Here is a 50,716-nt window from a genome sequence, read left to right as displayed (position 1 = left end):
AGCCCGCTCTTTCCCGTTCCCTCGCCATTCTATCAAAATTATCCCCTCTTCCCACTCCCCCTACCCCCTTCGCTGCTCTCTCCTCTCATCCCGGATCCGGCCCCGTCGGGGAAGGGTGGGGTGGGGTCGCCAAAGTCAAACAACACAAGAGAGGAGAGAGCCCCGCTGAGTCGGTTACCACGGGGCGAGGGTTCGCACCCCGTCACAGGCACGCGCGCGCGCCGCACAGTGGCGGCATCGGCAGCCGCGTGACCAATCTCATCCCAGCCGCGCGACCACGCGGGGGGCAGATTCGTCTCCAGAATTGTTTTTTTTTTCGGGGTCTCGTTTGCGCTGCGAAATGTTCTTGCGTGGAAATATATATAGTGTGCACTTAGTGTGCATGACGTGTCACACGTCACTGCCCTAATCCACTGCTGGATGATGAGCACCACCCACCCCACCACCACGCCGTCAGGGGTCGTTGTTTGACCATACTTCACCACGTTGGTCACTGCGGGTTTGGTGAGGGCGGGGAGCAGGTGACGTCGTGTGCGCACACAGGTTTAGTGCAGCGATTGAGTTCGCTGCACCGCCCCCTGATGTTGTTCCCGCCACGTAGCCCCACAGCAGCCGATAGCAACCCGCCCTTGCATGGCCGTCACACCCATCGTCGTCATCAGCATCAGCGTTCAATCTCTCTAGAGACATCGTCACCCATCGATCTACCCACTGCTGGATGATGGACTCTCCAAGCCGTTGCCATGTCTCACAACCGATTAGCATGCGTGTGTAGTGTAATAGCGCCGCCTGGTGGGCAGACAGCGCACACGCGGGTGAGGGTGTGCGCGGTGTGCTGCCAGAGGGGGGATCCAGGGTAAGCGTCACGGAGGCCCCCGTCTGGAGGCCCCTGGAACCTGCTAGCGGGTTCGAGAAGGGAGGCGCGGTCAGGGCGGAGCCAGGCCGCGCTGGGGAGCATAAAAGGAGCCGAGAGCGGGGAGCTCCAGGCTGCCGGTTCTGGGAGTGGACTCGTCTCGTCGCCATCGTCGCTAAACGTCTCCGCTAGATATTGCGCTACTTAGGATAGCTCCGTCAGTGTTAGACAGCGAGTGTTGTGTACAGGCTACTGTGGAGAGTGTGTGGACGAGACCGTGAAAGTTGCCTCCTAGACACTGTCTCTGAATCGTGGACACTACACTCGTATCAATATGTACAAAGATGTCCATATAGTCTTAAACAGGCTGTTGGAAGTTCGCTAACAAGCACCTATGAAGGTCTGCACGGCATGCAATGGGCTGGGTGGCCAACACCACGCCCGGCCGCCTTTGTTTCCCCAGTACTGATGTTATCCCATTGCACCAGATACTCATTTGAGGCTGAGTGTCCCCAAGGGAGGCCCGAGAGCGGTTAAAATATTCGCCACAGTTATCGGTCGTGAGCGGGAATCTAAATCAGGTTCGTAACACAGTGCGCTAACCACAGCGACACCGCTCCCCACAATATGTACAAAAACAATGACCCCCCCCTCCCCCGGCTAAACCTCAGCAGACGCTTCGTGAAAGTCCTGCTAACGAGCAGCAATGAAGGCAGGCACGGCACACGAGGGAGTAGGGGGGGGCAGCATCACGCCCGGCCAAGATGCAGAAATAAAACACATACACACCCACACACACAGACAAATAGCTAAACTTCCAGAGAATGAGACAGCTAAGGCAATATTTGCGCGAGATTGTGCAGGACACACAAAACGCGCGCAACCAGGGTCACGTGCCCGCACGCACGCCCGCACACGTGCGCTGACGCGCGGCGCTCGCTTTGAGAGCGCAGTTGGAAATCCCACATCACGTGCAATTTTCCCGTAAACGCCTCTCAATGTCCACCCCACCCCTCTCTCCCCCGACCAAGGCCATCTCTGGCTGCTGTGATGTTGACTTTGGAAGGAGTTGACGCCAGCCGAGTGCGTTAAATAGCGGCAGCGACGCCCGGCGCAAGAGAGGAGAGAGACAGAGAGAGAGAGGCAGACAGCGGCACGCGTTCTCTGGTGAGAGCGCCCTTGCTGATACGAGAACCTTCGTGATTCGCGGATGAAAGTGAACTAAAACTAAACTCTTTTAATGTCTCCACTGAGCTCTGCAGCTGTTTTTCAGAAGCAGCCTGGCCATCACCAATTACACAGCTCGACGAAGTGGCTTGTCATGTGGAAACGTATAGCGGCCAAACACTCTAAACGCGTGTTTCTAAATGTGGAGGGGGGGGGGATTAAAATCGACGCGACCACGGGGAGAACATGCAAACTCGAATTGTACGGGCGTCAGGGCTCGGGATCGAACCTACGACCTCTTGCAAACCAGGCGAGGCAGTCAACATCTCGCTTATGGCCCGTGGACATCGATCTGGAATTCGAGCAGCTTTGGTGCGGCAGGGCGGGCCTCCTACGCCGATGAGACGCTGTCGGTCGTCATAGGTCTGGAGTTTGATGTTTGTGTTGAGCCAATGGTGCTGATAGGATGCGTAAAAACCAAGTGCATTGTTGTTTCACGCGAGAGAGGTGTATTGTCTGAGTGGTTTCTTATTTCGTGATTGTTTTGTACAATTATATTATTACGCTCACGACACAATGATGATAACGCGCGTAGCATGAATCATTTACGATGTATGCACATTGCAACTTTAAGCCGATGTGTCAATGCACACACACACACACAGATAACATTTGCATTGCAGTCGCCTGAAGTACGTCTTAAAGGAAACCACGTGATTGTCGGGGTTTTTAAGATGTGCGAGGTCGCAGCTCACCGTGATCTGCGCGCGACCCACCAACCCTGCCTCTAAAATCTGGGGATTGCAAAGGCGCGCGTATCATTGCTGTTGCGTTATTTGCGTTGCTAACAGCTTGTACGCGTCCTGACCGTAGAAATGTGGGATCTCCGTCACAGATTCTGAACCGCCTGTTGTCGTTGGGGCACCACCATTGTGCGATGTGTTGACCGTGGTCATCGTCTCCCCTCCTCCTGACAGGGTCTGCACAGGCTCGCAATGGCCACCTCTTCCCACCTGCTGCTGATGAGCGCATGCCTGGCACTGGGGGCGCACAGCTTTACAAGGTAATCTAATGGACACGTAACACTGCGTAACAAACACATGTCTTTTGTTCCTGGGTAGGAAGTGTTATTTCCTAATTGCTTATGCCTCAAAAGTACAGAACGTGGCTATTATTCCCCACAAACGTTGCTTTCGTGACCAGGACAGTGATATTTTGAAATGCACCTAATTTCAATGAGAAACGCGGTGTGCATTTGTGCCATTCCTTCACAGAAAGTCCTGGTCACAAAGGCACAGTTTGTGGGGAATAGTAGCCATTTTCTACACTTTTTAGGCATAAGCAATTAAAAAATAACACTTACTACCCAGGAACAAAAATTGTGTTACATCGCGTGATCAAAATAAGAATGTCATCGTAACTCTTATCATCGTCGCTGTTGCGATACGTGGCTGGCGGCTGGGCACGAGCTTGCCAGGAGGGCTTTGGACGCCGACACCGACAAACTACTGCTGCTGTCCCCGTGAGAGACGCGATCGACGCGGTTGTCCCGCGGGATGACCCAGCCGTACGCGTCCTCCCTACACGTGCGCGCTGGGGGCTTGCGGAGCAGCAGCCTCGGGGGAGTGATCGTTGTGAAAGAAGGACGTGGGAAAAGTGTCAACTGTTAAGCTCATAGACTGCAAATGTCTGTAACGTTTTACCCGAGCTAATGTACAACTGCTGTACTTCGCAGAGGCGAATGGCCATAGCTGCTGTAGCCGAATCCACCGGTTAACGAGAGAACAAGAAGCAATTGCGCAAGATCGCCGCCCCATGCAGGGGACCGGCTCTGTGCTCCTGCCGTGGTGGCGAGATGTTAACTGCCTCGCCCGGTATACAGGAGGTCGTGGGTTCGTGGCTTCGATCCCGACCCTGACGCCTGTATATTTTGAGTTTGCGTGTCTCTCTCTCTCTCTGCGTGGTTGTGTGGACTTTTCTCCGGTTCCTCTGGATGTTCACTCCACATTTAGAAACATGCGTTTAGAATTTTTTGGCCGCTACAACATTTCCACGTGATAAGCCACTTCGTTAAGCCATCAAAAGGGTCGGCAATGAAAATAACAATTTTTTTTTACAATTCAGTAAAATCTCGATTATTTCAAGAGCCGCAATGCACGTGAATACGAGACGGTCCTTGATGAACAGCGTCACGAAGCGATCCTCAAAGAGCAGCAAGCGACTCCGGAGCCGCAAGTTGCCGACTCCCTGAGCTGTTATTGGTGGCCAGGTCGCTTCTGAGAAAGAGCTGCATAGCTCAGAGGGTCCTTACCTAGTAAACATTGTAAAAAATATTGTTTCATAGTTTTAGTTTTTAGTTTACCCAACGCTTTGAAGCCATTATAGAGTTTTTTTGGGTTATATCACGTAAATATATAAATGTGTCGTTAAAACCCACCACCACCCGACACAGCCAACGAGTAAGGGTTGCCACATATACAGAACGTGCCAATTCGTCACTAGTACAGCACTAACCGGTGTGTTGGAAAGTCAAGCCACAACATTTACCATCTGAGTACGACGTTTCGCCAGTAATTACAACTAGCATCATCAGGCGACAGCCAGATTTGTGGAGAAGTCAAACTGCACTGTGCTCTGTATTGACATAGCCACCGGGGGGGTGCCCAGGCTCGCCCTTGGCTAGACAATGGAGGAGGACCCCTCTCTGTGCCCCGATGTACAACTTGCGCTTGGCAGTCGCTGCACTGCAATGCCCCCCTCGCCAACTCCTCCTGGACCCCCAACCCCCCATCTCCTAGCTTGCCCCAACCCATGGCGATTCTGCGTCTTACAAATGCATGTCCCCACTGACCCCCACTCTTGTTGTTATTGTTGTAATCTATTCGTTTGCGTTGTGAAGAAGGGCCATTGCCCGAAACGTCACCGATTTTTTTCTTTCTTTCAAGGCCACAGTGTTCATTCTAGATTTGACCACAGTGTTGTTGACCAGTGTGTTGAGATTTCATTCATTCATTCGGAAGTGCGGCGCAGTGCCCAGAGCGCTTGGCTTGAGTCTGCAGGGCCGTGCAGGGTTCAAATCTCGGTCAGGGCCAAACTCTTGCCCATTCATCGGAAACTACAAAAAATGAAGTTCCACGGAGATAACGAACATTTGTTTTAACAGTCATTGTCATTTTATATCATTACAGCAGGAGATTGATGACAGAAGTTGGTTCAGGTAAGAAGCCACGTTGATCCACGTGTGATTTTGTGTAGATACAGGATGTTATCTTTGTGACCAACTTTAAGTTCATTAAGACCGAATGTCTGTTTATAAAGGCAGACCCAGGAGATTAACGTGTATGTGTATAGACTGTACGGCAGCCAATAATACAACAATGTTGCCTACCAAAAAGGGCCTCACAGTGCGGAGAGTTTGAGTCGTCTCCTGAAATTGCGATGTTTGGCCAATTCCACTTCTAATGAGTGGCTCCATGTGGAGAGAAAACCACAGTACCCAGAGAAACCCCGGCACACGCAGGTGTGGCCCATTTATGCCTCCTGTCAGTGGAGCCATGTCGCCACCGCAGTCACGCCACGTGGGGTTGTCCCTCTGCAGGGTTCACGGTGCGCGTGTACGTGGATGGAGACCGGAGTGAGCGTGTGCACGGCGAGGGGGTGAAGGTCACGTGCTCCGTGACGGGCCCGACGAGCGCCATCCTCGTGTGGCATCACCCAGACAGCGTGGTGCGGCGAGCTGTCACGCCGTGACGCACACGATCATGAAATATATCATGACGGGCATCCTCACACACACCCAACTACCCACCTAAATCCCACTCACCCACCCAGCCATCCATCAACACGAACACAAACCCACCCATGCACTCACCTACCCACTCATTCACCTGCTAAACTACCCTGTCACACACCCACCCACCCAAAACCCACTTATCCAATTACTCACCTGAGCTATACCCTCTTCACACATCCACCTTGAGGCATTCACGTTCACCAATACACATCCCCAGAATCACACACCCACCCACCCGCCTCACCGTGACTCGCCCATTCGTCTGCCTCTCCTGCGTCGCCCGCCGCCGTTCTGCGCTCTGTTGGCAGACGGGGCGAGTGACCACAGGTGCCAGGACGGAGCAGGAGGTGGAGGAGGAAGGCGTCGTCAAGAGCAAGGTGGAGGAGGTCCTGCAGGTGGGGAAGCTGAGCCTCGGAGATGGAGGAGCCTACGGGTGCCACGTCCTGGACCACGATGACCTCAAGGGCAACGTCGATATCGTCGTGCGAGGTTGATTCAATAATTTGACATTCCCCCCCCCTCCCCCCAAAATGTTACGCATATCGTGCTGCCAGTATAGTGCCACGAGATTAAAGACACATTCAGAGATCTCACCGAGGAGCGCATGACCACATGCACCCGAGAATGGCCCGCAGAAGTTGATATCTCCGAATTGGTTATGAAATCCTTTAAATTGCCAAGTTGGAATGTTTGTCACATTAAGCACGAGCAATATGTTTTTTGTGCAGCCATCGGTGACCAGGCTGAGCCCATCAACTCACTCGACTTGAGATGCTGGTTTAATCGCAGGGGCCGTGGCCCTGAGTCAGCACTGCTGAGGTTCTGTGATTTAACGCGGAGGGTCATGACACAAAATTGTGTCGGTGTTGATGATGGTGGTGGTGATGGTAGTGGTGATGATGGTGGTCGTGGTGATGGTGTTGATGATGGTGGTGATGATGGTGGTGGTGATGGTGGTGGTGGTGATGGTGATAATGGTGATGGTGTTGATGGTGTTGTTGGTGTTGATGATGGTGGTGATGATGGTGGTCGTGGTGATGGTGATAATGGTGATGATGATGATGATGATGGTGATAATGGTGACGATGATGGTAGTGGTGATGGTGTTGACGATGGTGGTGATGATGGTGGTCGTGATGATGATGATGATGATGGTAGTGGTGATGGTGTTGATGATGGTGGTTATGATGATGATGGTGGTGGTGATGTGTGTAATAGTGATGGTGGTGTTGGTGTTGATTATGGTGATGATAATGGTGGTGGTGGTGATGATGGTGACCATTATGTTCCAGAGCACATCGACATCCCAGACCGATGTGAGGAGGGAAATCTGGATGCTGTTGCCAGCTCCTTAGATGGGATCACGTACATCTTCAAAGGTGAGGCAATGCAAACAAAGATGCTTCCTCGCCTCCTGCCATAGCACTGTGGAGTTTTCACCATGGGGGTGGGGGCACAGGAGCAACAACAGAGACGATGGCACCACCCAGTGTTTAAGATGAACACTCTGAGGACAAATTGAATCTTCTCGTGGTTACTACCGTCCGGTGCGTGTAGGTGTCAAGGTACTGTGGGCAATGATGTAAACTGATGGAAATATGCAAGTGGGTAAGAGCACAGTGAGATTCATCACCATCAGGTCTTGAGGGAAAAAAACGACAGTCTTAAGGATTTCATTTTTTGGTAGTATTCTACGAGGCGGTCCCAACCTGTTTTATAAGCTTTACCCTCCCTCTCCCGGTCACCTTTGATCTCAGCGAGTTTTCTCAATGAATGAACGCTATATCGCATTGTTGACCTTCAACCTCCAGAAGTTGTGTTTTTCCGCCACCACTGCTGTTGAAATGTACCCAGAGAAACCCCCACGTGCAGTGGGGTGCAACAGTCCGTTGCTGTACTACTATCTGCCAGGTCAGCTTGCAGCCCAAACCTACAACACCTGCCATTCCCAGCAATCTCCTATCCGAGTATTAAACCGAGCTCAAATATCGCATAGCTGCTAAGATCTGGCAATATATGGTGCGTTCAGGGTGAGTAGGTGGTAGGCATGATGATGTGCAAAAATAATAATGATGAGAAAGGCAACGTTGACGACGATGATGGTCATGTTGACGATGTTGATCATCACACTGACTGAGATTTCATGATGACCACGACGATGCTGATGCTGAGGGCGATTACAGCGATCATCAAGAAGAGGGAGACGTTGTTAACGACGACATCTTTTCATCCTCCAGGCCCCGTCTACTGGAAGAACTTCGGGCCCAACGCTTCCATGGGGTTCATCGATTCGGACTGGAAAATCCCGAACGGCTCGATTAGCGCGGCCTTCAGGCGGCACTCGAAGGGCGACGAACATCACTACAAGACCTACATCTTCAAGGTGCAGCTCGTTTGCCACGTGTGCACACGCGTGTCCACGAGGCTAATCGGTGGGCTTTGCACGTTTGATTGAATCGCAGGATACCAATGGATTTGACAAAATATCTCAATGCGGGACCCTCCTGAAACCAACGTTTTGAGACTCCATGTCATGTGTGTGATGGTTTTTACTTGGGTTGTAATGTTTCCTTCCACATGAATCCAAACACTCGTTAATTGGAATGGCCAACATCCCAGTGATGGATCTTCTTGATAAATAATCTTGAGACTCAGTGAGGCTTGCTCGAATTAAAATGACTATGTTATTAGTAATCAAGTAACGCATCACGAAACAGCGGCACTTCACCTTCCGCCATCGCCCGCCCTGGTCTCGTCACTGTGCAGCGCTCTCCCTCTCGGCCGGCCGTGTTCACCCCCATGTCTCAATTTGGATGTTCAATGCACGTACCTTGGTCTCGGCCTACCCGTGTCTCCATGTACCCGTGTCTTCATGTACCCGTGTCTCCATACACCCGTGTCTTCATGTACCTGTGTGTGTCTCCATGTACCCGTGTCTTCATGTACCCGTGTGTGTCTCCATGTACCCGTGTCTCCATGCACCCGTGTCTCCATGTACCCGTGTCTCCATGTACCCGTGTCTCCATGCACCCGTGTCTCCATGTACCCGTGTCTCCATGCACCCGTGTCTCCATGTACCCATGTCTCCATGCACCCGTGTCTCCATGTACCCGTGTCTCCATGTACCCGTGTCTCCATGTACCCATGTCTCCATGCACCCGTGTCTCCATGTACCCGTGTCTCCATGTACCCGTGTCTCCATGTACCCGTGTCTTCATGGACCCGTGTCTTCATGTACCCGTGTCTCCATGTACCCGTGTCTCCATGTACCCGTGTCTTCATGGACCCGTGTCTTCATGTACCCGTGTCTCCATGCACCCGTGTCTCCATGCACCCGTGTCTCCATGCACCCGTGTCTCCATGCACCCGTGTCTCCATGCACCCGTGTCTCCATGCACCCTTGTCTCCATGCACCCGTGTCTTCATGCACCCGTGTCTCCATGTACCAGTGTCTCCATGCACCCGTGTCTCCATGTACCCGTGTCTCCATGCACCCGTGTCTCCATGTACCAGTGTCTCCATGCACCCGTGTCTCCATGCACACGTGTCTCCATGCACCCGTGTCTCCATGCACCCGTGTCTCCATGCACCCGTGTCTCCATGTACCCGTGTTTCCATGTACCCGTGTCTTCATGTACCCGTATCTCCATGCACCCGTGTCTCCATGCACCCGTGTCTCCATGCACCCGTGTCTCCATGTACCCGTGTGTTCATGTACCCGTGTCTCCATGTACCCGTGTCTCCATGTACCCGTGTCTTCATGTACCCGTGTCTCCATGTACCCGTGTCTCCATGCACCCGTGTCTTCATGTACCCGTGTCTCCATGTACCCGTGTCTTCATGTACCCGTATCTCCATGCACCCGTGTCTCCATCTACCCGTGTCTCCATGTACCCGTGTCTTCATGTACCCGTGTCTCCATGTACCCGTGTCTCCATGCACCCGTGTCTCCATGTACCCGTGTCTTCATGTACCCGTGTCTCCATGTACCCGTGTCTCCATGTACCCGTGTCTCCATGTGCCCGTGTCTCCATGTACCCGTGTCTCCATGCACCCGTGTCTCCATGCACCCGTGTCTCCATGCACCCGTGTCTTCATGTACCCGTATCTCGACGTGCCTGTGTGTGTCTCTGCGTACCCATGTCTCCATGTACCTGTGTGTGTCTTCATGTACCTGTGTGTGTCTCCATGTACCTGTGTGTGTCTCTGCGTACCTGTGTATGAATGCGCATGTCCCCCCTCGACCCTCGTGTGTGCGCGTGTGTGTCAGGGCGGTGAAGTATGGCGCTACGTGGGGACGACGCTGGAGCCCGGCTTCCCAATGGCCATCTCGGCCGCGTTCCCAGGGGCTCCGGCCTCGCCCGACGCCGTGGTCGAGTGTCCCGCCGAGGACTGCCGCTCCGACTCCGTGCTCTTCTTTAAAGGCACGGCCCGACGACAGAAAACAACAATTCTAGATTTGAAGCTTTCGTGACTGCAAAGATTCATACTCTTAGGTTTTTTCGGTAAAGTAACGTAGGTAAAAAATATAATAAAATTAATAAAAGAAAATAAAAATCACGACGTTTCGGAGGCAACACAAGCTTCCGTCTTCAGGTGGAACCGTCACAGCTCGATTGCTGTATCAAGTAAAGCAATCGTGCTGTGACGGTTCCACCTGAAGACGGAAGCTTCTGTTGCCTCCGAAACGTCGTGATTTTTTATTTTACTTTTATTAATTTTCATTTTATTTTTTACCTACGTGACTTTACCGAAAAAACCTAAGAGTAAGAAAACAACAACCCAACCCTGAACACGGGCAGCACACACAAAGGGGGAGCAGGGGGTCTCTTGCCCCCCATTTGGCAGACTGTTCATGCGAACAATTTACTGTAGGCCCCCACATCATCACCGTACACAGTTGAGTCAAGTAAGACAATCGTCCTTTAACGGCAGAATTTCCGTGAGTTGTGTTGACGTACACGGTTTCGTGTTCAGTAGCATCCCTGGTGCGGCGAACTTGTCACACGCTACCAATCACTTCCGTTAAAAACAGGGTCGCGGGTCCCTCAAACTGCCAACGACTCTTCTGCTGCCGTCGATGAGCCTCGGGACGAGGCGAGGCAGAGAGGTCATCACAGATCAATGCAGTGGACTCCAAAAGTGGTTCAAGCAAATTGATGAATGCTGGTTGGTTGCATGAACACGTGCATGGATTTCCGTAAACACGTGGATCCATTGCCGTAAACACACCCCTATCAATGAAGGTCAGCGGTAGAAACTGAGCGTGCCGTTTTATGCAATGCAAACGGAATGATGCATTGGGCCCTAAATTATTTCAGTAGACGGGGCCTGGAGGATTAAAAGATATCATCAATAACATCTCCCTCTGCATGATCATCGCTGTAATCACCGTCAGTATCGTCGTGATCAGCATTTAATCTTAGTCATTGTCATGATCGTGTTTTTTATCAACATTGTCAACATCGTCGTCAGAATCAATGTTTCCTTTTTCATCATCATCATCATTGCTCATCAACGTCATGGCCGTTTTGTGTAATGCAAGCGAGACTCTCCCCGGTGTCTCGAGACTGCGCGCGGGGGCCAAATGGAGAAAGCCAAACTCCTCGTGTCGCCCGCTCAGGTGGCGAGGTGCTCGCATGCGACCTCTTCACGGGCGCGTGCAAGCGGCGCTCCTTCCCAGCCCTCCCCGCCTGCTCCGCAGCCACTCGCTGGCTCGGCCGCTACTACTGCTTCCACGGACACGAGTTCTACCGCTTTGAGCCCATCACGGGCCTCGTGCCGCCCGGCTACCCCCGCGACGCCAGAGTCTACTTCCACCACTGCCCGGGTACGAATGAGGTGGATGGCTTCGTGCGTACGTGGTCGCCCACTGCTAGGCAAGGGGCCTCCCCGCGCCGTGCGGGTCGTGCCCTCTGCTAATCGGAGCTGGGCCGCACCTGTAGCTGCCGTGTCAAATGAGCATCGTGATACCACCACGATTTATATTTGCCACCTTTTTTCCTCACTGTTTTCACAAAAACTAAAATAACTACTATGACGCTCATAGGGTTTTTACCCACCCTAATAATTCTCAATTTGCATCTCCCACACGTCACCCGGGAATCTGCGAGTCGCAGCTCTCTCATAACCTCCCACTGATTGGCATGTCGCACTCCATGCCCTTGCCGTGCACCACCTGCCATGAAACTCATGACATCTCCACCATACGATGAGGCTATTGTGAGTGTCGTGTGGGTTTGTGCCACCACTCCTGCTCCCCGGGTGGTGGTGCTGGGTGTCACGGGCACCCAGCAGCGGGGGATGGCGGTTGGGGGGTGATGATGGAGCTGACCGTGTCCCCGCAGACCACGTGCACAAGAAGGGGAGCAGCCGCGACCCGTGCCACGACACCAACGGATGCAGCGGTCGCGCCCTGGACGCCCTCTCTGTGGGCCCCGACGGGAGGAGCTTCGCCTTCCGAGGTCCACACCGCTCCTCCTCCTCACACCTCCTCTTTCTCACGCCTCCTCATCAGGTCCCGAGTCTAGTCCCTGCCATGAGGCCAGATGGAGCTGCAACACGACCTGCTTACGGAGACAAGGACATACTTTATTCAGTTGAACACGTAGGCTTTCGCGACCAATATCATCCATAATAGAGGTTTGTTAGGTTAGATTGTGTTGGAGAGCCAAGCCACAACATTTACAATCTGGCTTGGCTCTCCAACACACCGGTGTGCTGTACTAGTGACGAATTGGCCACGTTCTGTCTACGTGACAACCCTTACTAGTTGGCTGTGTCGGGTGGTGGCGGGTGTTAACGACACATTTATATATTTACGCGATCTAACCCAAAAAAAATCTATTACTGACATACTATATTGTTTTCAGAATCTTCTGTGTGTGTGTATATGTGTCCCTCTATGTCTATGTGGGGAGCGGTAGTGTATCGCGGTTACCGCACTGCACTACCAACCGGGCGACCCGAGTTCGATTCCCGACCCCCGGCCAACATCGGTCACGAATATCTGAACCGGTCCTAGGCCTCCCCTAGGTCGACTCAGCCTCAAATGAGTATCTGGTGGACTGTGCAACCATCGCCACTACGGAGATAAAGGTGGCCGGGCATGGTGCTGGCCACCTTCCCCCTCGTGTGCCGTGGTGGTCTTCATAGGTGCTCGCTAACAGCACTTGCCCCAACAGCCTGACGAGGCTATACGGGGGATCTTTGACTTCATGCCTGTGCAGGAGCGTGGTTTTGGAGGCTGGACACCAGGCGGGATGGAATGCACCCATTCCGGATCACAGACTCCTGGCCCGGAACACCTCCCAACCCGGACTCGGCCTTCGAGTGGAACTCAAACATGGTGTTCACCAAGGTGTGACGTCAACAACAACAACAACTCACACCAACGTATTTGTGTGTACATGCGCCTGCGGGGAGTGGCAGCGTATTGGCACAGTGTGCTACGAACCCAACAACAATATTGGTGAGGAATTCCTGAACTGGTCCTGGGCCTCACCTAGGTCGACTTAGCCTTTCAAAAGTCGGTGTGGTGTGTAAACATCAGCATTGTGGAGACAAAGGCGGCTGAGCTTGGTGCCGGCCACCCTCTTGTGTGCTGTGCCGATCCTCAACGGTGCTCGCCAACTGCACTTGCCCCCAACAGTCTGTTAAATCTATGAGGGGGTCTTTGTCATTGTCTTTGTATGTATGTGTGTCACATACACAATAGTGTAGCGGTTAGCGCTACGCTGCGCTATGAACCCGGCGACACGAGTTCGATTCCAGCTCACGGCCAACACCAGTGACGATTATCTGAACCGTTCCCGGGCCTCCCCTAGGTCGACTCAGCCTCAAATGAGTACCTGGTGCGGTGTGTAAACATTGCCACTAGGGAGACAAAGGCGGTCGGGCGTGGTGCTGGCCACCCGCCCACTCGTGTACCGTTCCGGCCTTCATAGGTGCTCGCTAACAGCACTTGCCCCTACAGTCTGTTAAGGCTATACGGGGGATCTTTGTCTTTGTCCCCAGGGCGAGCTCGTGTGGATATTTAAGGGCGAGGGTTCCTTCGTGCTGCTCTCCGGGTTCCCAAAGCCGATCTCCACCGAGTTCCCTGGGCTCCCTGCATCCTGGGACTCAGCATTTATCTGCAGCGCTCACCCCAACATCCTGACCGTCACCAAGGGTGAGTTGCACACCCCTCTCTCCACACCCCTCTCTCCACACCCCTCTCTCCACACCCCTCTGTCCACACCCCTCTCCCCACACCCCTCTGTCTACACCCCTCTCTCCACACCCCTCTCTCCACACCCCTCTCTCCACACCCCTCTGTCCACACCCCTCTCTCCACACCCCTCTGTCCACACCCCTCTCTCCACACCCCTCTCTCCACACCCCTCTCTCCACACCCCTCTGTCCACACCCCTCTCTCCACACCCCTCTCTCCACACCCCTCTCTCCACACCCCTCTGTCCACACCCCTCTCTCCACACCCCTCTCTCCACACCCCTCTCTCCACACCCCTCTCCTCACACCCCTCTGTCCACACCCCTCTGTCCACACCCCTCTGTCCACACCCCTCTCTCCACACCCCTCTCTCCACACCCCTCTCTCCACACCCCTCTGTCCACACCCCTCTCTCCACACCCCTCTGTCCACACCCCTCTCTCCACACCCCTCTCTCCACACCCCTCTCCTCACACCCCTCTGTCCACACCCCTCTGTCCACACCCCTCTGTCCACACCCCTCTCTCCACACCCCTCTCTCCACACCCCTCTCTCCACACCCCTCTGTCCACACTCCTCTGTCCACCCCCTCTGTCAACACCCCTCTCTCCACACCCCTCTCTCCACACCCCTCTGTCCACACCCCTCTCTCCACACCCCTCTGTCCACACCCCTCTCTTCACACCCCTCTGTCCACACCCCTACTCTCCACACCCCTCTCTCCACACCCCTCTCTCCACACCCCTCTGTCCACACCCCTCTCTCCACACCCCTCTCTCCACACCCCTCTGTCCACACCCCTACTCTCCACACCCCTCTGTCCACACCCCTCTCTTCACACCCCTCTGTCCACACCCCTCTCTTCACACCCCTCTCTCCACACCCCTCTCTCCACACCCCTCTCTCCACACCCCTCTGTCCACACCCCTCTCTCCACACCCCTCTCTCCACACCCCTCTGTCCACACCCCTACTCTCCACACCCCTCTCTCCACACCTCTCTCTCCACACCCCTACTCTCCACACCCCTCTCTCCACACCCCTCTCTCCACACCCCTCTCTCCACACCTCTCTCTCCACACCCCTCTCTCCACACCCCTCTGTCCACACCCCTCTCTCCACACCCCTCTCTCCACACCCCTCTGTCCACACCCCTACTCTCCACACCCCTCTCTCCACACCCCTCTGTCCACACCCCTCTCTCCACACCCCTCTGTCCACACCCCTCTCTTCACACCCCTCTCTCTACACCCCTCTCTTCACACCCCTCTGTCCACACTCCTACTCTCCACACCCCTCTCTCCACACCCCTCTCTCCACACCCCTCTGTCCACACCCCTCTCTCCACACCCCTCTGTCCACACCCCTCTCTTCACACCCCTCTCTCCACACCCCTCTCTCCACACCCCTCTCTCCACACCCCTCTGTCCACACCCCTCTCTCCACACCCCTCTCTCCACACCCCTCTCTCCACACCCCTCTCTCCACACCCCTCTGTCCACACCCCTCTCTTCACACCCCTCTCTCCACACCCCTCTCTCCACACCCCTCTCTTCACACCCCTCTGTCCACCCCCTCCACACCCCTCTCTCCACGCCCCTCTGTCCACCCCCTCTCTCCACACCCCTCTGTCCACACCCCTACTCTCCACACCCCTACCCTCCAACTCACCAGGTGAATCATCACCCCTCAGATAATTCCACCTTGTAACTTTGTCATGCCACTGAAGAGCATCCCCGCTGCGCTCTGCCTGCAGGTGGAGACGTGTGGATGTACGAGCTGGCCTCGCGCACAGTCACCTGCCGGGGCACGGTGCCAGGCCTGCTGGGCAGGAACTCGGCGAGCGCGGCGTGGTGCTCGCACGCCTCTGTGTCGCTCGCGCTGGGGGACGAGCTCGTCGCGCTCACGCACAGCGGGGCGCGTCCAGCCGAGCCTCACTGCGGACTCGCCTTGGCCCCTGGCGCAGCCACGGGCTCCGTGGCCAAGGAGCTATTCCACTGCCCTGCGGACGCGGCGAGGTGCCCGGCCCCCGTGGGCACGGCGTGATGTAGCGATATGAACCTTATGGCGGGATCTCCCGGGGGTCCCGAATAAACGAAAGTAAAAATCGTAATTAATTCATTTATTTTTGGCGACTCCGTCCCACCGCGCACATAAACGCCGCCACCCAGCAGAAATCAATCCTCTCGTTCTTCACCAAGCACCCGTCGTTGCCAACATTGCCGTAGTCATAAACAAAACTTTGAAACTTTGATTAGCGCATCGTGTAGAGCTCGTCGAGAGGAACGGATTGCCGTATCGTTCGCCTTCAATAGACATAAAGTGACGTTGCAACGCAGTTTATGCGAGAGCCGGGGGATTATGGGACCCCGGGGTCCCGCCGTGAGGTTCATATGACGACATTGGGTGCCGCCTTCAGAGTGATTTCGTCAGAGACAATCACGTCAGCCACCAGAGAGTCATCATCAATTACCAGCGGCACTCCCAGCAACACAGTAATTACCACCAGTATAACATCATCCTCAACGACACCAACAGCAGTATCTGCATCATAATCCCTCAGCTGCAACAGAACGGGCATCATCACTGTGATCTCCGTGGACATCACCACTACCATCACTTGAATTCTATGGCCACTGAATGGAGTTTTTCTGCAGAGAATACAAGGATTCGATGGCAGGATAGGGTAAACGACTTGGGAATTTTGAATACGTGGTCAGGATTTATAATAACGCTCTCCCTCCCACCGGACCACCACTCGTCAATCTCACGCTCCCCACGAGCCACTCTCACACACTGCATCTAACTTGCGATGTCTGTACGCACATGCATGTATATCCATTGTGTGGGATAGTTTGTTATCATTAAACGCTTTTCATTGCCTTGATTGATAGATATATATTTGTTTGTTCTTTGCATTCGTGTGACTAAAGCACATAAAATAAAATGCACACTTGCTTTACAAATTACCCTTCATCATTTGTTTCATCACCCCAAGTTGTGCCATCAAAGTGGAGTCAAGATATGATAAAAAACCTCCTGGAGCTCCCATATTCAAGGGGTACGGGCCAAAAAAGCCAAATCTACTGATTAATCTCCAGTGGTTAAAATTGAAATCTAGAAGTTGTAGATCAACCTATTCGTCCAGTAAGCAGCTCATGTTCACTGCGGAATCGCCTAGATTTGAAGTTTTCATGACTGCAGGAATCCATACTCTTTGGTTCTTTCGGTCAAGTCACGTGGGTATAAAATAATCAATGATGATGATTGCTTGTGTTGCAATCGAAACTTCGTGATTTAATTCATTTTTATCTTATACCTACGTGACTTTACCGAAAGAACCAAAGAGTTGCGGAATCGCCGTAAGATAGAAATTGGGATAATGAAAAGTGCCGGTATGACGTGCAATAGAACACCGGCCAATTTTACCACTTTAGATCCCACAATTTGTGGTTTCTCTACCAGTTATTGGCCCGTGCTAAAAAAGCAGATTCTCGTTGTGGTAGTCTTGGGTGTTTGAGACCAGTCCTCGGCCTGCAGGCCATCTTGAAGATATTTTCTCAGTTCTCTTTGACCTTGGCCAAGACCTCGGCAATCCTCGATCCCGAAACCATTGGTGATTTGGGTTATACCATTGGAACCTCATTTGCCAGTAAAAAATATGATAATTGTTTTTTTTTACCCTTCTATCTGGCAACAAAACTGACACCTTGTTTACAAGGAGTCATGTTTGCATAGACCACAATACCTGCAGCCATAATGCAAACAAAAAACATAACGCTGATAATATATGCACTCTCCTTGAAGTTGATTGGTCCACACCCGAGACAGCTTTCCTTAGAGCCTTGTCTCACATGGGTTGGACCAGATGACGCCAAAAGGCGTCTGGACACGTGTCATGTCCCATAATGATAACGCTCATAACATTTCTAAATATCGTCTGACAGCTCATTTTTCTTGAAAATTTTTCCCAAAAGTCAATCGTGACAAAGTGAAAGAGATGTAACTGATTGGCTTTGTTTCAAAGTGTTTGGCAGTTTCCTCAGGGCAACACAAGCTTGGTTCACTGTTGATCATCAGTCAGCTTCGAGGATTCGGCCTTAACTGGCCTTGTCAATGGCCTCAACCTAAAACACTCCTGGCCCTGACTTTGTAACTCCCAGCCTCATGGTTCCCAACCGTGAATCCAAGACTCAGTCGCAGGCCCCTTGCACGTGACCAGCAGCTCGTGCCAAGCAGGCAGTCCCTCAACACAGCTCAAGATTGAGTCGCACAGTTTCTTCCAAAGATGAATGAATGAGCGGTTCAGCCGTGGCATAGCTCAGCTCATGAAAATCCTGAGCGTCGCTGGGACGATGGTCAGAGCCGGCTCGAGATAAGCATGGCGCTTTTATCTGGCTCACCTGCGCCAGAGCCAGACCTGCACAGAGCCGTGACTAAGTCAATGGAGCCTCTGAGATTGGCGGCGGCATTCTGCTCCCCCCCCCTACTTCTGCCCACACCATGCAAGGTGCAGCTCCCTGAGAATCGGCAACAACACAAAACACAATGGGGCAGGGAGGGGTATCAGAGATCAGGGCGAGTGGGAGTCAGAAGAGGAGCAGGTCGGATCGCGGCAGTGTCCGTGGGTAGCACGAGTACTGTGCTGCGTCTTGCCGTCACTCTCTGGCGCCAAAAACCAGCAGCCCTGACCTCCTGCTAGCTTCCACACGCGTGGAGGGGAAGCAGCCAGAACACGTGGCGATCTGGCACACTGGCAGATCACCTGACCCTACTCATTTTACCATAAAGCCACTAAATTACACATGTTCTCTACATTGGTTCATGGGTGCTCAAAGGAAGAATTTGGACTTGTCTTTTGTACTCTTCATTTTTATTGCTTAATTTTAAGATCACAAGAAATTGAACAAAAGCTGAAATATATGCAAATACGTAGGGAGATGTGCATGCTGGGAATTACAGTGATTGACGAAAAGATAAATGCATGGATCAGAGAACAAATAGCTTTCGAGACATCATGTTGACTATTGAGAAAAGTAAGAGAGCTTGGGCAGGACATCGCTCTAAGGGATGGTGGACGTTTGTCAAGACTCGTGACAGAACGCCAGCCAAAGCAGAAAACACCTCAGGACAATCACCACAGAGATGGAGGAGGCATGATATTGACATCAGAAAAGTAAAGTGGACTTGGACAAAAGACTCATCGCTAGAATGAATTATGGCCGATGGTCAAGGCTTGGTGATGAAATGGCAGCCAAAGGAAGGATAACGCCCAACAGGAAGACCACCCAGGACATCGAGGCATGAGATTAGCTCGTGTGCAGAAGCCGCATGGATTGTCGCATCGTAGGACTTAAGAAGACTTGCATCCAGCAGTGGATTACGGATGGTGAAGTCTCCTTCATAACTTCATTAATTCATTCTTGCACGCATGACTCTGGAATAGAAATACAAGTGCAATGAACAACGAAAGATACTTAGATAATTCTGCCATTTGTGATTATGGTCAAACAAATTCATATTGATTGGTGCATGACCCTGGTACTTGAGACATGGGGGTCAGGAGGTTGCGTTCAGGAGTCCGTATATCCCAGAACAGGTTACCTCCATGGAGGTTGCTCATGGGCTTAGCGTGGTGAAGTGTCGTCTTGAGGAATATCCTGAATGAGAAGCCAACATCATCATGAACACCAAACACCATATCCTCATTCACATTACCACCGCCATCATCATTACCATAGCCCACATCACCAAGAATCAAATTTCCAAATTCTCAACGTTCTGTTAGTATATTGGGTGTCCATAATATCCATGCTATTTGTCCCAGATGCACGTCCCAGGTCAGTGCTAGTATTCGAGATTTCTGCAATTGTCTTGAGGGCTACACGACTCCTCTGGTCATTGCAGTGTCAGGTCAATTCTTTAAATCAGGTCTCCCCTAAATGCGCAAGTCTCCAAAATATCAACGTCGGTGGCGAAAGTATCTACTACGTGCCCATTCTACAATGTGATCAAAGTGTCCACCGATGTATATATGAAATCTCAGAATGGCCCAATGTATGTGGTATAATCCCAGATCATTCACTGTGGTACAGGTCTTCACTAGAGACCCCTGTATTTAGTAATTCCCAGGTCTCTGTTAGAAACCCACTCGATGTCTGAGGACTGCACTGTGGTCTCGGTCGCCAATATAGCTGCTTGCCTCTGGTAGTGTGGGTTCTCTGTGAGAGACCTATGCCTCGAGTACAGACCCTGTCTCCAGTAGATATCCATGTCCCCGCTGGAAAACTCAACTCTCCTGTAGAAACCTCGGTATCCGATAGAGATCTAGGGCCCCGCTGAAGACCCACATCTCCGGCAGAGCGCTTACTCAGGGGGGTGTGGCCGGTTGCGCGGGACTGGGCCGTCCTTGATGCCCTCAGGAACCCGGAGAAGCTCGTCCACTCCGATTGGCTGATCCCACGATGAGCCGTTCTTCATTGGTCGAGCAGGCATACGCATGCGGAGGTTAATCAAAGAGTTTAAAAATTCTATATTTTATGTGGCAGTGCCCATAGGGATATTGAACCGCTACATCAGATTGCAAGTAAGGTGTGCTGATGTAATACCATTATCAGTAGTGCTTGGCAGCCTGTGCTGCAGGATCAGATCAATTCCTTTTGACAACTGAATTGGAATTTTTCTCATAAAGGTACCAAATAGCTGCTGAGAGGCTCAACCGGGACACATGGCGCACTGGCATCCCCTCCCTCCGTCAGCCCCACCCACTTCTGTATGACCCAAACCCACGCGCTCACGAGCCACACCGGAGACTGCGAGTGGCCTCCCTCTTTCTGATCTTGGCTTTGCCTCCTGCTCATAGGCCCCGCCTTCCAGGCCGACAACTCCACCCACTATCAAGGCAGTGGGCGATATCTTGAGACCCCAAACCTGGTCGCCATTAAATAACAGCAAATAGCAGCGCAGCAAGTAGGTCGCCCACCTACACAGATGTGTGTTCTTCCCGAATATTCCTGGGTTTCATCTCACATACAATCCTCCATATGGAACACTCTAAAATAGAGCTGGCTAACATCCCAAACACCATTGTAAAACGTCTCAAGATGCAATGAGGCTTTCCTAGGTAAACCAATATTACTCATCACGTAGCATTCAGAACGAGGAACGGTAAGCACGTGGCGTGAACAAAGGGACCGACCGGTTGTGGGACGGGCTGCAACCAATCGCGAGCCCCGTGGGCAGCGTCATGTGACGTGGCGCTCTCGCGGGAATGGGAAATTTCGCGGGACCAGAGGTCACGTGCCGCCCGCCGCGTGGTGTCCATCTGCGCTTGGAGCGACAGCAGTGGGAAAGAGAGCATTGAGACAACAATTATATTCCTTTTTCATTTTAAAACACAATCTATGCCTCGAGTTTCCTGGCTGGCTGCTGGCTGGCTTCCTCTCCACTCCAACAACAAACAAACAAAAATCTGTATTGTTTGTGGCTGCGGGCCGTTGTCACCAAAAGTAGTAAATGGCTAAACGGGATCTTCCGTGTAATGAATAAATGTTGCATTGGAAAAGTGGAAGAAGTTCGGAAGACATATCATTGACAGCGACGATGAACAGGTGGGGATGTAGCGAAAACAGAAGACGTGACACGGTTCATTTAAAATTTCAAAACATTTTCAATCGATCCTCGTAAGTCGTAACAATGTAAGTATTTCGCCATGTTTTGGAAACCGTAAAGTATATTAAAATAAACCTCACAATACATAGTATTTTTCGATTTAAAGCTTTCGTGACTGCAGGGATTCATCTTCTTGGTTCTTTCGGTAAAGTCACGTAGAAGGGAAGTAATAAAATAATAAAAATAAAACATAATAAAAAAAATTATTTCATTTTATTATGTTTTATTTTTATTATTTTATTACTTCCCTTCTAAGTGACTTTACTGAAAGAACCAAGAAGATGAATACATAGTAACTTGGTAAGCAGATTACTTTCAGTGCTCCGAGTGCAGGATTGTGAAAGAGTTTAAAATTACTGCTGTATCTTATCTTCCATTGCAGAGCAACAGGTTATCTCCTCTATGAGACATCTCCTTTACCAGTGGCAAAATATAGTAGTAGGTTTTTACCCTTTCAACTGGTACAAAAACTGACACCTTTATACGAGGCATCATGTTTGCAATAACCACAACACAAGCAGTCAAAATGCAAACAAAAAGAAACAACTCTGATGATGATAATGATATGCACTGTCCTTGAAGTTGATTGGTCAGTTTTCTTAGACGATTGACCGGGATGAGCACGTCGAGGCACGACCGCGCGCGCGGTGACAGGGTCGAACCCAATTCATGATACGCGTGTGGGGGAGAGAGGCACGGCGACGGATGATAAGACATCACCTGGCGACACCAGAAGCTTGTGTGCGGCCCAGGAACGGACAACAGAGAGGGGAGCGACGTTGATGACGCGGAGCGGTGAAGTGGGTGCGCGCGTGTGGGCGCTCGAGGTGAAAGATTCACATCGCAGGGTCGTGAAAGGTGGGGGGGACGGCTGGGTGAGGCCTTCATCGAGCAGTGGATATTCCGTGCCTGACGACGATGATATTTAGACGCGCACATGCAGAATCGCAGAGCCACACACTCATAGCTTGTACACGCTATGCATATAAAAGCTCTATATTTTTTATTTTACCACGCAAAGCCCACGGAGCTCGAGAAATATGTTTCAGAAGCGACCCGGGCCACAAATGGTAGGCCAACGAAGTGGCTCGTCGTGCGGAAATATAATTTGCCAACAAATACTCCAAACGCGTGTTTGTATAGCGAAGCGCGCCGCCTCGTCAACTTAATCGGCTTCAGCGATTCCCGTCACCACGAGCGGCGTGATTACAGATGTCGCCGCTCGAGGTGTCACCAGTCGTTATCGGTCGAGGTCCCACCGACCGTGAATCCGTGTGTGGCGAGGCGCTCGCTCTCACCTGTCACCGGGCTCGCTCGCAGGTGAGTCGCCCCCAGGGTGCCGCGTGCTCACCTGTTGGGCAATCTCACGCGGCGCCGTGGTAACAGTGACAAACACAAACATCTCGCCAACCCCCCCCCCCCCCCCCCGTATAGCCTCACAAGACTGTGCTGTTAGGGGCCGTCCATAAATGACGTCACGCGATTTTGGACGATTTTTGACCCCCCCCCCCGTCGTCACACGGCGTCACAAAAAGACAGACCCCCCCCCCCTAAAATATGACGTCACAAAGCTCTGCCCCCTCCCGCCCCCTAAAACCATATTTCCATTTTGAAAATAAAACATGCTTCAAATCGCTTTAAACTATTGTCATTGTAGTGCGTATTTAATGTGGCGCTGCACTCCGATGTTGTAGGAGTGTTGTAATAACAATTCTATATTTATTTAAAGTTGCGCATTTTTATGTGACGTCACATTTCTCAAATCCCCCCCTCTCCCCTCGTCACACATCCCATCACGTGAGCCACCAAACTTTAAACTGCTGCACGAAGAGGCACAAACCACCCACACACACGGGTACCAAGACTATAGTGACGTTTATTTCAATGTTAGCATTAGTTTTGTCTTGTAATTTATAGCACAACTGTCCCCATTGATATTGTTCATGTTTGCTTTGGGTAACACAATGCCCGTGGGGGGTTTCAAGTGAAAAAGACTCGACACTTGTCAAAAGCATTCCCCACACTCCCGTAACGTTCACCAAGACTGCTTTTTTTTAATGTACAAATTATCGCCATTTAAACCCAAACACCACCATAACAAAAAAGGGCAGATACTGCAATTGTAAAAGCTTGTGTGCACCGTCGTGCAGTGTCCACGTCTCTGTGTATGCGTGCTGTGCGATCACACTCTGTGCTCTTGAGAGACGTAACACGAGGCTGCGGGGCGAAGAGAGGTAGGGGACAACGCGAAGTGGAGGAGTGACGGCGACGTGCAAGTGAACGGAGCAAGCGTGGCGACACAAGGAAAGGAGTGCACCGCAAGTGGAGGAGTAAGGGGGAAGTGTCCGGGGGTGCGAGCAGATGTGCCGAGTGGGGAAGAGTGGAGGGGAAGGGGTGGTTTGTGCTGTGTTGAGAGACGTCAAAGGTTTGTGAGATTGAGAACGAGACTCCCGAATGGGAGAGGGGGTGAGGGCGATTTTCGGGGCTTGGATGAAGCTCAGTCGACAGGCAGTTCTCATTTCAGTGCCGGCTTCAGAAAGTCGGCAGCACCGTCTCACTCAGCGCCGATTCAAGAATGAGCAGCTCAACACCGGCAGAGCTTAACATGGGAATGTTCACTGGATAATTAAAAAATTGTGTCATTCTGTTTGGTGCCCTGCCCCCGGGCCGTGACATGTGCTGGCGGTAGCGTGTTGGCTGTTTATTGCCGATTCACGGTTCGAATCCAGTTGCCGCCCTGGTTATTACCGTGGGTGTTTTATGAAAACATGAACCATTTGCTTCAAAACGGACGTTAAAGATCCCGTGACGTCCTTTGCAAGAGTGGGGAATTGTGTGCAGGACATGATGATTCAATCTTGCCAATATTGATAAAGTAATAACAAATTACTCAATTGAGAATATTGATAGTAATTATTGCCCCCCGACTATGAAAACCTGGCAGGACCCTCCTGAAAAAGAGTCATGTGAAGCAGCGAGGCTCTCCTGTGTAAAGAAATTGTTATTACAAATTACGTGCTAAATCTATTGGTAAGTTATGATACTTCTCTACTTTTGTGGAATTGCAAAGGGCAATGGTTATATAAAATTACTGATTTAAACGGGCAACACTACGGATGGGAACCATGGTGCGTCAATTCGTAAAACATTCCCAAGACTGGGCTCCAAACGTGTCCAGCGCTGCTCGTAATTAAGACAACAGATTCATAGCAACATCAAAAACCAAAGATGCGTGCGGCAGCAAAAATTAGTGTTGAGTTTTAAAAGTGAAACCGAAAGGCAACAACGAATTCCATTTGAAATAGCTCGGCAAGAATGCACTCGACTGGTCGTGCCTTCTCTACTGCTGGAAGACTACCTCGTACCCATGCCGTAAAACATGTTTAGTCGTGTTAAGAAATACGTGCGTGAGTAAAAATTACTTAGCAACCCACATTAATGACTTAATTAATAATTGCACTTAACGTTTTACTCGCTTTAAGAATTACTGCGATTTTTGTTTCATTTAAATGTGAATGTGGTTTAAAATGCAATACTATGAATGTAACCAAACAACGAAGAAGCGTGCAGACCACACAATTTTTGAAAAGTTGGCCCGTCATTTGTCAAGCCAACTACTTAAACTGCCTCCTCTGGTATCAGCCACTCCCCTAAGTTTGACTCCTCTTCATAGGATAAGCTGACCCCACTCCAAATGGGATCAGCTGTTCCAGCTGAGATCAAGTTCTCCCGGTCAGGATGTGAGTTTGGTTGTTCGTAGCAATACTTTCTATTTGGATCATCTTGATTAGATTGCTGAAACCAATTCTCGTGAGATGGACCATGCGTTTCCAGTTGAATCAATAGCCTGATCTGGATAAAATCCTTGTGAAATCAGCTATACTTTGCAGATTCAGCTGTGCTTGGTGGGATCAGCTGTTCCTTTGAGGGCTGCGTGTCGTCCTTGGTCAGATTTCGGTGACGTAATTTTTTGGGAATATCCCGACTTTGCCATTTAGTTCCCCTTTGAGCCACTCCAAGTCCTCAGCTCCGAGGATGGTCAGCACATCACCAGTCTGTGAGAAGAACACAACCAACATCACCTGCACTGCCATAGTCATCGCCATAAACGGAATCACCACCATGGCCAATTTCAGAAAAATCAGTTACCACATCCCCAAGAAATGTCAATAGCATCACAACCTCAAGTGATTTTACTACCACCACATGTAACATCACCTTCAGCATAAACACCACTCATATTACTGCCAGCAACACCACCACTGACATTGTCACCACCACCTCCTTCTTCTTAAGCTCATTAGTTAAAGATAATTCACAATAATGACTTAAAGCTTTCGTGACTGCAATAATTAATCGTCTTAGGGTCTTTCGGTAAATTCACCTAGATAGGTTCAAATAAAATAACGTAGTTTTTAGTTATTTTTTTGTTATTTTCTTTGAACCTATCTATCTACGTGACTTTACCGAAAGACCCAAATAATATAATCACAATAAGTCCAATGTCAACCCACGACTGACTGATCCCTCCACCTTCAAGAGGTTAGCTCATGTTATACAGGTCAGAGGTTCTCAAGATTTAGCGTCACGGAAATAGTGTCGGAGGAAATAACAGTTGTACGGAATACTGCGGGCTTCAGACGAAACTTTAAAAACTGTGTTGGCAGCGTCATTCAAGCAGTCTAGAGCAGGGGTCGGCAACTAAAATGATGAGTCATTGCGGCCCTTGAAATATTGCATCTGAAGACGAGACAGTCCTTAATAAATAACATCACGAAGCAATCCTTAAAGAGCCACATGCGGCTCCGGAGCCGCGCGTTGCCGACGCCTGCTCTACAGTAACAAGGCAGTGATTGCGAGCGACGTGTTTCTGGACCATCCTCACTCCACCGTTTTATTCCAGATGCCGAGTGCGGAGGCAGGCAGTTGAGCAACCCTCGGTCACAGGCAACCACACTGCACATTGCGGACCCCCCCTATGGGTCCCCCAAATCCCATTCGAGATCCCCTGATGAGGAGTGCTGCTCCTAGGCGTCCACAGACACCAGTTGAGAGGCCCTGCGGTGGACGTGCAAGGCAGGCTCGGTCGTTACCTTGAAGCTGAGCTCCTTGACATCTTGGCCAACGAAGTCGTAAAGTGCCTGAACCCGAGGCTTCTCCTCACCTGGACAACCATACGCACGGTCACGCGCAGACACAAGTGTACACACGCGCACACATGCACACAGCCAGTCACGTGCAAGTACACATGCATGCATGCACGAGGTACTAATTTCAAGCCAAGTTGACCTAAGGGAAGCCTTGGACATGTTGAGATAGCATTCGCCACTTATAAGCTACATTGGCAGGAATTGAACTCAGGATTCTGAGATCATAGTACAGTTTGGGGAGCACAGCACCACCACTACCCACACACAGATACATGGCTACAACAAAGAACCCCCTTGTACACCCAACATGGACTGTTGGGGCAAGTGCTGCTAGAGAGCATCTATGAAGGCTGGATTTGAAGCTTTCGTGACTGCAGGAATCCATACTCTTTGGTTATTTCGGTAAAGTCACGTAGGTAGAAAATAAAATAAAGCCAGCCTTCATAGGATCTATGAAGGCTGGCATGGTGCTCGTGGAGTGGCCCGACAATGCTCAGTCACCTTTGTTTCCCCAGTGTTGGTGATTACACACCACCGCACGAGTCACTTGCCTTAAAGTCATTGCCCGAAAGAAACTAGTTCAGAACTCAGGTTGCAAGATTCATGTACGGGAACCGCTTTCCACGGAGACAAAGATCCCCTGTATAGCATTAACAGAATTTTGGGGCAAGTACGATTAACAAGCACTTATGAAGGGCCAGCACGACACACGAAGGGGTGGGTGACCAACACCACGCTCGGCCGCCTTTGTCTCCCAAGTGGCGATGTTGACACACCGTACCAGCCCGAGGGGAGGCCCAGGACCGATTTAGATAATCGCCACTGGTGTTGGCCGTGAGCGGGAATCCAACTTGGATTGCTGGATTCGTAGCGCGGGGCAATAACTTCTGCATGACTGCTCCCCACACACTGTCACGCACACCCACGCGTGAGTGTAAGAATCCCCGTTTCCATGGAGTGGCGTTGCTCAGCCGGGTACCTGCGCCGAGCGGGAGGTCCTCTAGAATCTCCACGAAGTCGAGCGGGAAGAGGCCCTCGCGGCCGTCACGGAGCCGCCCGCGTGCCCACTCCCCGCCAGGGTCACGCGCACACAGCGCCACCACAGCGCCTTCCTCCAGTGCCAGCTCGTCCTCTTGGCCCGGCTCAAACGCGAAGCGCACCAAGCAGCGTGGCCCACTGGCACACACGCACATGCGCGCGCACATACACACACGTGGATGACCCGTGTGAGTAAATAGGGGCGCACACAGGTACACGCACTATTAAAACAAACGCAAACGGATGGTAGTGCCCTCCTCCAGCACTCGCTCATCCACATGACCTGGCTCACATGGGAAGCACACCGTGCATTGTGGAGGACTGCGAGTCTACATGTACACGCATGTAACAAACGCACAGACGAGCAGACGCAGAGGCAGGATAGCGCCCGCCCCTAGCACCAGCTTGACATTGTGCTGCAATGCAACAGAGCAGCCAACCAAGCACTGTGAACCGCCCGCTAGTGCACACACACAATACACACGTGTTCTTTTGTAAAGGGGTCTACGTTTTGCGAGCACAGAGAAGAGAGAGCATAATTCTGGAGCGACAGGCTAGGCAACTTCCACACGGTGTCACGCAGCCGATGAAAAGACAATGATTTAGATTAAGTCCTCCTTCTGCCACATTCGAACTTTGCTCTTTTCCTGCGATTTATCATTTCCTCTGTGTTACCCATGGCTTGGCCATTGCTGCTGCTACGCACCCACACTGGCCACTGGCGGGAGTCGTGCAAACCCCACGCGTCATCCCCGCTGTTGACGTGTGGTCTTGGGGCTGGCGGGAGAATCGAAACATTGCTGGGAACGCGAGGAGCGCCTCTCCTCCATGCTCCAGTCACGAAGAAACCCTCCTCCAGATTCACACACAAAAACTGAGCTCTGGTGCGGAGCTCACACAGCCGCCCGGGCGCCAGGCTCCAGGTGTCAGAGAAAACCGAGGGATTCTTGTGCGAAGCGCCACGTGATCCGTGACGCGGAGCCCCAAAAGTGACAGGCGTTTGCCCCTGACAAATTGTGGTTTTTGTTAGGACTTGTGGTGTGAGCTGGGCATGGGGTCATGTTAAAAATGTATGGAACTTGCCAATGGCTGCTGCTGGTTAAAGTATTATTCGTGTTCTCACCTGGAAATTTCGTCATTGTCTTCTACATCCACCTGCAAAAAAGACACGGTCAAGCATGTAGACTGGCATCAGTTTCTATTATCTCTTTACCAATCGGATCCCTACCGTGCTACCGGAGTCAAACATGAGGCATTGAAGCTCTAGTTAGAATGACTCTAATGAGGTCGGACCCACAAGTTGAAGTCACCGTCGCTCAGTGGGGTATGGCGAATGCTGTTCACGTTGTTGCTGTGGCGTTGTTGTTGCTGTGACGTTGTTGCTGTGGCGTTGTTGCTGTGGCGTTGTTGCTGTGGTGTTGTTGCTGTGGTGTTGTTGCTGTGGTGTTGTTGCTGTGGCGTTGTTGCTGTGGCGTTGTTGCTGTGGCGTTGTTGCTGTGGTGTTGTTGCTGTTCACGTTGTTGCTGTGGCGTTGTTGCTGTGGCGTTGTTGCTGTGGTGTTGTTGCTGTGGCGTTGTTGCTGTGGTTGTGTGCGTACCAGCACTCTGACGTAGCATGCGGGGAAGATTCCGGTCTTCCCGCGCAGTTCCCCACGGAGCCACTCCCCGCCTGGCTCACGGCCAAGCATGCGCACGGTGTCTCCCACCGCCAGGGACAACTCTCCTGGGCCCTCTGATACCACAGCACACCAGTGAGATTAACACAACGGCACGCAAGCAGGATGACCACCACGCCATGTCACACAGTCAAGATGAACACCATATTATGCCTTCAACATTAACACGTCACAATGCACCATACGGCCAAGATTAAAGCCATGCAACATTAAGATGAACACCACATATCCCGTCTTGCCATATGCCGTCAATATTAACATCACGTCAAATAAGGCCATCAAAATGATCACCACGCCATCAAAATTAGCAAAATGGCATGTCTCTTTGGACTCCGTGTGGAGTTCAGTTTCTCTCTGGTTTGGATATGGGTTTCTCTACTTCATTCTCCAACCCACAGTTTCTCCACACCCCGTCCTCTGATGTCAACAAGTCTCCAGCTCTCTCTAGGGCAAGGTTTGGTTTGTTTCTGAATGGTTCCAAGAAGAGGCACCATCTCCCTCACTCTCTCTTGTCCTCTGGGTCTCGTCCACGCCCTGCCGCGAGTCTAAGAGGGTCTAGGGGAGGGCACGTTGCAAGGTAGTGCCTGCCTCTCACCGGCAGTGAAGTCGAAGAGCACCTCCGCACATGGGGAATTCTGAAACCAAAACAGGAACTTTAAGACAAGAGTTCGATATCAGATGAGACAAGGGTGCTGCATCAGATGAGACAAGGGTTCCATATCAATTGAGATGAGAGTTCCTGTATTATGTGTTTGGGTATGAAAGTGTGCACGAATACACGTGTACACACACATCTGCTTGCGGATACATGTTCATATGTATGAGTGTTGTGGGTGCAAGTGTTTGTGGGGAGTGGTGACTCAGTGGTTAGCGCACTGTACTCTGAACCCAGCGATCCGAGTTCACTTCCCACTCATGGCCAATAACAGTGGTGGATATACGAACCGGTCCAAGGCCTCTCCTAGGTAGACTCAGCTTTAAATGAGTATCTGGTGTGGTGCGTAGACATCAGTGCTGGGGAGACTAGAGTGGCCAGGCGCAGCGTTTGGTCACCCACCCCCTCGTGTGCCACGCCGGCCTTCATCGGCGCTGCTCGCTAACAGAACCTGCCTCAACAGCCTCTTAAAGGCTATACCGGGGGACCTTTGTCTGCGTGACCGAATAAGAAGGGAGGAGGCTGTGCGTGGCTAGGGAAGGCAGCGTGGTGCACTGCTCACGCCTGGCGCCGAGCCTCTCCCGTCGTCGCCCCCGTCGCCGTCGTCGAGCGGCGTGACAATGTTCACGAGAGAGCGGCGCACGCGGCCCACACGGTCACCACGGCGGCACTCCAGCCACACGCCGTCCTGCTCCGCCACCAGGGGCAGCACCTCGTACGGCTGGGAAGCACACCACACACACACAGACTCAGACAAAGATCCCCCCCCCTATGATGGCAATAGCAGTGACGATGACGGCAGTGGCGGCGAAGTGATAGTGTGGGCGACGGTACCTTAAAAGACAGCTCATTTGGTGCCTTTGCTTGGTTTTCCACGCGTGTGAGCACATGGGGCATGGGAAGCTGTAACGCACAAAGGCAAACACACCCCATGTAGCCTCAACAGACTTGTAGGGAAAATGAGCACCTATGAAGGCCAGCACGGCACACGAGGGGGTGGGTAGGCCAGCACGACGCCCAGCCGCCTTTGTATCCCTAGTGGCGATGATTACACTCTGCAACAGGTACTCATTTGAGGCCAAGTCGACCGAGAGAAGGGCCCAGGACCAGCTCAGATAATTGTCAATGGTGTTCGCCATGAGCGGGAATCGAACTCGGGTCTGTAGTGCAGCGCGCTAACCGCTACAACTACCGCTCTCCAAACGTAAACCAACACTACACACACACACACGGATCCACGCGCACGCACTCACGCACGCGAGCACACACTCGCGTGCTCACGCACACGTGCTTGCTCTCACCATGTAGGTATTGTACAGGGGGTGCCCCGGACCCGGTCTTGGGGGCAGGTCCCCCTGTTGATCCTCGGAGTTGTCGTTATTCACGTCGTTGCCCCTCCGTTCGCGGCTGCGCCCCCTTGGCGCTGCGTCGGTTCGGGCCGGGCCCCTCGTGTTTCCAGGCAAGTAGTTAGGCCGTGGAGGAGGCGGCTTCTTAGGAGGAACCTTCTGGGTGCTCGGCCTGAAGTACACACACACACAGACGAAGATTTCTCGTGTAGCCTTAACAGACTACTGAAAAGAGATGTTAGCGAGCACCTATGAAGGTCAGTGTATTGCACAAGAGAGTGAGTTGGCCAACACCACAACCAGCCCCCTAGTGCTAATGTTTATACACAATACAAGATGCTAATTCAAGACCGAGTTGAACTAGGGGAGGCATGGGAGCAGTTCTGATATCAATCCCCACTGATCTTAGCTGTGACTGGGAATCAAACGCATTTCACAATTGAAAGCACAGTCATCTATTTTATTTTATTTCACACACAACACACATCCGAATTTAACACACGTGAGGGAAACTTTTAGAATTCGTGAAATTTGAGGTGAAATAAGTGAACGGCTGATAACGCTGTTGATTCTGGTCAAATGTGAGCAGATCATTATCTTCATCATCATCATACCTTTTGAGGCACTGGGAAAGGTCGTCTGTAAAATTTGCCCGGCTTTCACTTGCTCGATTGTTATCTCCAAGCTGCACACACAAAGACAAAGATCCCCCATGTAGTCTTACAGACTGCTGGGGCAAGTGCCATTTGAGTACCTACAAAGGCCGGCAAGGTGCACGAGGGAGTGTTCTTGCCAACAACCAGGACCCTCCTCAAAAGAGTCAACTCACAGAATACATGTGAAAATCAAATGCAAATGTACAACGACCTACCTCATCCAGTGAGCGCGAAGACCCGTACCTCGTTGACGCCTGGAACTGAGATGGTTTCCTGGGAACCTTTGCGACATCTGGGGTCGATCAACATCACCATCAACAACCACCACACATCAGCATCAACACTTCAGCACCAATGCTAGGATTGTCTACATTAATCATCAAGGAGACACCCCGGCATTAAGGCCGCTATATCAAAAACAATAATCAGCACCATAGTGGAGAATATAAATAACACAATAAATAAGCAGACAATAATGTCTCCTTCACATATACATTTCCACATAAAACACATTTCTTGCACAACCCATCAGTCGCAATGCATTCTGGGTTGTGTAAGAAATTGTTTGTTTTACTTGGAGACGGATATGTGGAGATATATTGTCTGCTCAATAATTATCCTGCTATCAAACACAAGTAATTATCATTATTAATATCAGCACTAAACATCGGCATCATCACTGTAACATAAGATCAACACGAGCATTAGTGATGCTATTTACTTGTCCAACAATCACTATTAATAAAACACTCAACAACACCTCATCATGATCATCAAAGCAGCAAGTTGGCACAGTGGGGGGTCCATAAGTGGTGCATTTGTCAGTCACCTCAGTAAGTCAACAGATTACACATGGGTGTCTGTCCCGTGACCTCCTGCCAGTAGCGAGCCTTCCACATTTCACGTGGCCTCAAAGTGCACTTAGCCTGGCACTAGTGCCGTGGTGACATCACAGCCACTTAGTGATAAATGCCGGCCATTGTTGCTGCTGTTTTTTGTTCACTTGTGTGTGTTTGCGTATAGAGGCGTGCGTGTTACCTGATGCCGTTGGCCGAATTATGGTCGGTTTCCTCAAAGGCAGAGTCTCACTCGTGGAATATCCTGAACGGAACACACAGCTCGTTTTTTTCCTCGTGGCATTATCAGCGCAGCAATTGACACACGTCGCCCGCTGTGCAGTGCACGCTAAAGACCACGTGACGTAATCATTCGCAAGAGTCGGCCATTATGAGCCACCGATGTCAAAGCTAGCAGCTAAAGTGGGTAAATGCTTTAGTCTGAAGTCAATGGGATAGTCGTTAGAGGCAGAAGAGAAGTGACCTCCCAGCTTACCAAAGACGTCTTGGGTTTTAGGTTTGCAGAGCTGAGGAAAGTGAGGGCTAATCCACATGGCAGCAAGGCAAGAGAAGGTGGATATACAAAGGTGAAATGTTGCAGTAAATTACAGCAATTACAATCATTACACCACAGAATCATGACAATAAATACCCTATCTACAATATAACAGTCATAGAGTATTTATCTTTATCATCTGCACCACGACATCTTGTGAGATTACTCATTTTTCTCGTAAAATCATTCAAATTATAAATGATTGATGGTCGTAAATCATTACCAACACAATTGCCTTCACAAAGACAATCATAGTCCTATCTACGTGACTTTACTGAAAGACCCAAAGAATATGAATTCCTGCAGTCACAAAAGCTTTAAGTCAAGATACAATCATCGTCATCATGTCAGTAAAATCAGTGTCTTCATAGTAATTAAGATAGTAAATGATCATGTTTACAATAGTGCTATAAAACTAAATGTTGTATATGCAGAGTAATGTATTTCTTTAATCAAGAAATGCTCGTAGAGTTATGCTTCTGATGTTTTGCTAGGTCCTTTAGTATGTGCAGTACAGGACGAAATCGGAACGCTTGGAGAAAACCCACACTTCTTGGAAATATTGATTACAAGTCACACGCTTAAACCGAAAAAAACGTGTTCTCCGGTTAATTCCAAATCCACGTGATCCCCTCTATAGTACAGTAGTTGCATATCTTTACAGCAGTGGGCAGTTTGATTGATTTTTAAATCCTTTATATTAAGTTCACTTGCTTGTGCGCTTACGACCGTGCAAATCTTTCGGTCGTTTTTTAACCCACTTCCCGTGATCCAATCGAGCTGACATTTTGCACACAGACTCGTTGTGCGTGACAATTTATTTTCGTGAAAATTTTTTTCCAAAATTTTACACTTTTTGGAAAAAATAAATTATATTTAATTACCAATAGCTTAATGGTAGCAGGCAATCATCTGACCCATAGGTGGCAGCCATCTCAAGCCAGAGGACGAGAGGACTCTAGCCGCCACGCATATAAAGGATTTATAGTGAAAAACTTTGTTTTTACGGGTTAATTTTTTATTTCCATGGCTCTGCTATCCACTTAGCGGGTGGAGAGTCTTCTGCCCGGAAGCAGGAAAGTGTTATCACTGAGCACGCGCATCGATCGGTCCATCGTTAGTATTTGTTCTAAATCGTCATTTGTGCTTCACCGAGTGATTTATCCGATAATTTATTTTGTGAGCTCTAATTGACGAAACTGTGCGATGGCAAAGAAACTTAAACATCATTTATACCTACATTTGTTGTTTTTGGCATAGACATCCGCAGAAAATTGATATTTTTGGATTATCCGAGAATTTGAATTATCCGCGGCCGTCATGAATAAAATATTTCATTAATAAAATATTAATAAAAAAATACATCAGTAAATATTATGTACTGTACTCATGAGTGCATTCTACCTTACTCCTCCTCCAGGGCAGCCATGGGGGAGCTACTTGCACTCCCAATCCGGGTCATTTTTAGACAACTCCAGGACCCGCTTGATCTTAGTGATGCCCTCAGTCTAATTTTCTGTGGTGAGCTTTATTTTAGGCGGACCCTGAGACTCTATCCGAGTGCCATGAGTTCCTACCTGGCTAAACAAATAAAATCTTTTTATATTATCGTGACTACAAATCTTGAAAATCGAATCACCCTGGGTTGGCTCAGCGTACATCGCTCTCGACGGCTAAGTGAATGATGGGAATGGGTACATTTTCTCGGCCAGCACTGCTGGCGTGTTCTCACTCATAAGCGCTTTTAGATTTTACTTCATTCTTTTTCCCCTCCAGGACAAAGAGCGCTCTAACAAATCAGCATTCGACGGGGACGCGCCAAGCGAGGTCTGCCTGTAGCTTACATATGCTACAACACCACTACACAGTCTATATATGCTACAGCCCTTTTAAATTCCATGTAAATAACAAGGGCAAGGAATAAAATGAATTCATAAAACGAATCGTCACTGAATTTTGACAAGTCAAGTCACGTGGAGAGTGAACTTTCACTTTGGTAGCATTGGCTCAAAACAGCAGGGCCAGCATTGTTGGCATCAAGCACGTCGAGTAGTTGGTGAAGGGCATAGGCAGCGGAATAACAACAACAGACATCCGACACTCACCTTCCAGTGTCTTGCGCAAAGATGCATAGTCGTGTTTCGTTCCTCCACTGGCACTATCATCTTGCTCCTCATCTGACCATGATGCGGGATCCACCTGAGGCCGCTCCATTGAAGCGGCCGCAGCCACTGCCGCTCCCACCGACCGCTTATTCACGACCGCGTACAAGTCCGCAGCACCGCCACCTTGCGTTATCGCCGCAGCGGCCGCCGCCGTTCCGGCTGGCCGCTTATTCACGACAGCGTACAAGTCCGCAGCACCGCCACCTTGCGTTATCGCCGCAGCTGCCGCCGCCGTTCCGGCTGGCCGCTTATTTACGACCGCGTACAAGTCCGCAGCACCGCCACCTTGCATCGCCGGCACCGCTGAGCCAGCCTGCTTCGCCCCGGGCTTCGGAGGCGGCAAAGGCTTCGACGGCAGCAGGGCCATGGGCTTTGGCCCTTGAGGCATCAGCGGGCGACCGCACGAGTTCGTCGATGCCATTGCGGAGAAGGAGGAGACGGCGTCCGCGACTGATGACGGCGGAGCGGACGGACGCCGCGCGTCGTCCTCACGGCATCCCTTGGCACCGCCTCCATTGATGCTGGTGCCATCCCCCGGGGGTAGCACCAGCACACAGCTCTTGGGACGGACATTGGGTTTTGGTTTGAGCGGCGCGGCATCGCCGACACGAGATTCACCATTGCCGAACCTGGTTTGAGATCGGGGTCGTGGCACGGGCTTTGGTGATGGTGATGATGATGCTTGCTGTGCAAAAAAAGCAGCCCTATCCGCCACACTGCGGACACCGTCCGAGCTCATTGTTTGAGTTGGCGATACTGGCGACGACGTCGGTGATGATGCCGATGATGGGGGGGAGCGAGGAGGAGGAGGTCGTGAGACCTCCCTGTGACGAGGGGAGGGGACTGGGCAGGCACGAGCCGGGAATTGTCTGCTTCGAGGAGACAAAGACGATGTTAACGGTGGAGACGACTGCAGGTGGGAGACGCTGGTCACGAGGGTTGGCGGTTCGGGTGAGGTTGATGACTCCGAGGTTGAAGTTGAGAAACTTAAAGGAGATGCTGAAGATTCCAAAGTCGACCTTGATCTTGAAGATGATGCCAAGGAGCCAAGTCTTGATGTTGGAGAATCGAGTGTTGATGTCGAGGACTCCGAGTTTGATGTTGAGGAACTTAGTGTTGATCCTGTGAATCCTAAAGTCGCCCTTGATACTGGAGGTGATGTTGAAGACTCTGAGATTAAAGTCAAGGATACTGGTATCGATATTGATGTTGAGGGATGTAAGGTGGACTTTGATTCTGAAGACCTGAGTGTTGACGTCTGGGTCCCAACAGGTTCTAAATCAAATGACACGGGAAAGAGGGATAGGGATGCCGGGATGTTGGAGGGCGACTCCGGCAAGGTCCTGGCGGCCACTGACGGTCGTGGTCGCGGTCGCGGTCTAGGAACAGAGGTCACTACAGGAGGAAGAGCAGGTGATGCCAACACTGTCGAGGTGGTTGGCACGAGGGGTGGAGTAGCCTCCGAGTCCTCCGAAAAGTTGATGAGCCACACGCTGCCACGGTCACCAACCGGACGGGCGCTTAACAACTCGAGCGAGGAGGCAACTGGTGCCTGGGAGGCGACGGTGGTGGCAGGGAGAACGCCGAGGTGGTCCTCCGCCTCTAACGGCAGGTCCAGGAGGCAGTGATCAGGGCTCCGAGGTGAGGTGGCGGCGGGTGGGGGCGGCAGCAGTGGCGTCACGACGACCGGGTCAATGGTCAGGCGGGGAGGAGGTGGACGCGGGGGTGCCGAGGCGGTAGCGGTTGAGGATCGTCGGAGTTCTGGTCAAATATTGGGATAAACATTGTTTTAAAGTAATTGCCTATAATATATTAAAATTGCATGGGAAGTGTACAGTAAAACGTTTCATAACCTCGCAAACCAATAAACTTAAGGTAACATTCATCCGCTACCACGAAAACTATTGTCATCATAACCCCCCAAAGGCCATGTACAACAATTTAGCAAAAAATTAGAGATACTCGGTCAGAAGGATAAAACTTTAACAAGCAGCAGGGTTCACGTACCTGGAGACAGCCATTGAATGTGAATCAAAATAAACCAAAACGGTGTATTAAAGGGGCAGATGTTATAGTAGTGTGGAGTGATTTTTAAATTCTGATCCCGATTTTAATGGAACAACAATGTGACGAAAAAAGACATTCATCAGTGCATTCTACTTCCTATGACATACGGTTCAAATATACTGTGGTCATAATTAAAAATAATGGAACAAAAATTTAAATTTTTTAATAATAGCATGGCGTGATGCATGCTTGAAGTAAGAGAAAGAAAGACGAATGGATGGATTAGACAACATAGCAGGTTAATGACATCATTTGTACTGTTTAGAAAAGTGGGCTTGAGTAGGACATATCGCTACAAGCAATGCACCACATACCCACTTGAACAGACCTCTCATCTAACACCAAAAATTAGAACTCTTCACCATGTACCAATCATTAGATATATTTATAGAGCTTAGCTCTGAGAACTAGGCGAGGCTGAATTAAGTGAAACCCGCTATAAGATTAGCGATGGTGGTTAAATGGAGACCTTCAAACTCAACTCACTTCACTGCTTCAAAGCATGCCTCAGTGCTACGAGAAAACCCTTCATCCCTTGGGCAAAGAGAGAGACACCCAACTGCAGGTGTTGCATTCGGAATTTGTTTCTCTTGGCACTCTTACAAGACATCCATTATGATTCCCTCGCGGATGGAGTAAAAGCAATTTAGATTTTCTCACCTCGTTCCTGTTCGCTGATATCTTCTGAAGCAGTCTGCGTTGCTATGGAAACCAAGCCGGACCTAGGAACGGCACTATCATGTGTTCGTCCAGAGGTCTGCTGCTCCTCAACGTGAGCCTCGGAGGGTCTGGGGGCTCGTTCAGGCCTGCGAGCCTGCTCTCGCCTGGGAGAATGCTGCTCCGGCAAGTCAGCCTGGATCTGCCTGGAGGCCTGGTTGGGCTGGAGAGCCTGCCTTTGCCTGGGCCGGCTCTCTGAGATCGCCTCGTATTGCAGGGCCTGCGCTCCCTGCTGGAGGTCTGGCGAGGGGAGGACGCCAAACACGGCCTCCTCGTACGACGGGGGCAGCTGAGTGTGCGTGCGTGCGTGCGTGCATCAGAGATCGTGTGTGTGTGTGTGTACACAGTAAAGTTAGGGGACGTGTGTGTGTTTGTGTGCAAGTGTGCATGTGTGAGGGTGCACACGTACAAAAGTGAAAGTGCGTAATACAGTTTTTTTGGGTTAGATCGCGTAAATATATAAATGTGTCATTAAACCCCACACCACCCAACACAGCCAATTAGTAAGGGTTGTCACGTAAACGGAATGATGGCCAATTCGTCACTAGTACAGCACACCGGTGCGTTTAACACGTCGCGAAAGCCTACGTGTTAAACTACATGTGTGTGTTAGAGGATGTACGTGTTTGAGCATGCAAGTTATGGGGGACATGTATCCATGTGTACATCGAGAGTACTGGATGTGGACAGGTTATGTGATTTTCAACACAGCGCAAAACATTTGAATACATTATTTTTTTATGGAAAGTACTTTTCTGCCAAATCATTACATGGAAAAATAGTTACGTCAGAATACAAAATTATAATGAATTGGCTATTTTCCACCAAATATTCCAGAAAATGCCTTTCCACAAATACATGAATTGGGTCAATAAGGCCCCACATGTTCTTAAAGGCAACATTTTGCGATGTCTTCAAATTGCACTTTTCATTAAAATGTTTAATTAGCACTCCATAAAAAAGCTACACATGTTTTCAGTTTGTGCATTAAGATGCAATGAACATACAGTATTGTACTTGGTGCTCAATTTCAATCCGAATCATCTTCAGAGAAGCCCAGGCTGAGTTTAGATTACAATAGACACTCATGTTGTGCATGACTTGAAATTCAACCTAAATTTACACAGTTGCAGTGCTGCATGCGAGTCATTATTCCGTCACTGCACACAAACACACATCCCACTCACTTCAAAAGGTGCGTAAAATCCTTCGTAATCTTCTCTCGAGTAGTATGTTTGAAAGTCTGATAAGTCAGGTGTGTCCGAGTTCCTACACAGAAACGTGCACGCACATCCATCAACGTGCAAACACATTCATAAATACGAACGCACACACATACTGATTCACGCATCCATATGTACACAATAGTAAGTACGTGCACACAGACACATAATTATTAGACACGTGTCCAAGCAAGGCTCTGTCATGAAAACACGTAATACTCTGAATTTAAAGGTCACAAATTGTATGGGGTCAATTCAACGAATCATAATTTTTGATTCAAGAAAGTCAGAACCAGTTTTTATTTTACAAATAAACCAGGATGAAGCTATGATAAACCCAGGCACCAGCAGCAGTGACCACACAAGTAACTATTTTGATCAAGGGTAATTGTTGCTTTGACACATGCTGGCACTCACCTGTGAGGCGGGTGTGGGCGCCTTTCTGCAGGCGAGGGAGCTCTATTTGACGTGCCTAGAGGGAGAGACGACCACATACAAACCTTTTCATGGCACCGTCTCCTGAGAATGTGGCTAACTCCTTCATAAAGGTTTTCATTTATATTGCCTCTTACAGGTATCAGCACCACATTTCCCTGCACGTGAGTGTCTTGCACAGATTCCATCCAAACGCAATCCGCCAACCCAGTCTCCGAGCCACCGCGTTTCAGGTGAGGCACCGCGTGGCCGCCGCCGGAGCAGGCATGCAAAACGTGGGCGAGTGAGCGCGTGTGTAGGTGGGACACCATGTGACACTTATGGAGGTCACGAGAGATTGGCGATCTTACTTCTCTTCAGAGCCGCTCGGAGGGATGACAGTGGTCCACTGCTTAAACAAAACAAATGACACAACATTGGAATCTAACAAAATTAGAATTTTCATAGACATGTTGGAAAAACATTACATTTTCGCGTGTGCTTATCGGTCTACGTGTGTACACGCACATCTATACTGCAAAGGACCTGAATAAATATTGCACTGACCAATGCAAGCGTATCCACATTAAAACATCTACCCTGGGAAACACTGCCACTCTAAGGCACACACTCATTCCCACTACCATTCTAAGATGCTCTCAATCACACTCCCACTAAGATACAGAGGACGTGCTTGGCATTGAACAATAAATATGAGACAGCTCAGGGGTGAACTCAGATAAGGCGGCAGTTATCATTGAGGAACTTTCTGTTTTGATAATTAAAAAAAAGCACAAGGGACACTCCACTGTAGTCAACGCCAAAGTGCCAGTGCATTTGACTTTGCCTTTATAATTCATGTGAATGGGAGAAAGAAAACTAGCCCTCGGGTTCAACCCAGCGTCTCTGTGATGGAAGGATCGGTGACGGTAATGGTCATTCAGAATATCGCACAGCCATTATAAATCTGTCTCTCAGATGTACATTTTCAGTGATCATTGAATAAAATCAATTACCCAGGAAAACCTCAGCAAGTCTTGGTGCCTTATTTCCAATGGTGCTGTGTGCATCTTGTCAAAGATAAATTATCATGCGAACTCTCGCAGCAGGCAGCACACACACTACCTTGTGTTCGAGAATGGCCTTAGAGGATATCATCGCAACTGGTTACAATGTCCCTTCAATTGCTTTTTAATCCAGATCAGGGTACAGATCTTATATATTCCCTGCAAAGAGAGTTATTGGCATGCTAATAAAACCAAGTTTTAAAATTCTCAAAACTTGAATATGTAGAGTTTAATTATTTTTGCAACTGGTGACAAGACTGAGATAATCAACTTTCTACGCTTGAGAATCCACTGGTGGCTACCCGAAATTTAGCACAGGATATTAGGAGCATTCTGCTTTTACCTATTAAAGTGGAATGCCCAGAGAAATGTTAAACCAAAGTGCACATATATACATGTGTGCCTATCCGTGCGTGTGTCGGCGAGTGATAATTTTGTGTGTGGGTACATGCATGTGTCTGTGTGTGTCAGCCATTGTGGGTGAGTGGGTAGTGTAGCAGCTAGCGTGCTACAATACAAACTCGGCCACCCGAGTTCGATTACTGCTCACGGCCAACAGCAGTGAAGGTAAGCTGAACCGATTCTGGGCCTCCTCTAGGTCGACTCAGCCTCAAAATGGCTACCTGGCACAATGTGTAAATGTCGCCACTAGGGAGACAAAGGCGGCCGGGGGTGATGGTAGCCACCGACCCCCTCATGTGTCCTGCCGGCCTCTTCATAGTTGCTCGCTAGCAGCACTTGCCCCAACAGTTTGTTTAGGCTAAACAGGGGATCTATGTCTTAGTTGTTTCAGTCATCTCAGTAAGTTAATCCCCAACTCCTGTGCCTGCTCCTGTGACTTCCTCCCAGCGAGCCTTAGCCAGTTCACGTGGTCTCAAAGCACTCCAAGCCTGGCACAAGCGCCGTGGTAACATCACTGCCACTCTTTGGCAAATCACCATTGTTGTGTGTACACATGCAAAGGTGCTCCCGTGCGTCTGCACAAAGTGTCTTCAATGCCACACACAAAGCCCCCAGTGTCTGCTCGTTGTGCATGTGTCCACTGGCACAAAAAGCTCAATGATAACATTGACACTGGCCAACGTAACCGGCCGCTGCAGGGCTGAAGGTCGCCCTCTGTTTAACTACCGACTCCCTCCGCCGGTTCAGTCGCCACCGCTCACTGCCCTCTCCTCATGGCTAGCAGACCTCGACATTAGCTCCTGAACATAATGCCATCCGCAACAGAGAAATTGAAAAAAAGCTTCTTAGCTCAATGGGCGTTACCCAGAATAAACTGACAGACTGAATTTGGGATGAAGATAAATGATCAAAACTAAAGTCTCTACCTCCTTGTCCTCCATCCCCTCCCTCTGTACAAGTCGGGCCTGTGTGTGGAGGTTTTACCTGGATGGCCTCGCGTTTTGATTCACATCTCGCTCCGCATCTGTGAAATGAAACACAGTGAAGGGTCAGCATGAGGAGACGCCTTTCGCACCTTTAAATACGCGAGAGTTGCAGTAGTATTACTCTCCTGGAGAGGAGACCTGGTGTAATAGCGTCCTTTCTTTATTTACCAACACAAGAACAGACATGCTCACACCAAGGCTCAAAGTTTGTAGGTATTCAGTAACAAAACAAACCTTCCCATTATCCTGTAAAGAACAATAACCATGCCACGAATCCTAATGATATAAACAAATTTTAAGTTACCAAGTAAAATGATCACTCGTGATTTTGTCCGATGAACTTTCTGAAATGGCAGCCGCTGAATTCGGTTAGGGGCTATATTAATCCCTGTTTGCAACGTCAATATTGATGCTGTTAACGTTCATATTTTGGTAGTTCGTTGTTTACATCCCACTCTAGTCACATGGCCATTACCAAAAATGGCAATAGTCCGAAAAATAATTAAAAGTATTTTCTTAAAAAAAAGAGTCAGTTTTATTAAACTTTTCAAGCAGTGTTCTAGTTGGCATTGTTCAGATTTTTTTTGGCATTTTTTCTCACTGTGGGAGGAAACCAGAGGGCCTGAAAACAATATTGGCCAAGAGCATAAAACTCACGGCACATGTTGGCAGCTTTGATAAGTCCTGGCTCAATGTGTTGGCTTTATTTTTATGAACCCAATGGATTCAAAAAAATTTTACAAAAAAATCCGAGAATCCCACAAGGAGAAACGTTTTTGGTATAGACCAGTTGTACTCAAGTTTTCTGGAACTGGGGACCATCTCGCATTTTTTTGGCAAACCACCGTGCCCAAATAATACATTTGTCGAAATTAAACTACTCTAAAAGTACTGTAGAATGTATGGTTAAGATGGTTAATGTTGCATTTAAATGTGTGGTGCTTTGTGAAAAACTATTTTGGCATCTGCAACAATTACGCAGACCACTTCGCATGGTCTTGTGGACCAAATGGGATTCAAGCCTTTACAGCCTGTGGTCCGGAGCACAGAATTATGGTAAGAGAGCACTCACAATCACCGTGACAGCACACGCACAGCACTGCAGTTTCAATTCCAACCACATGCAAACCACCCATTGGCAAAACATTCCAAGGGAGTACCCACCAGAGGAATAGTCTCTGGACTCAATTAAGCATTCCACAATTAACACAACTCAAGATAGGACAGATTCGCAACTTAAAAATGTATTATAGTCAAGATTTTCGATAAACATGAGACATCTCCATTACCAATTGGGCAAATATAAAAAAACACTATCACCTTTTTCATTACGATGGGAGTCTGGCCCCTTACACTTTGTTATTAAATGGCTACTGTCTCTATATGATGCTTGTTAAGCAAGTAATTCGTTCATTTCCCCTCCCCCCCCAAAGCATCTATAAATGTCACAAATCAGTCATGATTCAAGTCAAGAATTGATTAATATTTGTTTTGTGTTTTGGACAATGTTTTTTTTTTAAATATCCTTTATATTGCTCTGTTGTTTCGTACACACTTCCATATTCTTGCGTAGTCTAAACAATTATTTCGCACCTGCACAACTGAAAGCATGATACCATAAGCAGAAAATGTTATTGTAATTTATGAATCAATACTTGTTTGCATGCCTGATATATCTGAACACAGATTATCTCTTCTTGGTAAACTAAGTTTGTTTATGTTTGTGACCCTTGATATAAAAAGCCTGCCGCTTCTTCTTTTGCATGACCAAATTAATAGCGCTTACCAGATATTCAGTTCTAAGGTGATTTAGCCATTCAATTACTTTGTTTAAGAGTTGGTGTATTGCTGATACACTGCATTCGAATTTATATTTCGGGCAGGGCAAAATTTACGGTGCAAAGTTTGGTGTACTCAAAACAGGGTGGCACCATTTGCACGACGATTATTTAAAATCACGCAGAAATATTCTGACTCAAGCGCCCCAGCACAAAAAATCTTGAAAAACTGGTTCCACCTGGTGTACGTGAAATGTCAGGAATGTCTTCGTTACCAAATATAACTCTGGAAAACAATGACGTTCTTCCTTAGATGTAGCTTTTAAAAACAAATATCCCGTGCACGTAACTATACCAATCAAACTTTAGTTATTAATAGATCCCGGCTGTGAATGTAAAAAATTCAGCCCCTAAACCTTCCCTTCACCCCATCAGCCTCTGCCAAACAACACGCTCGATCCCAATACAGAACCTCTCATCTCATCCCATACAGAACCCCTCATCTCATCCCATACAGAACCCCTCATCTCATCCCATACAGAACATCTCATCTCATCCCATACAGAACCCCTCATCTCATCCCATACAGAACATCTCATCCCATACAGAACCTCTCGTCTCATCCCATACAGAACCCCTCATCCCATACAGAACCTCTCATCTCATCCCATAGAGAACCCCTCATCTCATCCCATACAGAACTCATCTCATCCCATACAGAACCTCTCATCCCATACAGAACCTCTCATCTCACCCCTTACAGAACCCCTCATCTCATCCCATACAGAACTCCTCATCTCATCCCATACAGAACATCTCATCTCATCCCATACAGAACTCATCTCATCCCATACAGAACTCCTCATCTCATCCCATACAGAACCCCTCATCTCATCCCATACTGAACCTCTCATCTCATCCCATAGAGAACCCCTCATCTCATCCCATACAGAACCTCTCATCCCATACAGAACTCCTCATCTCATCCCATACAGAACCCCTCATCTCATCCCATAGAGAACCCCTCATCTCATCCCATACAGAACCCTTGCCTCAGCCAATACAAAACCCCCGTCTCTGATACATAACCCGTGTTTATTTTACCATCCAAAACAGTTGTGTAAGCTTATAGAATAGCAGCAGCTTTAAAAATACTCTATAATGTACTCACAAAACACTCACACTTAACCATACAAAAAGTATCATTCTTTACCTGAACACATCTGTAAACACTCAACTGCAGCATGAACACACTGTACAACCAAATCTACAACACCTTGTTGAGACACACCTGCCCATAAGCGCCTGTAAAAACTCATCTTTTACACCAAAGACGATTGTATAAAACTGTGCAACACAAATATACATCACAAACGTATCAAGATACACCTGCAAACACATACTGTACATTCCACTAAACGCACATGGAAACAACAACACACCAATACACAACGTACAGTCTGTACACATATCTGTACACAAACCCTGTACACATCCATCAGACCACTCTCATCAACACCCATGCTCTATTCACTGATGGATGAATGCCCCCGCAAGCTGTCACGGTCACGCAAGTGTAACAATCCATTGAGCTCCTGCACGCAATGTAATCAATCTCGCGGTTCAATGTTAACGATGTACGACTTCTCGGGCATGTTCCCACCTTTGGCTGCTGCTCCTTCCTTAGTCTCAACCATTGGCATTCGCCTGTCTTTTCTAGCAGTGTCTTGCCTAAAAACACATTTGTATTCGTATTGTAGTCAATAGTGTGCGTCTCTGACTCGTACTGCTTGTCCTCCGATCCAAGTTCCTCGTTCTCTCCGTGTTCTTCCAAGCACGCACTCACACCGATTCAACTTTATTTACACTATCGAATTAAACTTCGCAAACTTAAGTCAGTTAGTGTACATCTTCACACACCAATTTCTAAATGTAAACATAATAATACAGATACGGACATAAAATATATTCAGAAATGTAAAACACGTATTTAGCTGCCATGTCGAATGGACTTCATGATGGGCTGGGATGACCTCTGATTAAGATATCATCAATGCAGACAAGTATGCATCGGTATCATTACAGCATGCTGGGGGAGTAATGCTGCATCGATGAGTCAAATGAAATCGATTCAAAGACACACAAAATAAGAGGAAAGAGTCGAAATCGATTTATTTATTTACTCCATGCTAATCATACCACACACCCTGGTAGCTAGGTGACAGTGAGAGGCTCGCAGTCGGAAGGTTGCAAGTTCAAATCTTGTTTGGGGGCTCAACCTATTATCCCTCTGGGGTCGATAAAATGGAGTACCCCGTTTGTGGGGAAGTCAAAATGATTTGTCTTATGGATAGACTTGCCCTCGCCATAGGAACGAGGGATTTCCATCGCTGGCTCAGCGCTGTAAACTGGAGATGAACACCACCCCACAATGCCCATTTTATTGAATACGAACGCTCAAGTAACGTTACATTCATGCTGGAGAAAGAAGACAAAATTAACGAGCTCGCGAGGCACTAAAAACTCACAAAATAAATAACCGAGTGAAACCGCGGCCATGAATAACACCAAGAATAATCGATAAAGGTGACTTCATCACACCATTACGATGGGACCGTTTAAATGTTTATACACCACTATACAAGCACAAGTCCTACATATAGTACTCAAACGTTCACATCATTGTGCAGAACCGATACAACTCTACAAGGTTCTCGCAGAGCTGCATTGGCTTCTGATTGCGGAACGAATAGATTATGAGGTCGCACTCGTGATCATACCTGTCAACCCATACGGTTTACCTGTATTCTTGAACAGGCAAATTTAGTTTTCAGGTCCATACGGCATACAGCCGTTTCAATACGGGCAACATTTTTTTTGTCTTTGTGTTTCTCCCTTGTGATGGGACTTTGTAGAATGAACGTTGAGATTTCTAAGGGAACGGGGTGACCAATAATGTCTGAATTGGTCTGTAAAAAGGTAGGCACTGATAAGGGGTTGACAGGTATGCATTATATACAAAATGCTTGCCACAAATTAACCACCATACCTTGCTATCTCGTCAATGAGCAAAACTACCAAGAAAACTCCGGTCATCCTCGCAGCGGATTTTGGCTGGCCATCAAACAAAGACGGTCACTGCATCGCTTGCTTTCAGATGCGCTTCTGCGGCCGTCTGGAGCGTTGCTCCTTCCGATATTAGGAAGCCACTGGAGCTATATGCACTTATACATCTAGATTAAAACCGAATTTGTTTATAACGCTTTTTGTGTTTAAGTTTGTTGTCCTTCCCCCGCACCTCTGATTAGCACGGTCGACTTCGTACCGATGTGAAATAATTTCAACATACAGTACACATACATCTGAACACACCTAAACATACCTGTAATTACCAAGGTGACTCATCAAACCAATAAATACCGGTATATACCTTCAACACACACACGTACAAAACGTAATTCACCAGTACACAGCTCTATATACACCTGCACTTTATATATCAATATACATCTGCCACACACCTGTATCTACACCATTGTACATCTACTTGTACACACAAGTGTAGATATATATACTGTATACCTGTTCACACACCCCTGTGTACATGTACAGAGCAGATATTGGGAATAGCGTCTTGATAACACACTCATTTCCAATGGTTATCACATAACTCACTGAAATTGGCCACATTTAGAAATTGGAACCACTAAAGTAATGCTACCTCTGATGGAACCAAAAGTGAAAGATCTGGTCCGGGCTCAGACTACTCCTAGCTTCTAAGATCTGACAATCCGGCACATTTCTGGTGACAGGGCGCACACACAAACATAAATATACATCAACATCCCTCTGTACAGGAATGTGTACAAACTTAATTTAATATTAATAACTTATTAAATACACCTGTACACACACCAGTCGACAAACCTGTACACACAGGTATGGACACACTTGTTCAGACACACCTGCATAAACACCCCTGTACACGCACACCTGTACACAAAGATCCGCCGTATAGCATTAACAGACTGTAGGGGCAAGTGCTGTTAGCAAACATCTATGAAGGCCGAAACGGTACACGAGGGGGTAGGTGGCCAGAACCACACCCGACCGCCTTTGTATCCCCAGTGGCCATGTTTATACACCGCACCGGGTACTCATTTGAGGCTGAGTAGACCTAGGGGATGCCCAGGGACCGGTTCAGATAATCGTCACTGGTGTTGGCTGGAAGCGGGAATCAAACCCGGATCGCCGGGTTCATAGCACAATGCGCTAACTACTACACTACCGCTCCCCACACACCTGTACACGCACACCTGTAGAGACACACCTATACACACCTGTACAGGTACACCTACACGCCTACACACCTTTACAGGCACACCTACACACACACCTATACACACCTGTACAGGTACACCTGTGTGAGCACGGAAAACCTGTAGAGACACACCTACACACACCTGTACAGGCACACCTGTAGAGACATACCTACACACCTGTACACGCACACCTGTGAGCAGGTCTACCTGTACGGACATACCTGTGTAACCACGTACACACACCTACACACACCTGTACACGCACACCTGTGAGGTCTACCTGTACTGACATACCTGTGTAACCAGGTGCACACACCTGTACAGGCACACCTGTAGAGACAGACCTACACACCCTGTAGAGGCACACCTACACACACCTGTACAGGCACACCTGTGAGCAGGTCTACCTGTGTAACCAGGTACACACACCTACACACACCTGTAGAGACACACCTGTAGAGACACACCTGTAGAGACACACCTGTAGAGACACACCTGTAGAGACACACCTACACACCTGTACAGGCACACCTACACACCTGTACAGGCACACCTACACACACCTGTACAGGCACACCTACACACACCTGTACAGGCACACCTACACACCTGTACAGGCACACCTACACACCTGTACAACAACAACAACAACCGCCATTCGCCACTAAGTGGCGGTGACGTCACCACGACGCTTGTGCCAGGCCACCTGTACAGGCACACCTACACACACCTGTACAGGCACACCTACACACACCTGTACAGGCACACCTACACACACCTGTACAAGCACACCTGTAGAGACACACCTACACACCTGTACAGGCACACCTGTGAGCAGGTCTACCTGTGTAACCAGGTACGCACACCTGCACACACACACGCGAACCTGTATAGGACGCACACCTACAGCCCCCACCCTCGGCCCTTTAACCGCACTACTTCCCACCCCCACCCCAGAACATTAAAACAATGGGGGGGGGAGGGGGTGTGTGATGGGGGTAAACAAAAAAAAGTCCTCAAGTTAAAGCGCTCTTCTCGATCCGCGTCGCGTCCGCCACCGACCACCAACTTCCTTCCCGCGGAAGCGGACTCGCCCCGAGCTCACCGCGGGAGTGATGCTGCTGCTGCCCGCGCTGACCGCGGGTGTCGGGCCGCGGAGGGCGGGCGCGGCGCCTCCGCTCGGAGGGACCGAGCGCTGCGTCCCGCCTCTCCGCCATCTCTATTGGAATTCGACGCGCGGCGCCGTTGCGCGTTGACGTCACGCGGCCCTCGTCCAATCGCGAAGCCGCGTTCGAGGGTACGTCGTGACGTCACGCGCCGGCTTGTTGCAACGACACCTCCCTCCCCCTCCCTCGCTTCACTGCTCTCTAGGTCCATCCACCGCGGGCGTTGTGACGTCATCGTGTCTACGTGTGTTGGCGGGGTTAATGCGCTGTGACGTCATGGTGTGGAATAATGAGGTCACGCGTCGTGCGTGGGTGTTTTGTTGTTTCGATTTGAAGCTTTCGTGACTGCAGGGATTCATCTTCTTGGTTCTTTCGGTAAAGTCACGTCGAATGGAAATAATGATGTAAATAATAAAATAAAAATATTTATTTTATTTTATTATTTTAATTCTACGTGACTTTATCGAAAGAACCAAGAAGATGTTTTGTTGTTATTTATTATTTTATTTCTATTATTATTATTATTATTATTATTTATTTTTATTATTTATTTTTTCCTACGTGACTTTACCGAAAAAACCTAAGAGTTTGTTGTTAAACCGTTACCTGGAGGCATCCGATGAGCTGCAAAGCTCTTTGCACAGATGTCCAGTCGGGACCGGTCAGAACATTGCGAAAACAAATAATACAAAACAACAAAAGAGCGCACAGAATAGGAAAAGTAAACAAATCACTTAAAAATAACTTCACGCAGTACCAAAATATGAGAATAGGTTTTCCCATTTTTTATGGCAACAAAACAG

The 50,716-nt window shown here is 49.3% G+C and overlaps 3 protein-coding genes across 4 annotated transcripts; 1 reads left to right on the top strand and 2 right to left on the bottom strand.

The window, feature by feature from the left end:
• The first annotated feature begins 1,884 nt into the window (after positions 1–1,884).
• Positions 1,885–16,989, top strand: HPX (hemopexin). The gene is made up of 13 exons (XM_078594551.1): positions 1,885–2,020; positions 2,998–3,083; positions 5,209–5,237; positions 5,619–5,746; positions 6,122–6,302; positions 7,106–7,192; positions 8,051–8,196; positions 10,084–10,237; positions 11,437–11,643; positions 12,161–12,277; positions 13,043–13,173; positions 13,830–13,983; positions 15,780–16,989. The coding sequence occupies exons 2-13, from the start codon at positions 3,016–3,018 to the stop codon at positions 16,067–16,069; spliced, it is 1,692 nt and encodes a 563-aa protein (XP_078450677.1). The 5' UTR covers positions 1,885–2,020; positions 2,998–3,015; the 3' UTR covers positions 16,070–16,989.
• A 1,890-nt stretch (positions 16,990–18,879) lies between these two features.
• On the bottom strand, positions 18,880–23,182 carry LOC144718922 (uncharacterized). Its single transcript, XM_078594549.1, has 5 exons — positions 22,993–23,182; positions 21,222–21,347; positions 20,394–20,497; positions 19,628–19,683; positions 18,880–19,460 (listed from the first exon to the last, which is right to left on the bottom strand). Exons 2-5 carry the CDS (start codon positions 21,345–21,347, stop codon positions 19,441–19,443), a joined length of 306 nt encoding a protein of 101 aa, XP_078450675.1. The 5' UTR covers positions 22,993–23,182; the 3' UTR covers positions 18,880–19,440.
• A 368-nt stretch (positions 23,183–23,550) lies between these two features.
• LOC144718921 (uncharacterized) lies at positions 23,551–49,996 on the bottom strand. Of its 2 annotated transcripts, none has more exons than XM_078594547.1 (19): positions 49,853–49,996; positions 42,646–42,685; positions 40,564–40,604; positions 40,196–40,250; positions 39,743–39,824; positions 38,499–38,844; positions 35,712–37,532; positions 33,253–33,315; positions 32,430–32,506; positions 32,173–32,243; positions 31,514–31,730; positions 31,047–31,115; positions 30,775–30,933; positions 30,153–30,192; positions 29,480–29,613; positions 29,006–29,037; positions 27,824–28,020; positions 26,788–26,858; positions 23,551–25,749 (listed from the first exon to the last, which is right to left on the bottom strand). In XM_078594547.1, the coding sequence occupies exons 1-19, from the start codon at positions 49,962–49,964 to the stop codon at positions 25,642–25,644; spliced, it is 3,735 nt and encodes a 1,244-aa protein (XP_078450673.1). In that variant the 5' UTR covers positions 49,965–49,996; the 3' UTR covers positions 23,551–25,641. The 2 variants fall into 2 exon arrangements, with proteins under 2 accessions (XP_078450673.1, XP_078450674.1); XM_078594548.1 differs by having other exon boundaries at positions 40,564–40,601.
• Between the last annotated feature and the right edge of the window lie 720 nt (positions 49,997–50,716).

This window comes from Lampetra planeri, chromosome 5 (assembly GCF_965212315.1).
Source record: "Lampetra planeri chromosome 5, kcLamPlan1.2.h2, whole genome shotgun sequence".
NCBI classification, from domain to species: Eukaryota; Metazoa; Chordata; class Hyperoartia; order Petromyzontiformes; family Petromyzontidae; genus Lampetra; species Lampetra planeri.
This window is presented reverse-complemented; position numbering and strand designations above follow the sequence as displayed.

Bases quoted from the DNA above. Each gene is read 5' to 3' on its own strand.
- HPX (XM_078594551.1), top strand. From the start codon at position 3,016: ATGGCCACCTCTTCCCACCTGCTGCTGATGAGCGCATGCCTGGCACTG. The intron at 5,238-5,618 runs GTAAGAAGCCAC...GTCCCTCTGCAG, and splicing joins GATGACAGAAGTTGGTTCAG to GGTTCACGGTGCGCGTGTAC. The intron at 7,193-8,050 runs GTGAGGCAATGC...TTCATCCTCCAG, and splicing joins GATCACGTACATCTTCAAAG to GCCCCGTCTACTGGAAGAAC.
- LOC144718922 (XM_078594549.1), bottom strand. From the start codon at position 21,347: ATGGACACCACGCGGCGGGCGGCACGTGACCTCTGGTCCCGCGAAATT. The intron at 19,684-20,393 runs GTAAGCGCTCTG...CTTCTCATTCAG, and splicing joins AACCGGCCACACCCCCCTGA to GATATTCCTCAAGACGACAC. The intron at 19,461-19,627 runs GTAACCTGTTCT...TTTCTATTCCAG, and splicing joins CATGAGCAACCTCCATGGAG to AGTCATGCGTGCAAGAATGA.
- LOC144718921 (XM_078594547.1), bottom strand. From the start codon at position 49,964: ATGGCGGAGAGGCGGGACGCAGCGCTCGGTCCCTCCGAGCGGAGGCGC. The intron at 42,686-49,852 runs GTGAGCTCGGGG...TTCATTTCACAG, and splicing joins GCAGCAGCATCACTCCCGCG to ATGCGGAGCGAGATGTGAAT. The intron at 30,934-31,046 runs GTACCGTCGCCC...TGTGCTTCCCAG, and splicing joins CAAATGAGCTGTCTTTTAAG to CCGTACGAGGTGCTGCCCCT.